Source organism: Cyclopterus lumpus, chromosome 9 (assembly GCF_009769545.1).
Source record: "Cyclopterus lumpus isolate fCycLum1 chromosome 9, fCycLum1.pri, whole genome shotgun sequence".
Taxonomy (NCBI): Eukaryota; Metazoa; Chordata; class Actinopteri; order Perciformes; family Cyclopteridae; genus Cyclopterus; species Cyclopterus lumpus.
The window spans coordinates 14,246,844-14,298,910 of record NC_046974.1 but is presented as its reverse complement, the minus strand read 5'-3'; the positions used below and the strand labels follow the sequence as shown (position 1 = coordinate 14,298,910).

Genomic DNA, 52,067 nt, shown 5'->3' with positions numbered 1-52,067 from the left:
GGGTTTTTGTCAGTTTAAACAAATCCACACATTATCAACTTTTAGTAGAGCTATATAGTAACATTATGATAAATTAATATAATTACTATAATTCAACTACTTAGGATTCCCTGAGCAGATAGAAATCGTTAAAAGTATGGTTTGTTTAACTCTTAAAGCCCAGAGCCCAACATAAGTTGAAAGCCTGTTTCTGTTTTCTCCTGACATGGCAAAATATTAATATGTTTTAAAGAGCCTGGGTTCCAGCATTGGAATACGTTTCTCAGTTAGATGGCTGGAAAACATGCAAAACCATTTGGAGTCTCACATATACTGTACAGACACACAACACAATGTTGTATCTAAATGAATACTTTATTAACATGGCTTTATCCGTTAAAGACAATGTTCATCACATCTCATATTGCAGCGCACGAGCTGGTCAATGAATATGTGGTGAAATCCAATAGAGACAGATTCAAACGTGAAGACGTGGACCTCTAGTTTAAATAAGTCTTCCATGAATCACAGCCGCCTACATCTTTGAGTAAGATGAGCCAAGAGCATTTAGGAACCACAACGATCTCAGATGACACTTACTCAGCATTGATCTCCTGAAGGCAGTAAAAAATAAAAAAAATGCTTGTTTTTAAATTTCGGGTTTTTTTGGCCCGGGAACATGACCTTGGAAGCTACCGGCAAAGAAAAGTAAAGAATAACACTTCCAAACTCCATTATGTGATATAACTTGTCTGTTCCTTTCTTTGTCTCCCTGCTCTTTTATTTTTTTTTTTATTTTTTTTTCCACTAGACAGCACAGTATTTCACTTTTATCTACAGAAAGCAGTACTTTGTGTTATCTTATTTTGTCTGGGAGAAGATTCACAAGTACTATCCTTCCCATTATCCCAACAGAGGACAAGAAACAGAACTCCAAGTTCTCCAGAACTCCACTTCACAGTAAGAAAAATGAGGTCTTACTGAAACTACCTTTGGTGTGTGTTTAAATCTCTGGTCAAAGGAGAGTTACGACGCTATAAAATGTATTAAAAGGACGTGTGCAGATTTTTTTTAAGCAGCTTGTTAAGATCACAACTGAAATCTGGTGCTGGAAACTGGCATTGGATTGGATTGTTTAAGGTTGTTAGGGGGCTTTATTGATAAAGCAGACATTTTCAAATAAGAAGATTGTCAAAAATCAGATACATCAACCTAAATATTTTATTCTGCCAATTAGCTGTTTCCAATGTTTTTTGTCTGATGTACCACCACAGCAAGGCGCCTGGTGGCCAGCCAGGCCGCCACCAGCAACATGTGAAGAAATGGACTTGGGGGTTATACAGTAACAAATGTGTCAATCAGCTACCTATGGGCTACTGTAGGGCAGGTGGTACCAACAATCATCACCTCCCCTCACTCCTTCAAGTAGATCCATCCATGTAATGTAAAAGGTTAATAACAATAAGGAAAGTACACAATCTTCTGATTAATTTCTTATGAGCAACATTATTTTATTTATTTATCTTATTTTCATGCCAATCGACTGCCCCACGGCCCACACTCCAGTCCAGTAGGTGGCAGTAAAAAGCTTGTAAGTTGGTTGGCCAATTGCCAAAAAACAGGGGTCAGAGGTCACATGCACAATATAAAATGAATTTAAGACAGAAAGTTAAATAAAAAGACCGAAAAAATGAACAGTTACAGCGGAAACGGTCAAAGAGAAAAAAATAGAATAACTTGAGGATGAAGCTGCAAAATGTTTAAAGATAACCAATTGCTTATTAAATCAAAAAGAAAATTACCGCCAATATTGTCAGTGCCATGCGAAAACATTCTGGCTGAAGCAGGCGTAGGAGTACGCAGGCACCAAATGAAGAGGGGGAAAGAGTAACGTTACCAATACACACAGAGCAGCAGCAAATCCAGCAGATCCATCGGAGAACAGGAGGCCGCTGCCGAGGACCTATGGTATTCTGTACACATGACACCTATTGCTTCTGTCCATCCGGGGAGAGGGATCCTCCTCTGTTGCTCTCCTGAAGGTTTCTTCCCTTTTTTCCCTGTCAAAGGTTATTTTTGGGGAGTTTTTCCTGATCCGATGTGAGGTCCTGGGACAGGGATGTCGTATGTGTACAGATTGTAAAGCCCTCTGAGGCAAATTTGTAATTTGTGATATTGGGCTATACAAAATAAACTGAATTGAATTGAAAAATAAACTGAATTGGTGAGACTGATAGTGCTCGGCTAGTGTAGTGATTTACTCATGTGCTGTCGGCTTTAATTGAGCTGTTGTTGGGATCCTGTGTTGGTGATTATATGTTTTAGTTAGTCTGTGTTATTGGTGTTCAAGTAATTTAAATCCCGTCGCGATGCAGGTAAATGTATCTCTCCAATAATAAATATACTGTTGCGTTTAATATGTGTGTATGTGTAGCCTGTCCACAGCCCTATCAGAGGAACTCAAGAACCCCTTCATCGACCCCATCCGTCACGTTCCAAGAGTAATAATACTTAGAATTTATATAGCGCTTTTCTAGACACTCAAAGACGCTTTACATAGGGCATAGACAAACAGAACAGGAGCAAACAGAACAAACAAACAAAACATTTCGGGTAAAAAGGGAAAAAAAGACAGTTTTGGTGATGTGTTTGGCGTGGTGTAGGAAAGAGAGGGTGGGGTCGAGGATGATTCAGAGGTTGCAGACCTGGGTGGAGGGGGTGATGATGGAGCCATCAATGTTGAGAGAGAAGGTCTCGGCTGAGCGTGTGAGGGAGTTAGGTCCGATGATGAGTATTTCTGATTTATTGCAGTTGAGTTTGAGAAAGTTCTGTTGCATCCATGATTTTATATCAGTGAGGCAGGTGGTGAGAGTGGAGTGGGTGACTGAGGTGATGGTCTTGGAGGAGAAATAGAGTTGGGTGTCGTCAGCGTAGCAGTGGAAGTCAAGACCATGACGACGGATGATTTGTCCAAGGGGAAGGATGTAAATGATGAAGAAGAGGGGACCAAGCACATAACCTTGAGGGACACCGTGGGTGACTGGGGAGGTGGAGGATTTACAGTAGTCAATGAATTGATGTCGGTCTGAGAGACATGAGCTGAACCAGGAAAGAGCAGTGCCAGTTATGCTAACTATTTCCATTACTTTTAGCCAAACATTTAGACTTGTCTGATTATCATTTTCACGCACCCTCATTTGTAACAGTGTTCAAATGTTACAGCTGACTCAATATGTGATTGTAGTTATTATTTTCTTCTAATTCGTTGAAAAGCTACTGCACAATCTTTCCCTGTACCCCCTAGCAACTGCAGAAATACCCCCTGAGGTACCCGTACCCCTGGTTGGGAATCACGTAGAGGATCTCTGCAAGAGAGATTTGGTGATCTGACTTTTTCTCCAGCAGCCCAATATCACACACTGCAATGACCTGCCGAGGCCGACTGGTTGAAGCTGGACAGAATATTTTGCCTGTAACATCTTGTTTTGAATGAAGATTTGTTTGCGTTTGTGAGTGTGGACATGTGTGTGGACATGTGTGTAGACATGTGTGTGGACATGTGTGTGCCTTTCTCTTTGTGCTCAGCCAAGAGTGATTGATTTTGAAGTGTAGAATCTTGACAGAGTGTTCGACTATCCCAAGAGGCATGAGACCACAGAGCCAAAACAGACGAGCACCATCACTTTCTTCTTCTCTCTTTCTTCTTACTTTTTTCTCCCTCTCTCTCGCTTCCCGTTCTCCTCTGCCCTCTATCATTGCCCTCATCCATACTCCCCCTTTCAATCTAACCCCTTTTCCTCCCTGCTATTTCTTCCCACCTCTCAGATGGGTTTATTGATATGTAATATTGATATTTATTGCTGGCTAAAATGAGCTGCCGTCTTGCAGGTGGTGGGTGGGGATTCCTGATATGGGTCAATAAGAGACAGACATGCCTGGTGATTTGCTTTGTGGGAATTCACAGCTTCTATAGTTTATACTGCTGAGATACAGCCCATGTCACACTCTCATCCATAGGAAGAAAAAAATAAAACAGCAATGTGAAATGGAAGGGTCTCAGGGAAAATTGCAGATTTTCAATATTGTTTCAATAGAATAGCTTTTTTGCTCTCTCTACAATTTGTTCACTCACCTATCACTTACTGTCCACAGCTATGCGTATTTAAAGTATATAGGTACTGTATTTGGAAGGGAGTGATATGTGCAGGAGCAAATGGATCCATAAGTGCTCCTTCTGCCCTACATCATGTATTTGTGGCAGAACTGAAAACTATATTAAAGGAGAAAATATGGAATTCAATTTACATCAACACACACACTTAAAATGCATATTAATTTCTTTAAATTACGCTAATGATTGACAATATATTTCCTAAACGAAATGAAAAAAACATTGGAACCAGCACCCAGGAGTGCTCTGTCAGATCCTGGTGAACCAACTCAATAGCTGTGCATATTCCAGATTTGATTTTGTGAATATTGTGTAGTATCTTCAACCTGCTGGTTGTCACAAGAACTAAGGGTAACTAAAGAGAGGCAGTGTTCCTCTCTGCTCTGCCATTAGTGATGTCGTGTCACGTGCTCCTGGGGCTCTGGCTTTGTTTTCCTATCATGCCCTCACTGCCTGCTGGTTGGTTTAAACAAGCAGTATTCTTCTGCCTTTCAATTATACCATGCCCTGAAGCATCACCCTGCACCCTCCATACACACCAACACAGGAGCTAAGAGAGTAGGAGGGATTGATTTGAATTTGGCGTTAATAGGTATTTTGCGTTGGAGTTTTGCATATTGGTATTGTCGTTGGTTCTAACACCTTTATGAAAATACATTTTCTGTATTATGGTTTTGTTTGGAGTGGTACACTCATACAGAGGAACTGGACAAATGTAGTAGTTCAGACTTGAAGGAAGACCTGAACTCAGCCAGGCCCATTTTCTACTTATCCCAGTTTGTGAAACAAAGTAACCTGAAAGTTCAAAAGTCAAAATATATTTCCTAATTTTATCAGTCTCGCTACTTAATTGGCCAACACTTCTTTCACTGCTTTCCCACTGTCTCGTGAGTCCATCTCTCCCTGTCTCCTTGTCTCTGAGTCCCACGGGTCAAGTTCTCCTTTTGAAAGGGTGAAATAGAGGCTGAAACCCTGCAACCACAAAACAGGCAGTCTAGACAAGGCCCCATAGTCCTGACCTCAGTTGGACCCTGTCCCCCCAGGGGCCTATAGTACCTTTGTTTCCATGTTGATAAATTCTATTTCCTGTCGTACTAGTCGCACAACAAACACTGTGACATCCAAACTTTAAAACTTGGACTACAGACATGTACGTATAGCAGTAAGTGACTTTCAGGAGTAGAAACAAAATTGGAGGCTGTATTTTACAGATGCGATGGCAACATTTTGAGAATTATACTACTTACTAACTTACAACAAAATAAACCACATAGTAAATGCTGCTAATTTAGTGTCCAAACCGTTTGGAGAAATTTGTAACAATAAGTGGTGAATAAAGCAATCTTAAGTTAAATTGATACTTCAGTTTGTTTTAATTTGGTGACCTAATTTGTTTCAATGTTGGTGATGCGAATACGTCTGGTGTCATGTTGACTTCGGGTCCTTGGTTCCCATAGACGCATGTCTGGATTTTGGGGTTTTGTGGGGTGCAGTCTGGTGATTTAGGCATGAATTATCATCTAGTCACACAGCGTAAATTAACATACAGGCTTAGATAGAGTACACAAGAGCAGGCCACTTCTATTCAATGGCCTGAGACTCCTCGTAGTGTCTGCTCATGGCGAGGTGTTATGCTAATTAGTTGCTCGCACTACATGTGTGCATCAATACGTTGTTATATTGTCTACATGACAACACCTATTATCTGAACAGGAACAGGTGAGAACATTTTAAAAATAAGATACATGTTGGCGTTTACAGTGCATAATTACATCAGTCACAGTATGTCATTATTCAAAATCATATTGTCTGTAGTTAGTAACCATCTCATATTGGCTGGGACACTCTAGGAAAATATGTAATAGAGCACAGAAGCATAATATCGCGGTTTATAACCACAAAGCTGCATAAATGCAATAAATGGGCAAAACTAACTGGCTTCATATGCAACAATTTTAGGGTGCTTTAAAAAAAACAAAAGGATGTTTTACTTCATATCTGTGTGGGTGATGTTTAGGGTTGCACCTAACAATTTTTTTTATCAATTCATCTAATGATTTCTTTTAATTAATTGATTATTTTAAAGACTAATTTATAAATTCCCGGTTCATATAATTATTATTTTTCCCAAAATAAATATCCAAAAAACGTGATTAATAATTCATTATATTTATCTCATCATGTTCTCTTGAAATCAAACAACAAGATAATAGAGCCTTTTTGTCAGATGCCTGATCAGAGAAATACTGGACCTCAAATTTAAAAGTATTGGTGTGACACATAGATTAATTTAGATTTAATTTTAATTTGTCATAACTCTTTCCCTGAATTGGAAAATCTGTAGTTTTTGCAAACTGCTTTTAAAAATCAAAATGATTACGACAGATTGATTTAATCTCTGGAGTAAAATGCAGTTAAAATAATGAAAAGTACAGCCATTCTTGCGTCGTACTGACTGATGTTATGCAAAGTGTTGTATTTCTTTAATCGATGACATTGATTACTTCAATGAGTCACCCCAGCCCTCGTTACGTTTTATTCTTCATCAATAAGTATATCAAGTGTAATCCGGTATTTCAAAACCTTACTTCTTGTTCTTTGTTTACTGCCACCATGCCTTTGCTGAGCTTGCCTTGGAGCTAAAATGTACACAAAGATAACACAGGGTCACGCTAGCTTTCTTCCATTGTTCATACAGACTCCTTGTCCTCCCAACTCAAACTTATGCCTCCGCACAGAGAGCCATGAAGTGTCTGAGTCATTCTCGATTACAGTATGTATTTATAGATGGTAGAGTCAGGACCCAGCAGGCCCTGTGTGAGTGCATGTGTGAGTTTAAGTGTGTGTGTCTGTGTGTGTGTGGGTGGATGGGCTTTTCTAACTCGCACTGCCTAAAACTAGTGCCAGAAGTCCGATGACTCACCTCAGCTACTGGACGCTTCGACCAGGAGAGCTGACGTCATCTGTCCTGAGACAGAGAGTTACTGCTCGCAGTGACCTCATTCTCTCTTAGGTTAGAGAAAAAACGTGCCAGAGATTGTCTGTCATGTAGGGGCTTAAAGACACTGCCTCATTTCCTGAACACAGGTCGAAGTGGCTTTGCACTTTGTGAAAGCAAAGGTGGCGAGGCCGCAGTTGTTTCAGGAGCCAGGAATGGTACAGTAAAATTGTGTGTAAGAGTTATCACACACTTTTCTTTTCTCCGTCACCCACACTGTCATTCACCAACTCCTGTGTATTTCTGTATGTGTATGTCCAGATTTACACATGCATGAATTGTCTGTGATGCTTAAGTTTGGAAGAACCAGAACAATGCACACACACACACATACAAATACATACACACTCGTACAAACACGGTGTTGAGGCCTTCGTGTTGTTGATGTTTGAACGTTTCAATTGAGAAGGCTATAAGACCTGCAGCTGCCTGTCTCGCCTGGCTGAATAAAGGGGGGGGGGGGGCTTTTTTGGGGGGGCGGCAAGGCGAGAAGGTGGTGAATGCTTTCCCGATGAGAGATGAGGCATATTGAAAACTATATTAAATTACCCTGATTAACAATTTAGCCACGATCAGGCTAGCCATGGGGGTGCTCTATGGGGAGGCCCAGTGACTATTCATTCCCTTAGCACCAGGGTCGAAAGGTGCCCCAAGTTCACAGGCTTAGGCCCTTTGTTATGCTAACACCCTATCCCAAATCAGCTGCCAGACACAAGCACTTCCCTGAGAACTTTCAGGGAGTCGTCATTCCACTTCATCTTAACCCCCCTCCCCACCTCCCCTCCCAACACACAGGCAGACAATTGCCAAATTCCATGCACAATTCAACATTTTTTAAAGTGGAAAATGTGTGGGAGTGGCGTGTTTGGTCTGTGATCTTAAGACAGACATTCATGATGTCTATATATCTGTAATATGTTGTCATTTCAAGCAAAATGTTGCAAAAAAAGCCATTGTTTGTTTTGTAGTGACTTTTTGAATTATAAAAGGGTTGGGGGAAACTCTTATTTCAATACTTGTTTAAACTGGAAAACAATGCTTTCCCAAAAAGACTGTCAATAATATATGTCAGTCTTTCTGTCTCAAGGGAGCCAGGATCAATACACATTAACGGGTCAGTTGATAAGACATGTATTAGAGGTCAAGAGTCAAATGCTGGTCAAACACCCTTGACCTAAGGTCAAAGTCTTTAGCTTAAACATGCCATTGGTGCACAATCACATATTTGTCAAATCTTGACTCAATAATGACAACAGTTAATTTATTTGGATTAACGAGTTTTCACAAACAGGTGTAGGTTGTGAGACTTTTATTGTATTTTGTATACATTTTATCATATGAAAAAAAACAATCACATCACAATATTATTTACAATATTTCTCAACCCCATATTTTGATAGTCCATTAATTCCAAAATATGTGTGTGTCCTCAAAACATTCCAATTTATAATAGAAATGTATTCCAATTTTAGGATGAAGCATGCATGATGCACTCACACAACACACCCTCTCTCTCTCTCTCTCACATACACACGCACACACACACACACACACACACACACTAACAACATCAACAACAGTAGCAATGCACATACTATACCACATGAAATTGAATACAATGTAAAATACATTGTTTGGAAAGCACTGATTTGTACAGCCATGGTCCTGAGCAGTAGGTTGTATAACTGCCCTCGTCTCTCACTACCGCTGAGCCAAAACCTCAGGAGCAGGAATGAAAGGAAAAAGAAATCCTCATCAATACAAATTAGAGCCCAGTACCTGGGGAGCCTTGCTTGAGTCCCCGGTTTTCCAAAATGCCAAAATCACAGGTTTTTACCTGCAAATCTTGTTGTCATACACGAGTGCAGATGCTCCATATTGGCACAGAACAGTCAGTCATATCCATGGATTAGTCTGCAGTCACTTTAAAAAACGTCTCCACACTCAGGCTGCCACAAGAGAAAATAAGGACGCTTCTAATTCTGCCAGCATAATTGCCTGATTATAATGAGCTTCTCTCTCTCTCTCCCTCCAGCTCTGCCTTTATTCCTCTGTGTGTCTGTTGCTGTATGCGTGCACACACACACACACACACACACACACACACACACACACACACACACTAGCTTAATTCTGATATAAATCAGTCTTCAATTGAATAAGGGAAAAAAAAATCAGCATTCATATTTTCTGCTGCTGCAATGGCGCTCTTCAGTGTTTTCCTGTGACTTCGACAGACAATAGAGTTTATAGCGGGAAATATACAGTAAAAAAATGAAATACTATAAAACAAGTCGTGGTGACACCCATCCGAACCCTTCTATAATTAATTGATTTTCAGAGAGGTGGCAACTGCCGGCAAGCTAATGTGATTTCAAGCATGCTGTGCCTTATTTTGCATTGTTATTTTGTTGACTTTCTATGTGTGAGACATAGAAGATGAAAACAAAACTGTGGATCAATTGCACATCTTAAAATAATAAACGCTGTCGGTGTAAGGTTGAGAACGTATAGAATAAAGAGCATAAAAAGGGTTAGTCACACTTAACATAAGTAGAATTTACAAATTAATTCATTATTGTATCTTAACAAGGCCTGGTAGCTTTGGATACTATGAATATGAAATATCAAAATCCTTGAACAATTAAGGAGAGGCCCAAAAAGAGATATACTTCTTCAGTCTGAACAGATTAATCTCATTGTTTACAAAGAGAAAGCCCTAATATATGATTTTATACTGAGATTGTATTACTGAGCCAGCATCACCTAGTTAATTACATTTTTTATTCAAATGAGAAGACAATATAATTATGTAAAATTGGAGTGCAACATATTATTATTATTATAAGTATTTTTTGTAATGATTTAATGTTTCTCAGCGGCATTGTTTATTGTGATCATTATTATTATTATTGTTTTTATGTTGACTTAATCCAAAGCAATTTGTGCGTATAAAAGACACTTGTGAAATACAAGGATCTTGGTGTTCTTCTACTTCTGTTTATACTTCAACAAAAATATTACATTAATTCAGAATATAGGGCTTTCGTAAAAAAGAAATGTGTTTCCACAAACATGTCCAGTCCCATGTATGTCCCAGCCCCAAGTATATGTGGTATAACAATGTAAAGCAAAGTAGCCTGAAGCCCACCAAGAACAGAAAATATGTACACTTCCTATGACAAAAGAAAATATTGCTGAATGTTACTGAAAAAAAACATGCATATAAATTTGGGATTAATTGTTATTCTGTCTGCAACGTTTTCACTTTAGCTATTGCAAACATTGCCTTGTTCCACCAGGATTTGTTCTTTCATCCCTCTAATGCTGTCTAAGCCCAGACGCAGGCTAAATGAGCATGCCCACTCATGAATGTTGTTGCTTAATTACAATCCCTGATGGAAAAACCACCGAGGGAGAAGCCTTAACATAGCCACAGGTTAGGATAAAAACGGAAGTGTTTCCTTTTCCTCAAAAAAGACCAAATGCATGTGTTCAAGTGTATATGAATGTCATTAATTGTAATAGGTGTAATTATTTTCCCAGCCTAAATACAAATGCAATCTGCATGTGCTTCAACTTGATTTACAGAAATTGGATTGATGTAAGGCAACAATCAAAAGCCCCACTACTGTGTTGGATGCAAAGGCACTGTGGTATCTGAAAATGGGACCTAATGTCTACAGTGGTTTGGATTGATATTTACATACAGTACGTTGGAGGTATCAGCTGCACTAAACATGAAAAATAAATGAAAAATAAATAAATTACTGTTAGACATAACTTACAATCACCAAGTATAATTTAGTTTCTTGTTGCTGTTACATGGGCCAAATTACACCAAACAGCAATCAGGAATGTAAAATCAAATGATATGTTTAACCGGTAAGACAAAGACATGTCTGTTGTTTGATGTGTGCACAGCTTGACTTAGTCCAGCATTCAGTAATATAGAGAGTGCACAGTAGAGTACTGCATTTGAGATAATATCATTCAGAAATGAAGATTGTGCATACTAGATATTTCATTCTGATACCTTTAAAACCGGCACTTAATTGTTGAACGGAAATCTGAACAGTGAATTTCTATGGTATATCTTTGCGGTTAACCAAATGTGTGCTCTGAATGGCACATTACTCGATTTAAGCAAAAAGCTCCCGGTTTTCTGTAAAGGAACTCTACGCTGCACATAAATTATTCAGTAGTATTTGCATTTGCATTGTGATTTGTATTATTGTAGATTACAGAGTGGAGAAGGAGGCGCTGCGCCAAAGAGAATTACATTCTGAACCATTTTCAGTCTTACTGGTGACAAGTTGACATGGATTTTTGTTCCACTTTCCTCCTCTGCTTCGAGGTATACTGCTGAGATCAGTGGCACACATTTCAAACTGTTGTTTGATTAATAAAAGAAGGAAATTATGTATAATGCTCACCAGCACTCACACACAAAAAGCTCTGCCATTAAAAATGAATTGTGGGATTCTATTTGATTGACTTGGCTGAGATTTTTACTGTAATATTCTCATCATCTTTATTTCTATTGTAAGGCTGGTGAGTTGAACCTCAAAGGAACGAGTAGGCATGGAGGAGATGTCATATGGATTAAACACTAGAAAAGGGTGTGAAACTCTCACAGTACACTCAAGATCCTGGCTATTATGTTTCATCTAAAAATAACAAGCCTGACTAAAAAGAACAGACAACACTGGAATAAGAAAAGAAAAAAAAAAACACATGCTCCATCGAGAATAGAGTTCAAACAGCAGCAGTGATAGTGCCGAGTGTGATAAAGAATACAATAAGGGGAATGTACAGTACGAGACTCCCTTCAATTATAAATGAAAAGAAAATCAGTGTGAAACGTATGGAATAACCCAGATACTGAAATAAAACATGGTCAGTGTCTCTCTAGGGCCACTTTTGTGGAACAACAACCTTTTTTGAAAATCTTTAAGATTGTATGTGTCTTAATGTAAAAAAAAAATGAAAACAAAAAATGTAAATTGTGTGAATTATTGCATTACTTTAACTTAATTGCGTTTGTTGCTGACATCATCATAAGTCAAAAGCAATCTTTTAAAAGATACCTCATATAGGCTTAAGTGCTGAATTTATGTATTCATACATGGGAAATGTGTGAGAGAGTAGATTGAGACAGCGTGGAAACACTCTTCCAGGGTGTGTGTGTCTACATGCAATGAGGGGCTGATATGATGCATCACGGGGGTGGGGTAGGTCTCCCTGCAATAAGAGGGGAGGGCTTATGCGCATGTGCAAATACAGCCTTGCCCTTTACCCACATGTTGATGTAAAGCCACTCTGTGTCAACAGTTGCAAAAAACAATGCACACACTTGTTTATTGTGTTTGAGTGTTTAGCATTTGTTTGGGTCTGAACTAGGCTGTAAACAGAAACTTATTATTACACTTTTTTGACACTTGCCTAATTATCTCCTATATTTATGAAAAACTCACATTAAATGCTAAAAGAGACTGACAGTAAATTCACTATGTCTAATTGTACTTAAAACTCCAACAGAACATAACTTCTTATCCTTCACTTTTCATGCAAATGCCATAGACCTTTGCAAAACAAACCTAGTGAATCCTATTGGAGTAAAACACAACATATTAATTACAGATATAGTGATGATAAACAAAATTGTATCACGAAATGGTAAGACAATGAAAGTATATTTGGTGCTTAGGTAGAGCTGCTTATTCTAATACATACTTAGTTTTCAACATACTTAGTTTTCACCTCCCAATCAAAGAAAATATAAGTTATTTTGGCTCTTTATCATTGCATGAAATGCAATTGTTCATCAGAACAGTGTAACCATAGTTTATTATGAGGATTTCATGTTAAATGTCAGTCAAATAAAAATCCCTTTATCATTGAAAGCTTATACAATAACTGCAATGCATTGTTGTCATGCATCTTAAAATACAATCACTAAAAGCAACTCCTTTGTTTTTTCCTGAAGATTTTCTGTGGCCATTGGTCTTAAGAAACAAGAGATGCATTTGAGTCCTTCTGACTCTAATTTGGTTAGTTGGGACTACGTTGCTGTAGTTGACGATTTGCCTTACAGTTAAGCTATTGACTGTATATTACTAAACAACTTGAGTAGCAAAGACTGAGAGGGTGAAGCCTCCCTTAACAGTCACTTTGATTAAGCGTAGAAATAGCCCACAGTGCTTGATAAATTAACCAGTTGATACAGCCGCAAAGTATATGGTGTCAATAATCACATCACCAGAGAGGCAGATCAACAAAAGCAAAATAAGGGAGACTGTGTTATTTGTCTCTTCGTCAGAGTGACAACTGTCCACTGCCAGTCATCGGGTGCAGGTAAAGATTTGTAAAGTGTAGTGGTGTATCTTCTCTCTCTTCCTGTTCCGGCGGTCCCGGTCCCAATGCATACTTATAGTAGCCCTTATCTAATCCTGTACATAATTACAACCTATGTGTAATTATTAAGTCAAATTAAGAATTACAGGACACACAAGTACATGTAATGTATTTATAATCAGACTTTTATTTTAATTTGTGAGAATGCAAATAATTAAATCCTCATATTCTACTCTTTGCTCACAGGCATATCTGAAGACACCTTCTTACCCAGAGTTTTAGCGTGACCTCTACTGCTGTTGAAAATACTTGGGAGCCGAGGTTGTATCCATTGATTTTTGACGATGTAACCCATCTCCGCCAGAAAACGGTGACAATTTGAATAAGAAACCCCTTCATTTTGTGCATAACCGTCGCAAGGAGGGCTTATGTGCTCCTCGCCGCTTGATTTCCGACTCGGGGTGCTCAGTGTTGTTGGGGTAAAGTCCGTTTCAGCTGCACTGCATCAACATGGTGAGTATGACAGCGAGCACCTGCACGCAACGGGTTCTCCTATTAGTCGATAGCATCCGCTTTCATTCCTAAATTACTGCAACATTGCTTACCAATTGATGTTTCAGCCAATGTGTTATTGCGATTGCAGTGTGACGTTAGCTCAGCTTGCTAGCCAGAGCAGGTATTTGTAGCCGGCTAACCAGTGTAACGCTAGCTCTTTAGCTAGTGATGGTTAAAAGGCATCGTGGACTGCAGTCTAGTGATGTTACTGGTGCATAACGGTTGCTGTTGCTCGTTGTGTTAATTCACATACAGTGTTTTGGAGTAACGTTACTGACATTAGCTAGTGTTTCAGGGTAACGTTAGAGGTTGAAGAGGAGTTCAATGTAGCAGTATGAATCGTACAAACCAGCAGTCAGCTTAACGAAGCTATTCAGCTGGCAGCATGATACCTTTGGGAGAAGTCAAGGTGTGCTGACCTTCATTTCAAGGTTTTTGTATAACCTGTCTGGAAAATGTTTGCATTGTGAACTTACTAAGGGCACTTGATAGTTTTTAACTACAGCACTGTGTATGTCTCCTTACATGTTAAGGCTGGTCAAATAATTGACAGTTATGATTGTATGTATCCATGACAGTGTGCATTTGTTATAGCACCCAATACTCTTAACATTTCCTCAAACACAGTTGGTGCCTTGAATCTCAACACAACCAGTGCTAACTCTGACAATATCAACAGTAAGATGGGAAGCAAGTTAACAATTTGGGGAGCGCCATTGTTTAGTTTTTTATCTTTGGAATTCTGTTATGACTATTTACTAGGTGAGTTGATGTGTATTATTCTTCCTCTCATGCAATCAGAATGTCCACATTCTGATGGATTGTATCCTCTGTTACAGCAGCTTGGACAGCACAATAGTTGTCAGGAAAGTAATCTTCAACACTAGCAGTTAACAATGCAATACTTTTTGGACGTTTCCAGTTTATCGTAGCACCACCAGTGTATACAATAGTAGTGGAAGTAAAAAAATAATGACAACCTTAAGTTACACTGTATCGCAGAAATGGTAAGCATCCAGGATTACATTACATGTCATTTAGCTGACGCTTTTATCCAAAGCGACTTACAATCAGGATGTCATCTAGTCTCTGACAATACAAGGCATCAGCTTTTGGTTGCCGAAACTAAAACTATGGTTGGCTTCTTTTGTCACCTTGTATTTTGAATAATTAAGATACTCTGCATTTATACACCAGGTTTAATAATGTAAATGTAACATAAAGAAATACAAACTTAAGTTCAGTGACCACACTAAATGTTTAGCAAGTTTTTTTTCCGATCGTTTACATCATTTTGTATCTTAAGTGTTATTGTCCATTCCTGGGATACAAAATACCAATACTGCAGCGGTTGTCATGTTCGTCACAGCTCCCTCAAAAAGGAATCCAGCAAGTCACTAGTTGCTTGTTCACCCATTCTCTCCTTTTTGTGTTTTGGGACCTTAGTGCTGAACACAGATCCATTAGCCCTTCAGCATTGAAGTCTTGGATTGTGGGTCCCTCAAATGACGCCAACATTGGCTTGTCTCCTTCCTTATGCAGCGGAAGAGACTTGGGTCCATGTTTTGCTGTTTGCTGTCCCTATTTGTCATATGTTAATAAGTGGTTGCCACGGATAGCAACCAAAAGGCCAATAATTGGTTGCCAATGTCTCAAAATGGTTACCTATGGCAATCTGGCAACCCTTACTGTTGTTCCCTGACCCATTCCTATATACAGTATGGCCCATATCTAACCACATCATATTTCTATTAGAGAGTGTTGTCTTATATTTCCACCATGCAATAGTTGAACAGTTTCAAAGGATTAAATACACCGAAGAGAAGTCAAGATGAATGACACTGGGGAAGCATCGGTCAATAAGGAGTTTCATTGCTTCAAAGTTACTTTCATGGGCAAAGTAGTACTGAGGTGTTTGAGCTCTTAAAGATGGTGGTTATCACTGCAGCGCCGACTCTACCCCCTACAGATTTCATTTGGTTGTTGTGTGGAGGGGGTCAAACGTACTGGGAAAGATAAGAGAGGCCATGCTGGCTCAATTTCCCTCAGGCCTGAGATCATTGCAGGGCTCCCACAGAGAATGGTCAACATCCACCAAACTAAGACTGTTTGCGGTTGACCTATATATCGTGACCATTACTCACATGGTGGATGTCTTGAGTCAGAGGTTGTGTTTGGTCACGCATCACATCTTACCAAATATAATTGCCAAATTAATGTTACCCACTCGCCCCTCTGACTCCAGAAGAGGTATGGACTTAAGCTTTTGGAGCTAACCCCATGCAGGGTGACACTGGGGATCCCATGACCCATCTAAAATCTAGGTCTAGTGTACAGGTCTGCCTTCATCATCTGTCCTGTTTTGGTGTCAATCACTTCCTCCTCTACCTAAAGCAGTCTGACATAGGTTTAACCATCTCTGAGAAATATATTTACTAGTATTATACTTGGAGTTGGTAACTATGATAACAGTTTGCACTCTGCTAAAAGCAGGATGTATGTTAGATGAGATTAGCATGTTAATTTCTGTAAAGACCAAAACCATATTTATTCTAAAATATTTAAATGAAGGAATGTTATTGTAGAAATTTGGACATATTTTGTCCTTTTTTTGATACGGTTTGATATCAGAATGAGCTGGAAGCTTAAGTTAAGATGCTGAATTCTCTACTAACAAAAAAAGGGGGCTTGAATCAGAAACCTTTTTTATTAGCCAATGGTGCCATTAGGAATGGTGGAATTTGATGGTGGAAGTTTGCCAAACCGGAGAATGGTGAGCTGTGGCATTGTTTAATTGCTGGAGAGAATATGTTGTGGCTCAGTTTAAAAAAAAAAAAAAAAGAGAGACACTATAAACATTACCAATAACTAAAAGGCAAAAGGTAGCCTTAATGCTTCCCTGGATAGCCCATGCACCCGCTAGATGGAGATCTGACCCAGAGGGCACATTTTAGTCCTGACTTAGTTTCCCATTATATAAACACTTTAAAACTATTCTCAAAAAGCCAAGTGAAATTAGCATTTTTAAATTACCCGTTTGAATGTAGGCTCTAAACAAAACTCCTTGCCCTAAGTCTACTCAAGTAGACTTAGAGTTTTGTTTAGCCTAAAATATTGATGTGTAAACATCATGTTGAGAAAACAAGTGCTGCAGGATTTACTATTTGTGTATTTAGGTGATCAGTTTGCAAGAGTAGATTTACTTGTACTTGCCCATGTGCTCGCAGATACAGACATAAGACTGTTATTGTAAAAAATGAAAGTATTTAATTGGGGATTAGTTGGCTAATTGGTTCCCTTTGCTCGTGTGTGTGTGCAGGCACAGATATCAATGATTCCTAATGATTTCTAAAAAGATGAACTAACCTACAGTGAAAGGATATAAGCCCAGCAGGATATAAATGATTCTGGTCTCTTAAGCCTAAGTGACTATTGATCGAAGTGTGCTGGGTTGATATTGAGCTCCTCATGTTGCTAAATCTTCTGGTACCTATACCACAGAAGTGCTGGCTGTTCATTCTCCTGGGCACATTAAGACATTGTGACAGATGTTGCAGTCAGAGTGTAATTTAGGGAACTATTAGTAAGCTATTTACTATGATGTTACATGAGTTGTACGGGAAATCTGGTAGTCATGTTAAGGCACTTAGGATATAGTGTACATTGGGAGCCTCGACTTACTTTCCGTATCAATGGAAACTTGAAACTTTTACCGGTTGCACACACGTGATTTCCTTCATACTAAAATTGAGAGTCGTCGGTTTGGCATTCGATGCATTTTCATTCCCAAATACACATGGGAAGCAGAGAGAGAGAGAGAGAGAGAGAGAGAGAGAGAGAGAGAGAGAGAGAGAGAGAGAGAGAGAGAGAGAGAGAGAGAGAGAGAGAGAGAGAGAGAGAGAGAGAGAGAGAGAGAGAGAGAGAGAGAGAGAGAGAGAGAGAGAGAGAGAGAGAGAGAGAGAGAGAGAGAGAGAGAGAGAGAGAGAGAGAGAGAGAGAGAGAGAGAGAGAGAGAGAGAGAGAGAGAGAGAGAGAGAGAGAGAGAGAGAGAGAGAGAGAGAGAGAGAGAGAGAGAGAGAGAGAGAGAGAGAGAGAGAGAGAGAGAGAGAGAGAGAGAGAGAGAGAGAGAGAGAGAGAGAGAGAGAGAGAGAGAGAGAGAGACATGCAGTCATGCCAATAATAAAAACTTTTAGCATTTCTGTGCATTAACATGAAATGTGCTAAGCGCATGCATAGTCCAAATAGTTTTTTGTGTGTATTTATTTATGTTGCTTGATGGTATATCAGAAGTATACATACATTGATATTAGAATGGTAACAGACTTCATATTGTATTCGAGACACTTCTATGGTACTTTTGGAAGATATGTTTCAGCCTTTAAGTCTACATAAACGTGTACTTCATATTTCTAACCGCTTTATGACATGTATAATTATTATTTCAATGTGATTTTTAAACCCCCATCCTTTTTCCACAGGGTGTGATTGGTGTGCAGCTGGTGGTTACCATGGTAATGGCCAGTGTAATTCAGAAAATCATACCTCATTATTCCTTCGCAAGATGGCTACTCTGCAGTGGCAGGTAATGAAGAATCCTGTACTTGCTGTTTCCTTTTTTTCAGTCAATGTCAAAAATAGTCCAGAACAATGGCGATCAAAATGTTGACTCAAGTAAATCATTCTGCAAAGACCAAAGGGCATCAAAATATTGGGGTGACCTGAGGGAACGGTGAATACAAATAGAAGTCTCCGCATAATTTCCTCTAATTAGTGCCACATATGTTTTTCAATAAACAACTTATTGGAACACATTTAATAATTACATTTGTTTTATTTACAGGGCACTGTTGAACATCTTTTTGAAAACTTTGAAGTATCCCTCAATTTTCATGTACATAAATAAATGTACAAGGGGAAAAACAAACTGCTCCTTCTATCCTCCTCTACCATGCAGAGTGCTTCTCAGATGCTCTGACAAGAGGGTTTCTAAACAAAGTTCAAATGGATGCTCTTAACTTGGCTTCGATTTCAAGCCTGCTGTTGTAAAGCCTCTCGCAAGTGCTTTTTAGAGGTATATCAGAGTTGCTGATATACCTGAAAGTCTGTTTATTTTCTGTGTTGTAAGGAAGTTAGTCTTCTGTTTAGGCTTTGGGTCATTTAGGCATGTTCATAGAATGAAGACTTAATGTCACTGCTTTCAGGGGCAAATCTTCAATGAGATTTTTGATGTTTCACAAAGTGAATTCTCCAAGTTTTAAGTTTTACCTGCTATTTCCCTACTTCAGAATCAATATGATTTATATTGTTTTACATTGTGTGTTTTAATTATTGCATAGCAGGTAAACAAATCTAGCGTGTGTGTGTGTGTCGGAATAATCTGCTTTATTGTGTCCTCTTTTCAGTCCTTCCTTCTGTCCATGTCCCAACCTGAATCCACATCTCTCTCCTTTTCTTTGTTCACAGTCTGCGGTGGTATCAGCACCCTACGGAAGATGAGTTGAGGAGCTTAGCTGGGAAACAAAAAGGACAGAAGAAGAAAGACAGGTAGGTAGGGGGCCAATGAAGACGGGCTACTGTTTATGAGTAGGGGGAGAACAGTGGCGCACAGGAGGTGCGAAAGACACGCCTTTCATCAGAGAGGAAAGAAAAGATGAGAAGCAGACATTTGATATGGATGGAGACCACAGGCATGTCGGCAAACCGATGAAGCCGATGTGTTTATGTGGCTCATTTAAGGCCTGTTTGAAGTAAGGAGGCAGACGTCTGTTTTTGTTGTTTTGGCTCTTCATTGAGGCTCAGAGCAACTGGGCTTAGAAGTGTCCCTGTCTAGTGGATGTGAGGGAAGTTTGTCCTGTCTTTGGAGCCATTACTATTAGGCTATTTTAGGGGATGACACTTTAAAAGGACTACATCTTCTCTGAAATCAAAGTTTCCCCAAACAGTGTTTTGTCTTCAAAGTGGTCAGATGTCAAGCTTTGATTCTGGAAGATGAGTTTCCATCAAGACTACTTTGCAATTCAAAAAAACTACTCTTCGATTTTTAAGGCTGCAGGTGGAAGTTGAACCATATGTTGAACACGTGAATTAAGTGCTGTTTCCTTTGTACTCTTTTTAAGTGTGAATTTACATTTGAGTCTCAACAGAAAGTTAATCCTCACTTTTCCTCGCTGTGTCCAGCTTCTAACCTAGCGGGTTTGTGGCGGAGTCCTTTCTCTGACCCTGTGTGAGGCAGGTCAAGGCTCTCTAGCACCACATGTTCAGTAATCCCTTAAAGAAAAAGATGGACCACTGTCCTTTTGCCAGCTCGTGCCATGCAGCTCTGTTCCCTTTGTTAACCGCCTGACTCCCTCAGTCTGGGGTGATGCTTAGTCCTTTTTCCCCCCTTTCAGGTGCCTCACAGATGAAATCTGTCTGGGGCATGTTTGGGCCTAGAGTCTTACAGTGGTATTGTCCTGTGAATCCAGCGCACACACAGGGCTGAACAAACAAAGCACAGAAATGAGGAGGCCCACCAGACAGCTCTTCAAGCCTAGAGCCTAAAGAACAGCTCTCCATTTGCCTGCTGTTAGCGATTTAGCGCTGCTGCTACGTGTATTTCAGCCTCCCTCCCTCTGGTTATTGAAGAGTCCAGGAGTTTAAATATTAATAAAAAGTAACTAAACTGCTCCCAACTATTAACATTGGAAGCCAGAGCTGCATTGAGTGCAGAATAGGTGGAACGGCTACCTCCTGTCAACTGTATAAAAACCAAGATGAGACAAAACACGAAACAATGTCATCACTAAAAGTACCCCATTTTAAAGGATATCTTTTCAACATGATCATGTATTGTATAATTTGTAACAAAAAATGTAAATGGTCTAAAATGTTGTTTACTTGCATTTTTAAGTTTGTTTCTGTTATCCTGTCCTCAGTAGTTTTGCATCTCTCTCCTCTTTGCCCTAGGAAGCACAACGGTCACATAGAGAATAAGCTACTAACAGTTCCCAAGGACATAGATTTACAACTGGAGACGAAATGCATTGCAGAAGTCGACACATTAGGTATAAATCTAAATATAGTAAAACATTTCTCTTCAACCACACATACCTTTTGCATGAACGTTGTTGCTGTGTATATTTTATTTCATAGATTTTATTATTTGTATTAAATTGTATGTACTCTGTGCCCCCAGCATTGCACTACTTCCCAGAGTTCCAGTGGCTGGTGGATTTCACAGTAGCAGCAACTCTGGTCTATCTGATAACAGAACTCTACTACAGTGTGGCTCAGCCGTCGGGAGAGATGAACATCAGTGTGGTTTGGTGCCTGCTGGTACTCGCCTTTGTCCTGTATCCTTCCATCAGTTTCTCTGGTTAGCCTTTATTTAAATCAGGTTGTTAAATGTCATCACTGTTTTGTTGGAAACTGTTCTTTTAAATTGGTCACACATTTATGCTGTTCATTTTGTAGGTGGGTTGGCAACATTTGAGGATTTAGCTAAACAAACTTATTTCCTATGGTTTCTTCTCCATAGGAAACCATAGGAAATAAGTCCTATATATGCCTTTTATATTAAAATCTATTTTTCTACAGGAGAGCAAATCATTCCAGCTTGATTGTGTGGATGCTGCAGTGGTAGAGAGAAACTCTAAAATAACTACCTACGGTCTTCACTGCCACCACCTTTATCCTCCACAGCTACCTGATATTTTGCGACACTGAATGATGGTTAAATGATATGAATTATCTTTGCCACCGACCATAGGGATCAATCTCTCCAGTGCTAGTGGTCGGATCTGGCTGATCGTGTGTCATTTCCTGCCTACTTCGGAGATTGGAGGCCCAATTTTCACAGTTCAACAGACTGATATACTTGGGGGGGGGGACAAGGACAGATGGTAGGGACAGCTGAAATAGCAATATGAAGATGTTTGCTCAATATAAGTGTTAATGGGACACTTGATTTCAGTTTTCCTGTTCCAGCTCTGATGATATGTTTAAGACTCTTGTCAGCTCTACTGCCTTGACCTTCACTGATTACCATGGAGCAGCATGCTCTTCAGGTATCTGCATCTAAGGACATCTGGCTTGTCCCCCTTGTTGGCTCAAATGTATAAATGCTACTCTATATCCTCACCTTTGGCCAATGTTGACAGGCAAACTCTGTTTTATATTAATTGTGGCCCACCACACGATCGCTCAAACACCTCTTTTCAACCCCATGCTGGCTTGAACTTGTCTTGTGAGTGTTTATACAGCTGTCTTCACAGTACTGAATAGAGGGGGTATAGGGGTTGGGAAGAAAAAGAAGACTTCATTGAATTCCATTTTTGAAATGGAATAAAAGAGGTTTGTGTGGCGTTGAGGGTTTACACAGCATGCGAGGATGCACAAACTGTACTTGTTTAAAGACTGCTTGATTGCTGGGACACATGTATAGTTCCCTTGAACTTGTAAAAGGCATTGACAATATATCTGTAAAGCGGTTGAGATTTGCTTCATATGCCAGTGGGTGTCTGGAGGTGTCTTTCCTTGACTCTGTCTCCACAGTAAGACCCTTTTCTCTATAACGGCCCACTACTTCAAGCTGGAGGAAGGAGGCGAGCGTTCACTCTGCATTACTTTTGCTTTCTTCTTCTTTGTCAAAGCCATGGCCATTCTCATTGTCACTGAAAACTACCTGGAGTTTGGTCTGGAGACGGGTGAGTGCTCCACTGTGCTTTTCTCACAAATGATCCTGTTGGTAACAACCAAAAGTTAATACTTTTGGCCCCAGTGAGTGAATGAGTCTCTCTCAAAGATTTCTTCATTTGTTTAGGTTTTGCAAACTTCTCTGACAGTGCTTTACAGTTTCTGGAGCACCAAGGCTTGGAGTCCCAGTAAGTACAAAATCTGTATTCTCATAGTATTATTTTTGCTTTCATGAATTCTTTATGACTCAATAGTTTCTCGCTATGTTTTCTCTTTCACAGGGGTCCCATATCTAAACTCACCTTCAAGCTCATCCTGGCCCTACTTTGCTCCCTGATTGGAGCATTTCTAACTTTCCCTGGTCTACGATTGGCCCAGATGCACCTAGATGCCCTCAATCTGACCACAGCCAAATTTACACAGTGAGTCCACTACAGTAATTGTCTTCACCTATGGGTTATTCATTGAAAACATTTGATGACGTTATCCTTAATAGTAAAGATGTAAACAGTTGAAAGTCAAGAAAATCTTTGTTGAAATCAAACCTTTAAGATTAGTTCCTGGTCAAAGGAAAAAACGTATGTGCTTTTTAAAAAAATGTTTTGAACTTTTGTTAGGGCCACAAGAGCAGCTGTAAAACCTATTTAGACTCAGGCCTCAGTGTGTAGTCCAAATGTTTAACATCACTCATTTTCAGTGGTGTTTGAGTTTTTTTTTTTTTTTTTTTTTTTAAAGAGCCTATAACGTGCATTTTATCTTGCATAAACTTTGGTTTCAGGCTTAACTAATATACAAGGTGTTCAAAATGGCCACAAACTGTACCCAAGTACCAAACTGTCCTTTCTTGGCGACACCAAATATAGTGCAGCTGTACTCATCTCCTCCTCTTCAGAGTGTGTCAGATACAAGAGAGCTCCCTGTGAGTCAGATGAAGACTTCCTCAGTTGGGCCAGATTTCTATTTCAGAACTGACTGAGTGGCATGTCTACGACCATAATCGGGGTGCAGAGCAGGGAGCACGTCACATCTCGATAATCCACCTTGGCATAGCAGACTCTCCAAAATGGCCTCGTCTTCCATTCCCCCCTCTTACCTGCCATGAGCTTACATCCTCAGACCCTCTCACTAGCAGGGATTATCTCCAAGCCTTTGAATGCTGTGCCTTGGCTATCTTCTCAACCCTCTCATGGAAAGTTGAATTGATAGCATGGACCTTATTTCTGATTATGTTCACTTCAAATTGAGGTTAAAACTATTTCAGTGAGCTAGTTTTCCCCCCTGAAATGCATGATATATTGATGATACTTCTTAGCAAATATGTTTATATTTATTAATCACTCTTTGTGATTATCAGAGGTCTTCTGGGACGCTAACTGTAAAGGTGGTCAAGTTATCCAATAACTTGTCCTCCTTTACAGTAAGTGGTTTTCAATGTCGAGCATAATTCAATTAAATTTATTTTGTACAGCCCAAAGTCATAAATTACAAATTAGCTTCAGAGGGCTTTACAATATGTACACGTATGACGTCCTCTGTCCCGGGACCTCATTATCAGTCATTTAACTGGGCATCTTCTCCTTCACCTCCCTTTTTCTATAGGACTCTGCTTCATATCAACTTCCTGTCCCCTCTTATCATGGTCCTGCTGTGGGTGAAGCCCCTTACCAAGGACTACATAATGAACCCCACACTGGAGAAGGAGAATGTGCCTTTGTAAGTAATTATCTGGTTCCAACAATCCTTTAAATGGCTGGTCCAGATATACTTGCCACTATAACTGATGTTGTCATTCTAGCACATAACTCCCTGTGTTTGAATTGTGCTCACAACCAAACTAATTCGCTAATAAGAAATTTGACCTTTTTTTTTTTTTGTTGAATTCAATAACTATTTGTAAACTTTCAACCAACTACATTACTTTAATGTTTCTTAATGCTTTATAGCTCATGTATGAGATTGCCTAAACATTTCTTGCAAACAAGACTGTGCTGACAGTGTACCGCTGTTTGATCCGTACTTGGTAGGCAAGCCAGTCGGACTCCCTTGATATCTAGAAAGCTAATTACCTGCCATTCAAACCAGAGGGATGAGACAGCCTTGGCAAGCTGTGAAAAGTAATTGTGGCTTTTGTGCTGGAAACAATGTAAACAATGCAAAAGCAGTTATGAAAATAGAATTGTTCAATGAGATAAGGAATGTATTCAGCTTGTAGATGAAGTGACAAAACACACATTGTCTAGGTGGGTTCAAATTGGACTGTAAACAAATGTAGTCATACCTCGGAAAGCTCTTTAGTGTATCTCTAACTGTTGGCTAGCTATTCACTCTCAGACAACCTCTTTCATTTTTTGCAAGTTTGAATTATGTCATGTGTTACCCTTTTTCTGCTGCTAACATTGACTGATAAACATGATAAAGCCCGATTTCTTGTTACATTACCCCCTTTTCACCTTTTTTATCTCTCTTTTACCCTCTATAATTTATATTCTGAGTTGTCTAAGACTCATTTGCTCTTTTTTTGCATTTACATTTCTTTATTATAATATCTGCAGAAACATTATGTGTTAAGTTTTCAAGCCAGAAGAGGCTGCCATGCCTTCGTCATGTGTGTGCTCTCTTACTCACTCTGTCTTTCTATTAATACAAGGATGACTGAGGACACGTATGACACATTGCGGTTATGGGCCATCATACTGATGTGTATGCTCCGACTCGCTATGATGAGACATCATATGCAAGCCTACCTCAACCTGGCCCAGAAGGGTGTGGACCAGATGAAGAAGGAGGCGGGACGCATAAGTACCGTTGACCTGCAGAAGATGGTGATTAAGATAAAAGATATAATAATCCTTAATATGCAATTCTGCATCAATTTAGAAATGCAATAGGATGACTTTATCCCATTCACCACATGCTGTTGGAGTGGATTAAGAGAGCAGTGTTATGATCCGTAGTCATCGCTTCAATAAAGCCACCTTGCTGGTTTTGTAGAAGTGGAGAAATGTATGAGTGAAGCAATATCCCTTTATTAAATGCAAATACAGATAGGGCCCTGTCTTGTGAATTAAGGAACAGAGCACACAACTCAGTCATCTGTCCACAGGACATGCATTATGCAGGAGGCATGTATCCCACCTGTGGTGCGCTTGGAATTGGATACATTATCAGTGAACGTGTTGTAGCTAAACACATCAGCTTCTAACCTGACCCACCAGATGGTGTGTTACAAAGAGCTATCTGAGAAGCTGTCACTGGAAACGGTTTGGAAAAGGGCAGGCACTTTTAAGAAATATGTGGCAGATGATTGTACGAGCCGTCTGTCAATCAAACGCTTACCAAAGCCAGTCAGCAAAAGAGCAAAAACATCTTTCCCATCAAGGAAAGCCTTCAGTGCCGTTCTTTGCTCTTCTTTGAAGGGAGTTCTGATATAACTGATGCTATTGCAGTATCTACGCTAAGCTCTTCAGGAGTTGCCATTGTTGTTTTGTATGGCGCTACAAAGACTGCTGAGTTTTAGTTTAGTTGAAAAACAAAATGACTGAGAACATTTCTGGAAAGGTTTCTGTCTTTTTTAAAAGTCCTGTAAGATATATCATCATCAAAGCGGATATTGGACACTAGGATGACCCGTGTTGTGCTGTGTTCCTATATTCGTTGAAACAAAAAGCAGCTGTGTTTGGTGTGAAAACTTCATGTCTTGCACAATACGTAGTTTGTGTTAAGTGATATAGTAAAAATAATTCCTCCTCTCACTCAGGTTGCACGTGTTTTTTACTACTTGTGTGTAATCGCACTACAGTATGTGGCACCACTGGTGATGCTGCTGCATACAACTTTGCTGCTAAAAACCTTAGGTGAGTCATGCACTGCTCGAGAATTTTCCAGTTTGCCTGTTTGCCTTCCATAAATTCAACAAGTTATCATCCGTTGTCTCATTTATTGCAGGTGGACACTCCTGGTGGGTTTATCCTGAAGAAGACCTGCCTTGTCTCTATGAAATTAACTCTGACTATGTGATGGAGGCGGCACCAATAGCAGCCCCAACACCAGCTGCAGTGGTAGAAACAGGAGCTCGGGCGTCAGTGGCCCAGCTGTCAGTTGCTCTGGGAGGCCTGCGGACTGTCTTCAGCCCCTTGCTCTTCCGGGGCCTCTTCTCCTTCTTTACTTGGTGGATTGCTGCCTGCCTCTTCTCCACCTCCCTATTTGGCCTCTTCTACCATCAGTATCTCATGGCGGCATAGCATCCCCAACCCAGCAGTGGCAGCCAGATCCTCACAGGGCTGCTGTGCGTTCAGCCGGATCAGAAAGTACTGAGTGCTGGTAACGGAGGCTTAATGATGACTCTGCTCCTCAACTCCTCATTTCCTTTGCTTTCTCCCTCTGACCACCTCAACAATGACTGACCATATCATCAGTGCTCCTGGTTCAGCTTCCAGTGCTTCCATCACAGATGACTCTGTGAACCTTTTTCATTGTTTTTACTACGACCACTACCTTTTTTTTTTTTTTGAGAGCAAGATTTATAAACCTTGATAACATACTAAAGTATGGTTTAGAAGAATAATAGGTCAATTGGTATAGTAATGAGAAATTTGTCCAGTTTGCTGTGTGAATTTTGACTAATGTGAGGTTAACATCTTTTATTATCTCAGAGGCTGATTACTATTAATTTTCACGTGTTTCATGGCAGTTCTGCTCAGTTCCACCAACGTCAGGGTACATTTGTTAATGTTCTTGTTCATATTTATTTCATAACTGATGTAATGAGTTTAACTCAACATCTTCAGTATCAATGCTGTCTTTTACTTTCAAAAGCCCTAAATGCAGCTTCATGCTTGTCATTAAGATCAAATTTCAGACTGTGGTCCTAATTTAAATCCCTTCTATTGTCTGTGGTCACTAAGGCATCTTTAAACTTATATTGTCAGTAATGAATTACATCAAAGTAATACCATCTATATTCCAGTCTACACAACAGTTTTGTGACGGGGCATATTTCATTGTATGTTGATGCAAAGAAGCTACATTTAGGTCATTTGCGTCTGAAGTTGTCCGTGGAGGTTAAGGTATGACTTCATATCAGCCTAAAATCCCCTTATGTTTTTCTTGTGTTTTTGAAAGTTTTGGGGAAACTGATAACTGCTATACTTGTGCCCTGTGTCTGTCTTTTGATCAAAACTGTAAAGTATGTGTAAAATCGTACTCAATTCCACTGCCTCGGACCACGAAAGTGTCTGAAATAGTCTTAAAATGTTGTGGCAAGGACCAGCACGTCTGTTAATAGGAGCAGGAGGGAGGAAGGGGCAGTCTGGATATTACGAGAATGGCTTTCAGCTGAACGGGGTCAGAGTGGACAACGGAAGAAGAGCTGTTCTGCAAAAAAGAAAGAGGAGAGAGATGTTAAACATCTCATTGACTTGAAGCTGATGTATTTAAATGTTTAATCTGCGTCGTAACCTCCCTGGTTTTAACTGAGCCGTTTTAGAAGTTATGAGAGAATTTAAATCTCTTTCTTTGAGCAGCAGCAATGATTTAAAGGGAGGACAGCACTGAGGGTCTCAGTCAAGGTATGTGCTCGTTACCGTGCGCCTGTCTGCGTGTAAAGGATCTCTGCTGTCGGTCGGCTGTAATCTGAATGGGCATTTTGATCAAACGGAGATGTCAACTACTCTTGATGAGCTACCGCCTTTATGTTCTGCTTTACTTTTTCTAACTTTTACCCATCCACTACTTTTAAACTCATTTGAGAACCATTTTTCTGTTTGTTTTTAATCATTTTCTGATGGATCAAATTGTAAAATTGTAAGAGTTTTTGATTTTTAAAATGGTGCCAAGTGAGTCTGTTCCCCTGTCCCAATGGCTAAAGATATAGTGTTTGCTAGTGTTTTGAAACTGTTACCGTACTACAACTATGCGGCCTTCTGTTGTCTGTAGATCCATCATAATAATTGTGGAATCACCAGCCCTGGTTCACAGCAAGACATAACGGTATTTACAGTGTCTTTGCCTGCTGTAATTCTTTGGTCGGTAAATGTGCGCACAAACAGTCAGAAAAGGCCAATATGATTGTCGAGTCCATTCAGGAATGTAGGCTACGTGGTGCCAGATTAATTACAGATCACACAATCTTGTGGCACCATGGTATTTCATTTTGTCATTTTTTTGTGTCATATAGCTGTAATTTATGAAATCCAGCTCTGGGTTTGTACAAAACACATTTTACAAAATCAAGCAGCACCGTGTCACATTTGTTAGCTCCTGATGTCAAAAGTCTTAGCTTCTGTTTTTAAATGACGGGGAATATGCACATAATGAATGTATCAATCCTGCCTAGTTTCTAGTTTGTTTTCATAAAAATGATTTGAATGCTGAACAGATTCCCCCCCCCCCCCCCCTGCACTTCCTGAACTCTTAATCTGTGAATTCTTTCAAACTAAATCAAATTTGTCCTAATGACTATTTTCATTGATAGAGTTATTGTTTTTTTTGTATTTATTACACATGCCAAGGCATCTAAACATTTCTAATGTTAACATCAAACACTTTATTTTGTTATTTGAGTGCATGATGGCTTTTTCTTTTCTTTTTTTTAATAAATGTGTTTGACCAATCAGTTACAGATTAACCTTTTTTCAATGGTCTGATCTGTTAAGAAGTAGCAGGGATACTCAGAATTCAGTGGCCTGATGAGGCAATGTTTCTTCTGTTTGTTATCACTGAAAGTGTTAAGTAAATTACACACATTGTTATTTCATGTATTTATTTCTGCTTTAGATTGTGTCTTAAATAAATTTATGTTCTTTACTATGTCCTTTTTTATTTTATCTTCATGCTCTGGATTTCTGGCTCACTGGCTTCATAAATGGCCTTAGAAGTATTTCAGGAAGGTGGGTTCATTTAAAAAGCTGTATTTGTATTTGCTGTGCAATGAAGTAGAGTTTGGAGATGTAATATATCAATATTCACTTTGGTGAATTTGATAAAGTACAAAAATTACAGTATTCCCATAGACGTTTGATGATAGCGAAAGAGAATACCTAACATCATAAATGATGCCTCACCAAAGACTCTTAGCAAAATAGTTCATTGACTGTCTCTTGTTAAATCTCGGTCTCTTTTCCTCCAAATTGTGCCAACAGGATAAAAAGTCCCTCAAAGTTGGTTTAGAACAATAAGCTAAATATTTGACATTTTGTCAGTTGCTAAATTGTTCACCTGTTTTAGCTCTTGTGCTTTAAAACAACTAACAGACAAATAATTGTTTTTCTGGAATGAAGAAAATGTGACTTTTGTGATTTTTACAGTCGGAATGTAGAAAACCTGAACAATAACTTGAATAAAGTGTTTTATATATAATTTTGGCTTTTACTGCAGAGCTGTTTTTTGTGGCATGGCCTTAAATTCATTTTTTAATGTGCTTGAAGGAAATTATGATATACCCTATTCAAATTCCCATGTTGGACCCTGGGTTACAAAATAGTAACACGCCGATGTCTCTTTCGGTAAACCTTAAAGTGCATTATTCACTAATAGGAGAATACAAGCACATGTGATCATATTAAGCTTTTCTCTGCATTTACAGTGGCTCTTTTTTGGTTCTCCAAGGTCTCAGGTAAGATTTAAAATTGTGTCTTTCTTAATAGTCTTTGAATAATTGTGCTCAATAATGCTGTAATTGTGTTACATTATCAGTCTACTTATGAAGTATTGTCCTTGTGCAATCTGACGTTGATGTGGCAGTTAGTGGCTATTGATTTGCTTTTCTAAGTTTGTGTTCTCTATTCGTGTGATTAGTAGAGTAGGGTTAGGGATGAAACTACAAATCTCCTTTTAATCAGGGTTCCCATGCATCCTGGAAAACCTGGAAAACAGTTGACCAAGTTGTCCTGGAAGATTGTTTCAATAATATACAGTTTTCCAGCTGAGACTGAACTATACGCGATCTTTCCGTTTTAACCAAAACAGATATCACTGCCATCCAAAATTATGTTACGGTTTATGTTGTAGAAATGCTGTGAGAACACCCCAAGTCATGGCACATGCTAGCACATGAAGGTTCCCAACTTGTTTTAAACAGTTGGATGATATTAAAATGGTTAGCATCTTTGGCTGCTAAAGTTAATAAAGTAGCCTGTTCTGTCTGCAAGTGTGTTTGTATTATTCCCAGATCAATTTGTCATAATTTCTAACTGTGTAACAGGTGATTCCATAATAAGTTCTGGCCATGGACTGCACGTCTTTTATTAGTAGTAGTATATTAGTGTATGGCTTGATCCCTGTCATAGCGGATCATCACCGAGAATGTCCTGGAAAGTGATGTCTAGAAAAGAGTGGGAACTCTATCAATGCAAGCTATTCTCTGGGAATAGCATCGGGCCAGTTAACACAGGCCTCGAGTGCCATTGTCCACATGAGCAGAAAAACTGGGCCCATGCATTCATTGGTAGGTAGACAGATCAATAAGACAGCTTCCAAAACAAACCAGTGGAGAGGTTCCTTTATTCCCCTTGAGTGGGGCCTATTCACGAGGTTCCTTCTCCACGGAGTGGCGTGGAGCTCTGCTTCAGGGAGGGGAGCAGAGACCCCCAACTCTTCCATCCACCAGACGAACTGAGCAGCTTCTGGAGGGGTGACGCTATAATAGTGTGCTTTCCGTGTGACCAAGAGGTGATCCCACCCTCATGTCGATTTTGAGAGGCAGCAGCCATACTTCATGACTGACCTGACCTTGTATGGTGAATGGTCTAAAAGAGAACACTTTACATTGCTTGAGCTCCTCTGACCTGTTTATTCTTTTTACTCTTTCTTTTTCTTTTCTTTTCTTACTTTCTTTACAATGATACCTCTAAATTATGACTAAGATTAGAAAAACAGAAAAGGTCCCCTGCTGAATTGAGTGGCAGTTACAGATTGGTTGACTGAGATTAGCATTTAGCACCTTAAATGTAATACTTGCAATTATCATCTTTTCATTACCATGGCAACAGCTGAGAAGGTAGCACACAACATTAAGTGTCTTTAGCTACAGCTAGGATTTTGAAAAACTGACACAAAAAAGAGGTCATAGTTATTGTTTAAAAATTCCTCAAAGCAGCATAAAACGTTAAAAAGGGAGAGATGTGATGACAATTAACAAGTGAAACAGTTTTATTGTGAACAGTGCATACAGGAACAATTCACAAAGCATTCAAGCATTTTTTTATTTTTTTATATTGAGACATGGAAGTGAGAAGGTTATGTTTAGGAAAGAACGTTACATAATGATATACGGTCGAAAATACAAGTTGGGATTATATTTGAACCATATACAAATTTACAAGGTCACGGTTATCATACAGTGTTATACGGATCTAGGTCTATCTGTGTCAATAGACAAAGAGCATTACATACTGTATGTCATAATACACAGAAAGCCAAGATACATTCACATATACATTTATGTGGAGAGCAAAATTAATGTTTCCTTTAGTCTGTGTTATCCCTCTGACACACTCACACTGATGTGAACCGATTCATCACTCCCATCCAAACATATAGGAAATATGGTTCATTTATAAAGCTGTCTGTATATTATTACCTAATTGAGTTAAGCATGCACCAGTTACTAGTGCAAAGCAGGGGAAAATAAACAGATTCTCACCAAGTAAAGTACATTTAAATCTCGTCTGGGTTCAAATTTGAGCTCCGCTGCCTCGCACTGGAAATATGAAATGGCTGACCGCTCTCGTTCTAATCACCACTGCTCTTACATTAATTAATTTCCAGATGAACATTGTTCCAATGGGGTTTCCATGCTAACATCAGCAGCCCTCTGACAGACACTATACCACAGACAAACTGCTACAGTATAGCTCAAAGTGTGTGTTTATTCAGCGCTTCGATGATTTGCTTCTCTTTGACGCTTGATGCAAACCAACAGAGACATTTCCTCCCTTTTTTAAAGTTAAATATTTAGTTTAAGTATTCCTAATAAATCTTGGCCTTTATTTTTAAGTACTAATTTTGAATTAAAGTGAAATGTATTGTGTACTGCTGTGTGTATCTTATTGTTCATTCAAGCATCACACAGTATTAATACATACAACCACTGGCCTGCCCACTAACAATTTTAGATCAGCCTATTTTTAAGGGGAGCTACCCGATTGTATCACTTATCTCATGTTGTATCAATAAGATGCGTTTAACTTTAGCTCTGCAGGAATATTTACCCGCCAAGCCACTTTAATTTGATGTTCCGTGTCTTTTATATAATGTAATCCGTAATTTACTGGAAACCTGTACTCAACTGTTACAACGAATTAATGGTACATTCCAAATTAATTAGCCACACTGTACCACAGTTTAATGTCTTTCATATTGAAAAAGCAGGACAGGCTCACATAAACCTAATAGATTTAGAATCAACATGAATTACTTTATTAATTTGTATATATATATATATATATATATATATATATATATATATATATATATGTATATATTGTAACTCTTGTCTGTCCTATTTCTCTTGATGAGAATCCTACTGAATATGCCTCCTTCACACTAACAACCAACAGAGTGGACTGCCCCCTAGTGCCACCAACTGAGTGTGACATTGTATGAGGGGAAAGGGGGAGAGCCGGCTTGCTTTAAGCATTAGCAGAATGCCAGCTTTTCAGTGCCATCCAATCAGAGAGCACCTTGGTAACGCGTTCACACATCCAGTGGAACTAGGTGACGAATGCAAATGCTCTAAGATCAAGGTTTCTCCTTGGCAATGGTGCAGCACTTGTTTCTCTCCTTTCATGTCCGAATGATGATGGTAATAATAAGAGGGGAGGACAGGCCTCAGATTGAGCCAAAGGGGGAACGAGCATCGATGAGATCTTTGATATGGAATGCTGCATCATATGATATTAGTGTCATTCACGGAGCAGTTTGATTGACAGTTTATTAGAAAAGAAATGGTGAGAATTGCACCATTGTCCTCATCCATCTTTTATGTTTCAATTGCTGACACTTTGATGCACTTTGGTGAATGTGGTGCTCAAACTAGGACAAAGGAGCTGCAGCCTACATCATATGTTTCTTTGCAGAGTTTTGTCAGTTCCATACAAAAGAAGGAATTCATACAGTAACAAACATATTTATATTATCGCCTCCTTTGTGATTCTACGCTCTAGCAAATACACCTTTACAGTATAAACATATATATATATATATCCACATGGGTACACTCACACGCATAATTTTGCTTCGGGGATGCTGTTGTTCTGCATGCCTAAAGTCCAACAAACATCATTTTCAGCGTTATATTTCATTAGGCTGATGATGCACATTGCATTCACGGAGCGCTTCAACCCCAAATTGCTGTATATGTCCTAATTAACATGATGTAACTCTGTGCTGTTTTCAGGAAATGTAAACGTGATTGTAAATAAGGTGGCACATTGGCAACATTACTCTGGATAAAGGGAGACTTTTCTGTCAGTTATCTTGTGGTTCATTGCTTGTAACTTATAAATACCTTCAATGGTTTCTGCATGATTGTGAATACTTCCCCAACAGATACATTGTGCTGATATTGATATACATATGTAGTGATACTTCCTTTGGAAGATAGAATAACTTCTTTTTTTTTTAATATATATTTAAAAAACACGCACAAAAACAGAGTATTGTGTTTGTGTTTCTCTGACTGTAGTCTGTGACCGTAAAGGGTAATTTCAACAATAGTATATTACTTGATCATGTATTCCCTTCTCACATTATTGTTTACACTGTGATCCCCAGTCTGTTAGAGTTGACTATTTTCTTGCAATCATATGCATCTAAAACAAAATTTAGCAAGAATGTACATACTTTTTTAGATGACATAATGAGTTGAAAACCTAAATTAGTCACTTTGTTCGTATGGTAATAGGAAGCCAAGTGCAGAAACTAAATAAACAAGAATAATTGTCCTTGAGGTGATTTACATAAAACAAGTAATATTGTCAACCCTTCAAACAAAATTCCAAATGTGACCTTGTTTAGAGAGTTAATTCATCGTGTGATCCTGTTTGTGTGTGAGAAGGTCACGTATTGACATTGTGTTGCTTCAAGTGACCCTTGACCTCCTGCTGTGACCTTCTGCCAACCACAGAGAACGGAAACCAGTCCTTTAGAGGAGTCCCAAGGGGAATCTGGCTCCTGGACACAAGGTCCCAGCTTCTCTTGGTGCAGAAACACACACATACTGTAGCTGCAGCCTCCTTCACTACACTGTCTGCTGGGGAGACATGGAAGTGAATGTAAAAAGAGGAAAGTATGTTTGTGACTGAGACATGGAATACATATTTATGCTGTATATGAATCAAGAGTGAATGGGTGTGCACAATTATGTGTGTGTGTGTGTGTGTGTGTGTGTGTGTGTGTGTGTGTGTGTGTGTGTGTGTGTCAGCTCCATGTACACTCAGGAGACTATGGGGGGGAAAACTGATTTAATAACTTTTTTTCACGAGCAATATTTCACTCAAGAATATGAAAAAGGAGCAATTATAGAAAAAGCACACTTTCATCACTATCAATTTTGTTTCTAATGAAAGACAGATAATTATATTTCACTTTTAGCACATAAGGGGGAGATTAACATGAACATGCTTTAGTATTTCTTTTATTCTTCTTACAGAAAGACTATATTCTGGTAGTGGTGAATGCATATTAAGCAAGAAAAACAACTATCATTCCCTTCTACAATGCATGGCTGTAAATTATGACATTATCTCTGTTGGCAAAGAGGGAAGGAGAGGAGGTGGAAAGAAGGGCCGCGGTGGAGATGAGGGAGGGTGTGGAAATTAAAGAAAAGGGTGTGGAAAAAAGGACAACACACTCGTACACATACCCTTCAGCCTGAAGTCAATGAGAAAGATTATGCTTGGCCTTATCCAGTAGGGCCTGTCAGATTTATTTCTAACATCAAGAGACTCTGCTGTAACTAACCCCATCCATCAGTACCTTGTCTGGGTTTCTGTGTGGTCAGTGTTCTGTGTGTGTGCGTGAGTGTGAGTGTGTGTGTGTGTGTGTGTGTGTGTGTTGGGAAGGGGGGTATCTGAAGCAGAAGTGGTTGCCAAGGCACACAGGCCAGTGGCATTCTCCACTGCCTGGCATCCCATGGTGCAATGGGAGCACACTGGTCCTCGGTAAGTCACCAGTGGAGGTGAAAAGCAATGTCACAGAGATGAAAGGGGGCTTCCCACCACACTCTGATATATGAGAGAAAAATAAAATAGGCAGTGGAATATGGGGAGCGAGAGAGAGTTTTAGAGAGTGTAAAATCTCTCTCACTGTATTCCATGTCAATATGTCTCACATTTGAAATCCTTATTATAGTTTGGGTGTGGAAAAAAGAGATGTGCTTTCATTGTTCAGGGACATGTCCCCTCACACACACACACACACACACACACACACACACACACACACACACACACACACACACACACACGTCATTCCCCTCACCCGGGTGCCTATGCCACACCACCCACCCCTGTCGTTCTGCACGATGTAACCTAGCAACTATTTAATTAAAATAGCATCAGCAAGGATAGAGGCTTCTATCCCTGGCAAGGATTTCCTCCAATCTCCGTGCTTTTCAGCGCACCATGAATCAAAACTGACACTATGTATGCCACCCTATCTTACCCCTCACATCCCTTTCTTTGTTTCACATTTGATTATTTCAACGAGCACTATAGCTTGCATCAGTGACACCTTGGTAGAATGTACCTGATGTCATATATCTGCTGTGGTGGCACTATATCTATGCTTCAACTGGCCAGAGATTTAATGCAGGATGTCATTATGCTACAGAGTTGTACAAGCAAGGCCATCACCTCTCTGTCCTTCAGAGTAGACTATCAGGTATAATAGAATGCCTCCTCTTCAAGCACTTCTCCTCCTCCTCCTGCCCCCCCCCCCCTTGTGCCTCCTTTTCTCTTTGTATGCCAAATCACAGCACCCTCTGTTTCGACCTAAAATGAGGCGCCTCTTACCATGCTCTACATGTGTGCCAAGCTCGGGCTATGCGGAGCAATTAGAGGAAATGTGAAGCAGCTCCACATGTCAGCATACATCGGACTCACTGTCACTCAAACCACATCCATGACTCCTTTGCTCTGAGAAACAAACAATGGAGCAATATTCTTGTTCAGGGCTGTCAAAGCAGAAGGCCCTATCTCTATTTCATTCTCTCTTTCTCCCGGTCTTTTTCACTTGTGTTTTTCCCGCTGCTAATGGATACCCTGATGTGTCATAGAGCAGTGTTATCTGCCCTTTCTTGATTTTCCATAATGTTACATTTTGTATCGTACAAGTGCACCAGAGGGATACACATAACTCGTTTCACTTGCTCTCAATAGGAGGACCTCTGGCATTAGGACTGAGGAAGCAATGCAGTGAAAGTCGTAGTAAATGGCTACAATGAGCCTCCCTCCAAATGGTTACATTATCGGGTAGGCCTCCACTTCAGGTACATTCACACTTTCGACCAAAGGTGACATATTTCTACTTTTTTATGTCTCTCTTTGCCTCTCTTCTCACGCACACTATTTCCATTTCTGCAAAACGGCTAAAGCAAACAACTGGGATTCACTAATTTGAATTGAACTTGAGGCCAAACATATTTTGATTTGCTCATATATCTATTTGCTTCACATTTTTATTAATACATTTTTGTATCTACTTTAATAATTAAAATAAGAAAACAATTAAACCAATACTTCTTTTTGTCTCTGAGAAAATTCAACAACAGCTGGGCAGAGATGAAAAATAAAATAATTATGTTGTTGAAATAAGTGGTGAATGGACTGCACTTAGAATATATAGCGCTTTTCTACCTGACCTAATAAAGCGCTTTACAATGTGCCTCTCATTCACCCATTCACATACAGCGATGGTGACGGCGCTGCCATGCAAGAGGCTGGTCGGTCCATCGGGATCAACTTGAGGTTCAGTGCCTTGCCCAAAACAAGTGGACAGGAGGATTCACTGTCAACCCTTTGATTAGTGGACGTTCTACCGCCTGAGACACAGCCGCCACATAAATGTTATTACAGTGATAGTGTTTTAATCTTCAACGGCAAATGTAAAATATTCACTCATTTTCATAAATGTGTACATGCAGTATATGTAGTCCTATCTCTTGGATTAATTCTGTAATCATGTGAATTCACCACTGCCTGTAGCCCATATAGCCTATGTAAATCCTTGAGTGTGTGTGTTCACACATTGATTTGCATAATGGCACATGATTTTGACAGGCAGGACGAGAGAGAGGGACCCCTTGACATTTTTATAATGGCACTTTACAGGGTGGACAAGGTTGGGGGAAGGATGGGATGTGAGCGGCACTACTGGTGGAACAAAACACGGGGACCTCCAGTGTATGTTGTTCTCATGAAGAGAGAGAGAAACCTACAGTTTTACATTTTCTGTCATTCAGTACACTGTGTGTTCACATGAAAATTACTGTCTTGAAAATTAACAGAACAGAAACGCATGAATGATGTTGCCACGAATCAAACAATATTTATATGCATCTGCTGTTAATATTACACTAAATAATATTTGACTTATAGCCTTTGTGCAAAAGATAAGACCCTAACTTATTAAAAACTCCACGTGGCTGTTCAGAATTGTACATAAACTGATTGATGAGGAAAAAGTAGAGCATATTTATGAGTGTATCATGTCTGTACTGGTCACATCCTCTGAGATATTAATATTGATGATCTCGAAAATGATTTAAATTCTCCACAGATGACAATGCAACATATACGGCCTTGTAGTAAGTATCTCACAGGCCATAACCTCACAGCATTTTACCTAATTTATCTCAGCCTCCATAGTGAAAATATTTTTTTCTACATGTTGGCATTTTATAACAAACCTCTACTTATTGATTTTCCTCCTGTATTGCATCAGTCAATTTGAATCCAGAAAACATATCCCTTGTCAATACGAATTGATAGAGTCCCAAATCACAGAGTGGGGACACAGTGGTCTGTGGGAGAGGTCACCAGCAAATTAAAAGGTCATGGACTTTGTTGGCTTCTCTTTGCCCTAACACACAACACGCCCTTACGTCTTGTCTGAGTGACACGTGCAACAATGGCATTTCTTCGTCTAATGCAAACAACAATGCTATTGGTCCTTGGGAACAGCGGGTAGACAAAAAGGGTTGTCTGGGCGGAAGCCCTGACCAGATCTTCAAGGATCTTTTTTTGTCATGTACCGGTAGTCTGGGAGATGACAGATAATGTGATGTAGTCGTGAGAATGTAAATCAGACAGGATCCACCACACAGTGATTGTGGCAGTGCAGGTTGCAGCAGAGGAAGTTAATTAGATTATATGCATTGATAAATAATACTAGCAGTAATAAAATATATATTTTTCACAGTTCTTGATCAGTTTGCAAATATACAGAATCTGTATGCTTTTTTTTTGGTTTATAGCCAATGCCAATGTAGTCTACAGTGGCCCCTGTGTGCTTTATAACTGTCCAGCTGATTTAAATAATAAACATCATATTATAGAGCAGTAAGAGGATGTTGGTGTCATTATCAAGTCACTCTCAACTTAAGGTAATTCCCAACAAATGATTTCTACACTCCAAGATGCCTCTGCTGCGTTCTGCACTCTTGAACCCCTATTTTTAAACCTGGTTGTACATCCGTCCCACTCCATGCCTCAAATCCCTGTCAACCCGACAGGCACACCCACACATACACAGAGACCTCATTAAAATGCATAAAACCCTCACTCACACGCACACCCCTGCCGCATGCATTAATTAGCACGCTGATAACAAGCTAGCCTCTCCATTCACACCCTGAGCCTCTATCATTAGCATGACATTGGCTAGCAGCAGCCAGGGGCCCATAGGCTGCAAGGTTCCCTCCTCAGGGCCCTTGATTAAAGGGAGAAACGCAGGAAACCCTGGGACACAAAGCTCTCGATTCCTTTCATCATTGCACCCATGCGGCGTCTCTCGGATGATCCCTGGACCGCAAACTGTCAAGTATACCTGTTTCTATGGGCCTGACCTCCTTTCCATGTCTTTGGCTCTCTTCTCCATCTCTCCACACTCCATCCTTCCTTAACTCTCTCTGACCCACTCCAGTGTACTTTCTTCCATCTCAATCTAATTGTCACCTCCTAACTCTCTCCGAACCCTTATGGGCTTCTCTTTTTTCACTATAGCTTTTAATACATGTATGCAAACGGGGAGGCCTGGCTGGTGTCTGTCTTTTCTTTGCCCATAAATCCAGATCACATCAGGCATACTATTTCAGGTTCACAATAGCAGCCCCAGGTGACCCAGAGAAGGGTGTTCATGCTTTAAAGCCTTGTCCTTATTTCTCACACCTATAGAAACATCTTTACCCTTCTCAGCGGTAAGAGATCTGGACAGCCTTACACCTGACGTCCAGGGTGGCTATCATCTCCAGGCCTCGCCCATCAGGGTCTCCCCCCATCCAGCCTGGATTTCAAGGCAAAACGTCTCATTAGCTGTGGTCCTGAAAGAAGGGCACTCAATTTCAAATTCAGTTACACATTCCCTTTGAATGGAACTAGGAGGCAAAGGAAAAGAGAGGGAGAGGAAGGAGAGAAAGAAGGCATGGGATATGGTCTTAGTCGAAGGCTGAGGCCTTGCACCCAGAGGGAGGGAGAACAGAGAGGGGAATAAGGTCTGCTGAGGCAACCATCATTTCATGCCATCATTACCTCTATGGGCTGGAGATTTATGCTAATGCCATTTCAGGGAAGAAGTACTGGACAAAACGGGTTTAGAGGGTCAAAAGAGAGCCGTATAGTTGCTTTGCCAGGGCACTGGCCTGATTTCTTTTTCAGCACTAAACATGCATGTCAGTATCCCGTTTTCAATTTGTTCAAATTGTTTTGTATATTATTTTCTCTTCTTTGATATGTCGGAAGATTACCTGATGTTGGGAGACGAGTCACTCCTCTATCACTCATGTCTTAAAAGTACAGAATTGCTGCATTACAGGAGACACTGTACTTCACATGAACTGGTCCCCCCCGATGACATTTCTCAAGCCAGTGAGCCAAAACTCCATCATAGCTTCACACCAGTCTAAACAGAGGTGAAAATCACATTTAGCTCAAGCATGTGATCTTGTCCTCTTCACCTGCAGAACTGAGAACTTGCTGCCTTATGGTGGACCAGGATTGCTGTGGGCTGCTGAGTTGTGTAAGGTCCATAATCTGGACCCCATACTGCTCCAGGATAGCCTCCTGGAGATCAAGAATGCTGGTCCAAGTACCTTGCGGCGTGGCAGCCACATAGAGCACTGTCACTCAGTAATGATGGTTGTATGGTAGCGGCTACATGCAGCAGGGAGCGGGCTGACTTTCTCCTAACGAGGAACTATCTCACAGAGAGACAGGTCAGGGGTTTGAGAGACAGGCAGATATCATAACATAACACATCACACTCAGTTGAAGAAAATGTCATCCTCTGCCCCTCCAGCCAGAGCGGAACTAATAATTAGGATTAGTTGATGTTACTAAAAGCAGGCAGGGGTGCTGGCAACCTGCAGGGTTTCATAGTTAATGACCAACACACAACAGCAGAGAGATTGCAGTGTAATAACGAGGGAATCGATTGGCGCTGACCTTTCAGTGATTCCACATTGTGACCTATCGATTATGACACCTATTGATCTAACTTTCTGCTGTGTTCTGCTGCAACTGTGGACATCAGAGATGAGATCAGTGGTGGAGACTTGCACCGTGGTGAGATGGAAGGGGGTGGATGGATAGTTATCATCAAGACCACCTGTCACTCCTCCAACCTTCCTCGACAACCTCATCAGAACTCTCAATATACACCACAGGAGGTCAGGCCAGGGTAATAATAAACCAGTTGAAAGGATACGGACACCGACAGAAATGAAATAGGCTATGACAGGTTTCACAGCAAATGGTAAAAGCATCAGTGAAAATAACGAGCGAATACAATTTTCCCATCATATCAATTCAACATCTTGGCAGCACTGGGTGATTATATAATATCGATCATGTCAAAGAGTGAAGTTATTTCTGCTATACAATCAATCCCAAACAATAATTTTTGGTGAGTATATTTAAATTCCAAGATATCAGCTTCTGGGTATTGATCACAATTTTAATTTCACATAATTCAGAAATGATAAGAGATGGGATTTAGGCCAAAATAACAAACACCTTTGTCATATAAATCTTGCTTGTGTAGATTTTGTTTCACCAGAAAATCTGCTTTAACTATTTTAAGAACACAAAAAAAGCTTGGATAACTTCCCTTGATGTTTATTTTAAGTGATAGGATTTCTATCTATGCACGGACTGAATAAAGCTATTTATGTCAGACCGTTTCCTTGAATTCATTTGTCAAATGAAATTTGATTGCCTGTCATGGAGCCGGAATTGAGCACTAAGATATTCTTCACTCCGTTTTCAAACCATACATGACATTTGGCTCTACTGTAAGCATGTTATACTTCTGATAGTTCTTACTTTGCGCACAACCAAGTGCCAATCAAGATAAGGCTATACATTAAGTAGATGATTTGATTTTCAAGCAAGAGAGAGCTCTTCACCTCCAGATACGGATACAAATTTGTGAAATTGTGCATACTCTAATATAATAGCTGTCAAAAGTCAATGTATCCCTCCTTCAGCCATCTCTCATTGCTGCAAATATAACTGTGCCACACAAGTAGAGTGTCGAAAGAGTCACACTCAAACGGTGAAAGCTTGGAGGAAACTGTGTTAAAACTGCACCAGGCAGCGGCTGTCTGTTAGCAGTACAGGAGGGTGAGCACTTGTGCCCTACGGCACACTGCAGGGGCTAAAACGTTCCTCCACATCTACGCAGACAGCTAAGAGACTGGAGGCATACATGGGATTACATCCTGTGCTATTGCCCTAGGCAGTCACCAGGAGAGACCCTCACACATGCGGTAAAACCACACACACAAATACAGGCAACATCGTAGCAGTGAGGGTGCAACCACATGCATGCTCACGAATACACACAGAATGCAAAATGGTGTGCTTACTGTACCGGTATATTCTATTTTTTTTAAACACACAGACATATTAAACCACAATCTGGTTTCTTTTTTTGTCATTTATGAATTTAATATCATTCTCTTGTTCTGATGCAGTCAGCAGATGAGTCACAGAAGGAGCAGTAAGTTTTAAAGAGGTTTTTCTTTATCTGAGGAGCAGTTGAAGCTAAGTGCAGACAGTGATTTGAATATTCTTAAATCTATATGATCAAGTGTCAAATTAAGAACAGTTACTGGATCTGCAATGGAAAAAAAGTATGTTTCTCCTCTGTGTTGCAGAGCCTTCGGTGACATATCTCCCCCATTTACTATTCAGATAAACACTACAGATACACACAAACACATGCACATATGCCCTCAAACACTCTCACACACACACACACACACACACACACACACACAGCAGGATATCTGTGGTTAGCAGATGAAAGTATCTTTCCTGCAGTCATTTTGCATTGTGCAGTAAGACCCAGGGGGTGTTCTCGACAGTCTGGTACATATACAACACTCCCCAGACAAACACACAAACTCACACAGACACACAATGATGTGTGTTGCAAGTACTTGGTAAGTATACTGGAAGGTCACATAAGGGCAAGGATGTGCTCCAGTTATAGCCTGGAGGGGAAATTCTGTTATATATTTTTAACACATAACAATTATGTAAGTGCTGTTCCCAGCAGACCATAATATTAAAAATGTATCATAAAGTTTAAAAAATGTTGCTGGGATTTCCGGTACAGTTCAATATTTCACATCTTTGAAGTCAATCCCCATTGAGGTTGAGCTTAGTTTATGCTTCACCTTATACCTTTTGATGTGTTCTTCTCCACGCTCAAAGAGAGATATAAAAAGAAATGTTAGAAACATTTATCTTACTCTCTCAACCCTTGTGCACAGTAACAGTTAGTACTTGGAGTAATTGTGATTTGAAGGTAACCCCAAATCTGTTTAATGAAAGCAATGATCCATAGAGGGAGCACAGGTAAAGTGCTTTTAACGAGAGGGCCCTTATTTTACCAGCCAGAGAGGAGCAGAGAGGAGCAGAGAGGAGCAGAGAGGAGCGGAGTCGCGATTTCACATTCAGCTTCAAAGCAGTGCTTCAAATTGTGCAGACAAGACTTCATTTCCTCTTATCTGTCAGTGTATAGGTCCTCCAGAGTAAGAGTGCACAGAGTGAAAATGTGAGGGAATGGTGGGTGAAGATGTATAGAGCACACAGCACCACAGAGAGATGGGAAGACTCAAATTAGCTGAATATGAGAAGGAGAAATGGAGGAAGTTGTTAGACATTACAGCTAGGCGCTCTGGAGTGTTGGCTCTATAGTTATATCCTCCTCATAGAGACCTTGAAAGATTTACAGCGAGCAAAGTCCACAATTGTCATTTCACAGGGACTCTGTTTGAACTCGCACTGCATAGACTGAATATCATAACTGCCTTGGCTCAGGGCTCCACTTTGACTTTTTCAGGTGTTCTTAGCATCCCATGTTTTATATGTTTACAGAATATTTTGAAGAGAAAGGTCAAGGTGCTATCATGGAGCTGAAGAAAACGTAAAAGGGAAGTCAAATTCTAAGCAAAAGTTTTTAAAAAAAGGGTTAGGGTTGACACAACTCTGATGGTCTATGAAGCTACACTTAATTAGCGTTAACATTTTATAACTACAATCTTAATTTCATTCTCAAATAAATTCTGCAAATAATCCATCCATCCATCCATCCATTATCACCCGCTTATCCGGGGTCGGGTCGCGGTGGCAGCAGGTTCAGCAGGCCGACCCAGGCTTCCCTCTCACCCGCAGCACTTTCCAGCTCATTCTGGGGGATCCGAGGCGTTCCAAGGCCAGCCGGGAGATATAATCCCTCCAGCGTGTCCTCGGTCTTCCCCGGGGCCTCCTACCAGTTGGACGTGCCCGGAAAACCTCTAATGGGAGGCGTCCAGGAGGCATCCTAACTAGATGCCCGAACCACCTCAGCTGACTCCTTTCGACACGAAGGAGCAGCGACTCGACTCCAAGCTCCCCCCTGATGTCCGAGCTCCTTACCCTATCTCTAAGGCTGAGCCCGGCCACCCTACGGAGGAAGCTCATTTCGGCCGCTTGTATCCGAGATCTCGTTCTTTCGGTCACGACCCAGAGTTCGTGACCATAGGTGAGGGTTGGAACGTAGACCCGACCAGTAAATGGAGAGCTTTGCCTTCCGGCTCAGCTCCCTCTTCACTAAGACGGACCGGTACAGCGCCTGTTTTACTGCTGCAGCCGCACCGATCCGCCTATCGATCTCCCGCTCCACCTACCCTCACTCGTGAACAAGACCCCCGAGATACTTTGAACTCCTTCGCTTGGGGTAGGCAGTTTGCCCCCACCTGGAGGGAGCAATCCGCCGGTTTCCGGCAGAGCACCATGGCCTCAGATTTGGAGGTGCTAACTCTCATCCCTGCCGCTTCGCACTCGGCTGCAAAACGCCCCAGTGAATGCTGGAGGTCACGGTCCGAGGAGGCAAACAGGACCACATCATCCGCAAACAGCAGAGAGGCAATCCCGAGACTCCCGAACCGGATCCTCTCCGCCCCCTGGCTGCACCCTAGATATCCTGTCCATGAAGGTCACGAACAGGACCGGTGATAAAGGGCAGCCCTGGCGGAGGCCAACACCCACCGGGAACGTGTCTGACTTACTACCGAGGAGACGAACACAGCTCCTACTGCAGGCATACAGAGACCGGATGGCCCGTGCCAACGGGTCCGGCACCCCATACTCCCGCAGCACCCCCCACAAAAACCCCCGAGGGACCCGGTCGAAAGCCTTCTCCAGGTCTACAAAGCACATGTAAACTGGTTGGGCAAACTCCCAGGACCCTCCAGTAATCTTGCGAGGGTAAAGAGCTGGTCCACTGTTCCACGACCGGGACGGAATCCGCACTGTTCGTCCTGAATCTGAGGTTCGACAAAGCGGTCGGAGCCTCCTCTCCAGCACCCTGGCATAAGCTTTTCCCGGGAGGCTGAGCAGTGTGATACCACGATAGTTCGAGCACACTCTCCGGTCCCCCTTCTTGAAGATGGGAACCACCACCCCGGTCTGCCAGTCCATGGGCACTGTTCCCGACCCCCCATGCGACACTGAAAAGGCGTGTCAACCAAGACAGCCCAACAATGTCCAGCGCTTTCAGCATCTCAGGGCGGATCTCATCCACCCCTGGCGCCTTGCCACCAAGGAGCTTTTTGACTACCTTAGCGACCTCTGCCAGGGATATGGGTGAATCCACCCCAAAGTCTTCCGGCGCTGCCCCCTCTCCGGGGGACATGTTGGCCGGGTTTAGGAGTTCCTCAAAGTGCTCTTTTCCACCGCCCGACGATGTCCCCAGTCCGGGTCAGCAGTTTCCCCCCCCCCTGCTGAGAACAGCCTGGGGTAGACCCTGCTTTCCCTTCCTGAGCCGTCGGATGGTTTGCCAGAACTTCCTTGAGGCCAACCGAAAGTCCTTCTCCATGGCCTCCCCGAACTCCTCCCATGCCCGAGTTTTAGCCTCCGCGACCATCGTCGCTGCAGCCCTTTTTGGCCCGCCGGTACCCGTCAGCTGCTTCAGGAGACCCCTGGGCCAGCCAGGCCCGAAAGGCCTCCTTCTTCAGTTTGACGGCTACCCTCACCCCCGGTGTCCACCACCGGGTTCTAGGGTTGCCGCCACGACAGGCACCGATGACCTTCCGGCCACAGCCCCGAGCAGCCGCGTCCACAATAGAGGCTTTGAACAAGGTCCACTCGGATTCCATGTCCCCAGCCTCCCTCGGGATTTGTGAGAAGTTCTTCCGGAGGTGGGAGTTGAAGACCTCCCGGACAGGATCCTCTGCCAGACGTTCCCAGTTCACCCTCACTACACGTTTGGGCTTGCCAGGTCTCTCTAGCCGAGTCCCCCGCCATCTGATCCAACTCACCACCAGGTGGTGATCAGTTGACAGCTCTGCTCCTCTCTTCACCCGAGTGTCCAAGACATACGGCCGCAGATCAGATGATACGATTACAAAGTCGATCATTGATCTCCGGCCTAAGGTGTTCTGGTACCAGGTACACTTATGAGCCACCTTATGTTCGAACATGGTGTTTGTTATGGACAAACTGTGGCTAGCACAGAAGTCCAACAACAAAACACCATTCAGGTTCAGATCGGGCAAGCCGTTCCTCCCAATCACGCCCCGCCAGGTTTCTCTGTCATTGCCCACTGTGAGCGTTGAAGTCTCCCAGGAGAACTATGGAGTCGGCAGGCGGCGCCCTTTCCAGGACCCCTCCCACCGACTCCAAGAAGGCCGGATACTCTGAAATGCTGTTCGGTGCTAAGCACAAACAACAGTCAGAGCCTTACTCCCCGCAACCCGTAGGCGCAGGGAGGCGACCCTCTCGTTCCCCGGGGAAAACTCCAACACAGCGGCGCTCAGCCGGGGGCTCGTGAGTATCCCCACTCCCGCCCCGGCGCCTCTCACCCTGGGCAACTCCAGAAAAGGACAAAGTCCAACCCTTCTCCAGGAGCTTGGTTCCAGAGCCCATGCTGTGCGTGGAGGTGAGCCCAACTATATCTAGCTGGTACCGCTCCACCTCCTGCACCAGCTCCGGCTCTTTCCCCGCTAGTGAGGTGACGTTCCACGTCCCTAGAGCTAGTCTATGCTGCCGGCGATCGGCCCGCCCAGGTCTCCCGCCTGGCCCGCCGCCCGGTCTACATAGCACCCGACCCCGATAATTCTCCCTGCGGGTGGTGGGTCCACAGGGTGACAGCTGCTCCATGTTGTTCTTTCGGGCTGAGCCCGACCGGGCCCCATGGGCGAAAGCCCGGCCACCAGACGCTCGCCGACGAGCTCCCCTCCTGGGTCTGGCTCCGGGAGGGTGCCCCGGTTTCCCTTGTCCGGGCAAGGTGGCTACAATCCGTGGGCTGCTTATCATCAGGGTTTGTTGAACCGCTCTTAGTCTGGGCTCTCCCCCGAGACCTGTTTGCCTTGGGAGACCCTACCAGGGGCTGACGCCCCGGACAACATAGCTCCCAGGATCACTGAGCCACTCAAACTCCTCCACCACGTTAAGGTGGCGATTCATAGGAGGAGAAAATAATAATAATAATAGCAAATAATAGCAAAAATAAATAAAATGTTGCAGATATATTCTTTAGTAGTGCTCTCTGTGTTTGTTGTATGCATTGTATCCAGGAAATGACTTCATAATACAAAAGGTTATTCATAATACATTTACGATTGCTGCATTTATGGCAAATGTACCATAAATACAGCCTGCAATGGGAAATCAATTGAAGTTAGCCTCTTGGTCATAACTACCAGTGGGACCGGGGAATTTTTAAATCTATGTATAAACAAAAATCTTCAGTTATCACCGCAATAAAAACATTTTTTTTAAAAACGTCTACTGATTTATAGCTAAACCGATTTGATTGCTACATTAACCTAAACAGACAGAGAGCTGGCTTCCTTTGAATGAAAAGCTTGAAGCTACACCAACAGAAATTAAACCAAATATTGAGCTGGCGCTCTTCTATACAATTTAGGAAAAAGCTTTTAAGGGAATAAAGGGCAAAGCCAGAGTGACACAACCTATAGAGGAAAACTGACAACCTTGACTGGCATTAGAGGACAGAGGCTGAGTTTTCTGCTCTTTTTCTGCTACTAGTAAGTGATATATTGACCACATCTGTAAAAGCTTTTCAATCAACTGTTTTTTAGAATGTTATGACTGACTTGTAGGTTTATAATCAATGCACAATTTTACATTTTTCTAAAAGACTTTTTTTTCTCCCCCCATTATATGAATATTTAAGTGAGTTTTGAGGCTGTAAATCCCAGAAAAAGATGATGCATATAATAATAATAATAATAATATCAATAATAATAATAATAATAATAATAATAATAATAATAATAATAATAATAATAATAATAATAATAATAATAATAATAATAATAATAATAGGGCTGCACGGTGGTGTAGTGGCTAGCACTGTCGCCTCACAGCAAGAGGGCCGCGGGTTCAATTCCCGGTCGGAGCGGTCCTTCTGTGTGGAGTTTGCATGTTCTCCCCGTGGCAGCGTGGGTTCTCTCCGGGCTCTCCGGCTTCCTCCCACAGTCCAAAGACATGCTGCAGGTTAATTGATCTCTAAATTGCCCATAGGTGTGAATGTGAGAGTGAATGGTTGTATGTCCCTACATGTGCCCTCGATGGACTGGCGGCCTGTCCAGGGTGTCCCCTGCCTTCGCCCTATGTCAGCTGGGATAGGCTCCAGCGCACCCGCGACCCTAATGAGGATAAGCGGTATTGAAAATAGATGGATGGATGGATGGATGGATAATAATAATAGGATCCATTGACATTGCTAGTATGATTTAATACGATCCAACAAATCACTGCAATGTTTGAGCTGTAATGGTAGATCTATGATATCATAGTCAGTGAGGATCCTGGGATTGAGGGATAACATGTGCAATGTAAACTATGTTATGGTCTAGCATGCTATAATTCAGTTATAGTGAGTACACAAGTGTCTCAATGTGCTTTGTATCTTTGCTTTTCTGACTTTGGAAAAGGAACTAAAATTGGAGCAATCTGGATGCTGAGCTCTATGTTACTGTTGTTAGTAGGCGAGACACATCAAAAAGTATATATTTCGTCAGTAACGTCCTTGCCAAAATCTCCTGGTGTTCCATTACTCAGTGATAGAAATCCTAGTGGGGAACTACAGCCAACTTGAATGCTTCCCCCCTCCTTACAACAAAGCATCTTGGACTAGAGAAAGACTGATGGAAACCTTTGAGGTTGGATTGAATGAATGAAAAAAGAGAAAATGTCACCAATTCCATCTTCGAAGATTTCAGATAGAGAGTCTGACAATGAAAGTACATCAAAGGGAAATGCAGACCCCACAGTCTTCAAAAGGCACCGTGAGCTCCACATTCAGGGTTATTAAATAGTTGAATATTTTCCTATTTGAGGTGAACGACACCTCAGCTATCTCCACAGATCCAACAGGACCAGAGAGATGGCGAGCACAGCCGAGCGCTCTCCACCTCCCAGCCATTCACAGCAGCCTTAATTGACAGGCAAAACCCTACAACGGCTCTTTTTTCCACCTCTCACCTCCTTGCTGCTAACTTTGCCCACTGAACCGAGCGGTTGCTGAGCCAATCAGGGGAGGATTTGTTTGTTGAACTCAAATACGTCCTTCAGCACTTTGGCCCCATTCATCTCACCAAACAATCCCCCTAAGAATTTAACTGGTGGGCAAACACACAGCACATGGGTAATGACGGGGGCACCTTGACTGTCTGCGTGAATGTTTACCCTGTCATCAAAGGAGGGGCATGCATATAAATCTATGCCTGAAATCCCATGTTCAAGTTCAGGCTCAGGGAGTGCAGGAGGCAAAGCAAGAAAGACAGCAGCTGAATAGTCCTCAGATCTTACAGCCTATGGAACGTGATGGAGCCTTAAATCTATGGAATATGATAGAAAGTTAGCTTGCTTTGTAACTCTACAGGCACGCAAAGGTTGTTTAAAATGTCAGAGCCATGAATAAATACATTTGAAAATAAAATGGCACCCTCCCACGCGTCAGGGCTATTCGACGAGAGATGTATGGACATGCTGTAGTGCATCCAAATCATCTAACACTTCTTTTTCTCCAGCTCCAAAGGTCTTGTGCCCTCTTCCCGGAATGAGATTGAAACAAAGTTTGGTTTTTGAGTTTTGTAAAACGCTGTGACCTTTTCCACAATATTTTATGCTGTTGTTTAACACCTGATAAAGTATCCCTGTTTCCATTGTTCAATACCTGATAAACTCAATTCGTAAAGGGCCAGGAAACAATTCTGCTTAAGGGAAAAGCAAGAAAATAGCTGCAATCAGCCGCTAGATTGCAATGTTTTGTCTGCGATTTGGAAGAGTGGAGAGATTACCAAAAACATGATAATTAATGCTGCTCGCCATAGGTTATTCTGTATCCTGTTCCATATTTATGATGATAAACAGAAACTATATAATTATTCCTTAAAGAAAGGAAAACAAATCAAAGTTCACATGTGGATTTTATTTATACTCAGCAATAGGGATGGGACAACATATCGATACAGGAATATGTTGCAATACTTCCTTTTGTGATACGTTATTGATACATGGGTGCCAAATATCGAGTGGCTGCTCCAATAACAGAACTCGAGGAGAGTCACACTGTGGGTCCCATGAACAACACATTGCTACCGTTTTTATTTTCACAATGACGTTCTCCTGCTTTTAATAGGGCGAATATGGCTGTTATTACAGTGAGGGTTGGACGGTGAAAGTTAATAAAGATGAATTCAAATGCTTAAGTAGTGTGTATAAACTGTGTAATCTAGTCTGTTGTATGTTTATTAAAGTCGATCATCTGGGAGCGAGGGGGCACTCGCGGGTATTGCTAGATTTATCGCTATTCAGGCTGGTTTCTAAGTCTGAATGGTTACCATATCACCACATCCTCTATTCAATGTTCAACCCAAACAGGCCTCTGGACTTGCCTTTTATTAATTTGAGTGTATGAAAACATCTAGTTTGTATTTGGGCCTTCCACCACACTATTTTGGAACAAAGCAGATTTTAAAAGAAGGCATGCGTATTGTGGTTTTCACTTTGAAAAGCTTATGAGGAAGTTTACGATTCAGATTGGAAAGATTACTAAGAGACTGAGCTCAGACTTTATGCACTTTGTTGTATATTGTTTCATCTCAGTTGTCAAATATTGTGAAACTGACACCACAGTGCAGTGAAAACATACATACTTCCTACTTCTTGCCTTTTAAGGGGTGTTTTTTCTTCTTCAGTTACACATATATCAGGATGTATCATAGAAGAGTGTCTTGTTCATCACATTCCCAAGGGATGACTCGAAACATTTAAAGATGGGAGGGGGAAGTTAGAGGATCTTAGCTCTGTACTGTGAGTATTTTCCCAGTGAAACGCAATATTTGAGCGGTGTACAGTCACAAGAGGGATTAAGATCAAATCCTTTACATTTGAACGGAAAGCTAAAAAGTGGGCGGGCTTAGAATGTGGCGCAATACGGATCCAGCATCTTTGACCGAACAACACAGACTGTGGCTCCAAACACACATTGCACAATATTGCACACATTGTTCAATAGATGCACAATATGACCGGGGATGTAATCTACAAGGGTTGGAATAGACATTTTTCATTTAATTTTGACTTAAATGCATAAC

The 52,067-nt window shown here is 41.1% G+C and overlaps 1 protein-coding gene across 1 annotated transcript; it reads left to right on the top strand.

Moving 5' to 3' along the window:
- Positions 1 to 13,773: 13,773 nt before the first annotated feature.
- On the top strand, positions 13,774 to 29,539 carry tmem161b (transmembrane protein 161B). Its single transcript, XM_034542042.1, has 12 exons — positions 13,774 to 14,018; positions 18,538 to 18,641; positions 19,523 to 19,603; positions 21,005 to 21,102; positions 21,234 to 21,390; positions 22,592 to 22,743; positions 22,860 to 22,920; positions 23,014 to 23,154; positions 24,332 to 24,445; positions 25,380 to 25,554; positions 26,490 to 26,586; positions 26,678 to 29,539. The coding sequence occupies exons 1-12, from the start codon at positions 14,016 to 14,018 to the stop codon at positions 26,971 to 26,973; spliced, it is 1,479 nt and encodes a 492-aa protein (XP_034397933.1). The 5' UTR covers positions 13,774 to 14,015; the 3' UTR covers positions 26,974 to 29,539.
- Positions 29,540 to 52,067: the final 22,528 nt, after the last annotated feature.

Excerpts from the sequence above, each read along its gene's own strand:
- tmem161b (XM_034542042.1), top strand. Across the intron at positions 24,446-25,379 it reads GAGAAGGAGAATGTGCCTTT|GATGACTGAGGACACGTATG; the intron begins GTAAGTAATTAT and ends TATTAATACAAG. Across the intron at positions 26,587-26,677 it reads TTTGCTGCTAAAAACCTTAG|GTGGACACTCCTGGTGGGTT; the intron begins GTGAGTCATGCA and ends CATTTATTGCAG.